At 40.2% G+C, this 72,089-nt stretch overlaps 1 protein-coding gene and 1 long non-coding RNA gene across 2 annotated transcripts; one reads left to right on the plus strand and one right to left on the minus strand.

The window, feature by feature from the left end:
• Nucleotides 1–6,018: 6,018 nt before the first annotated feature.
• Nucleotides 6,019–6,963, minus strand: LOC110199671 (olfactory receptor 5G29-like). The gene has a single exon (XM_020974551.1). The coding sequence runs from the start codon at nt 6,961–6,963 to the stop codon at nt 6,019–6,021; it is 945 nt and encodes a 314-aa protein (XP_020830210.1).
• Nucleotides 6,964–19,517: 12,554 nt separating this feature from the next.
• On the plus strand, nt 19,518–43,838 carry LOC110199621 (uncharacterized). The gene is made up of 3 exons (XR_002322009.2): nt 19,518–20,115; nt 39,150–39,417; nt 43,641–43,838. It is a non-coding gene; the product is annotated as an uncharacterized LOC110199621 (long non-coding RNA).
• Nucleotides 43,839–72,089: the final 28,251 nt, after the last annotated feature.

The following is a 72,089-nucleotide window of genomic DNA, read 5'->3' on the forward strand; positions in this document are numbered from 1 at the left end:
TGGTCATGTTTGCAGCCTGGCTTTCAAAGTCAGTCCAAGGAAGCAGCCCTTGTGGAGATGCAACCTGGCAACCCCTCCACAACTGAAGACCTGAACAAGAATGTTCCCACAAGCACAGGCCTTAGCATTATAAAGTGGCTCAATATCAGGAACTTATAAGGTTTTATCAGTGGAGAAGAGTCAAGAAGATGCATTATCATTTGCTTTGCTGCTGCACCCTTAAGAACCTTATCTTCTTTAACTCCCTCTTGTCAGAACGTGAACATCTCAAGAGCAGCTTCTGGTTTGCCTTCCTATTGTATCCTCAGCACTTTGCATGTAGTTATCGCTCAATAAGATACTTTTTCATTAATCGTTCTTAGTGGTGTATACTTCTAATGCCAGTGTTCGTCTGATGCTGCATGGCTGGAAGTCACAGAACACTATAGTCTCTAAGGAATTGAAATTGAGAATCATCCAAAGAGCAGTGGAATAGAAGGAATGTGGTGGGTTGAGCAAGCTGGAGCCCCTCACAAATCTGCTTTTATGAAGAAGTGATATAAAGGATGCCATGAATGAAACACATGATCCAGAAAATAGATTGAACCGGTTATGTAATGAGGCAAGGAAGAATGGATGGACTGCCGGTAGGCACCATTGTTATCCTTGGAATATCAAAATAACTTGAAGAAGGCTGACAACATATTGGGTGGACTCCCCACAGTAAATCCATGGGAAAACAAGGACAAAATTTAAGCAGGATCAAAAGGCATGGTTAGGCTGGAAGAAATCACATCGAGATCACAAATTGACTTGAATACTTCTGTATTGAGCAAGAGAGCAGATGTTCTAAGGCAGAGGTGTCAAAGTGTGGGGGCCCAGGCTCATATGAACCAGATTAAAATAACTGGGAAATGTGTAATGAAGTAAATGAAGATATAATACCACGTAAAAAAGAAATGCTTTCTCTACTCCAAACACCCTCTCTACCTCCTCCCCACCATTACACTGACCATGCTCCTAAGCTCTTGAAAGTTTAGAAAGTGTATAAAGGCAGCTAGATGGTGCAGTAGCTAGAGCACTGGGCCTGGAACTAGGAAAATCTGAGTTCAGATCTGGCCTCAGACACTTACCTATCAGCTGTGATATTGAGTAAGTCGCTTAGCTTCGGTCTGCTTCAGTTTCCTCAGCTGTAAAATGGGGATAAAAATAGTATCTACCTCCCAGAATTATTGTAAGACTCAAATGAGATAATATCAGTAAAGCATTTAGCAAAGAGCTTGGCATATCGTAGGCCCTTCCTCTCAATTTCATGCGGCACCTTTCTCACAACAATCTCATAATGTGAATAATGATGTACTGGCAATAGCCCCTGTTATAACCAGAACAGAGACTTCTGTCTTCTGGTTCTAAGATTACTCTGATCATCATGCTCCTTCTCAACGACACAGGAGAAGGATACAAGTCTGTCTTCTCTAAGACTAAATACAAAATCCTCTTTCTGACATTTAAAGCCCTTTACAACTTGTCTCCCTTCTACCTTTTCAGATTTGTTGCATAATAGTGTCTTTCATGTACTCTAGGGGCAAGCCAAATTGGTTTCCTTGATATTACTGTCACAGGACATCTCCCACCCTCATGCCTCTGTATAGGCTGTTTCCCATGTCTGGAATGCACTCCTTCACCATTACCCCTTACATTCTCTAACTTCCTTCAAAGCTCAGCTCAACAACCACCTCATTTATACATGAGGCCTTCCTGGCCCTTTCCCAGTCCTGCTTGATCTTAGGGCCTTCCCTCTGAGATTATTCCCAATTTATCCTGTACATGTCTTGCTTGTATGTTGTTTGCATATTGTCTCTCTAATAAGGCAGTAAGTTCCTGGAGATGAGAACCTGTTTTTTTGCCTTTCTCTGTATCCCTAGTAATTAGAACCGTGCCTAGTGCATAGAAGGCACTTACTGCCTCCTAAATGACTCAGATCGCCCATCCTCCCAATACCCATATGCATTATCTTGCATTAATGTGCCAGTATATTCATTTATACCAATGTGTGCACCTGGTGATTTCTGAGGCAGTGTAAGATTCTTGAGCGTTCCATTTTTGTCTTCCTACTCCACTTCTACCTCCTGGCAAAGTGCTTGGTGACTGCCTAACAAGAGCCTGCTGTTTGATTGATCTCTTACACAGGCAGCCAGCAAACTCTCCATCGGATGTAGTGTCCAAAGGTTTGGGTCTCTAATGCTGTCTTTGCTCCTTCCTAGATGTGTGACTGAACAAATCACTTTCACTTGAGACCCCAGATTTCCTAGATGTCAAATAAGAGTATGGAGCTAGATGATTCCTAAAGTACCTCCCAGCTTTGAGATCCTCTGATCTAAATAAATAACTCAATCATCCAGAGGCAGCAATAATGACCCCAAAGAGGAAACACACGAAGCCCTTTACTAGTCCAGCTGCATCAGTCAGAGTGAGATAAGCTCTTATTAGCCTTCATGCTGGCAGATGGGGCTATTAACAGCAAAGAGATAATGCTGAAAAGACGAATCGCATTTGTGCCACGGTAAAGTCAATGGCACACGGCCAAGGTCTCTTATGATCCTGAAGATGTATATGCTACCCAGAATATGGACACTATGCCTACATCTCAGGATACAGGTGTAAGGGAGGGTGATTACCAGAGCCTAGCTATATATCAGAAGGACCCACAAGAAACATTCTGTCTTCACGACAGAACAAAGAGTAATGGATGATGAGCATGGGGTAGAGGTGGGTGGGAAAACAGAATGCTGGTATCTTTTTTTTTATTAAAGAAGCCAGCTGACATCTTCATACTCAGGAGAGAAGGGAAACAAATCATAAAATGCTAAACCAGAATCAAAAAATGCAAAACCAGAGTATTACTGAAATAACTAACCACATGATCAAGGTTAGGTAGGAGCAAAAAGAAAAAAAAACAGGGAATCTAGAAGGAGGAAAATGAGATAAAGTAGGAGAAAGGGCTCTTGGGACTAGAGGACATGTGGTGGTCAAAGAATAGGATTAGGAGGAGAGATGGAGGATGAGAAATAGCTGAAAGGCAAGGCACTTGTGGTCTGGAAGAGGAACTTCAGAGTTCAAGATCTTGAAAAAGGAGCAAGTCTAAGAAATGACAAGGACCCAGAGTGTAATGGGTAGCTGAAGTGGAGAGAGATGAGAATCACTGGTGTTGAGGAAATCTAGCACCTGTGAAGACAAAGGATCTTGATGGCTTGATGAAAGCGGATTTTATCATACTCAGATATGGTAGCAAGAATAGCAAGGAAAAGAATAGAGAACATGATTAGCAAGTATGCTAGAAATTGGCCTATGGTAAGGAAAAGGAAGCAGAAGAGGAGGAGAAAGTAGGTGAAGGGCAGAGATTTCAGAGAGACACATGAATGACATTAGGAACAAAAGAGTTTCCTGATTTCGCCTCTTCACTCCAATGAGTGGGAGGAGGAACTCCCCTAGGGAAGATTACCATATGGTGGTGGTATCAGAGTTAAAGGAAGTGTCCAATAAGATACTTATGGAAAAGATGGAGGATGTTGCAAAGTGTGTTCATGATAGCCAACTTGTATATATTGCTGCCAGTTTTAAAATGCATTGTATTTTATCTCATTTGGTCCTCACATTTCCCTTATGACATAGGTACTAGTGTTATCCCCATTTAATAGCTGAGGAAATGGGTTTAGGAAACACTGATGGAGACTGCCCATAAACAAGAGAAAAATTTTCTGCTCTCTGTGTTCCTCCATCAAGAGAAACTTGACCAGAGGTCACTCATTCTGACTTCCTTTGGATAGGGAATCTGAAAGAAGAACATTACATTATGACTGGCTATCTGCACAGCTCTGTCTTCTCTGATAAAGATAAGATCTTACCCTTCCACTCGGCTGTGCAAGACAGAATGTTGGTGAGCAGCACACACTCTCATCAACACAGTCTGTTATGGCCCTTTGAGTCAACATTCAAGTTGTCGGTCATCTGGTGAAACACCAATACAACAGGCCTACCCAGGTTACTTAAACACCTCTTTTAAGAGTTCCACACATTATTGCATTTTCTGGTTGATCTTGAGTTCAGTCAGTTAACCAAATGCAGCTGTGTGACCACATTGACCTTGGTTCAATTCAAAGTGCCATTGTTTATGGGCAGTGTTTCCAAGTCTTTTCTTAACTAACAAATAACTGTGTTTCCGGAGTACCACAGATATTGTGAGAGACAGACAAAGCCAAAGCTTCATTACTTAAAAAACCCGACCCCCAACATCACCAGGTTCTAGTGATGAAGTCTTCCTTTCTTAGGAACCTAAGGCTAATGAATATGCAGTCTTTACCCTGTCCCATCTTGAGGAAGAAGGAAATGAAAAACAGTCATTCACACTGTCTGAAAAAATTTTAGCACCTTTGCTATAAACAGCCACTGTTTACCAGTCATGTGTTGAAACTCTGTTTTCAAGCAGTTTATGTTTGTGGGTTGGAGACTGTGGGTGGTTTGGGAATTCTTGGTGGGACACAAAATGTTTCTGGATCATTCTCTCCTCATCACTGACTTCTGACACCACCAAATTAAAACAATGTTTTTCATAAAAGAAATACGGGAATAAATGGAAAAGAAAGCAACAGAAGAAAATAGAGGATATGTTGGAAATACTCAAAAGTAATGTAACAAAGTCAAAGCCCTAAAAAGAAGGCCTTGAAACATTAGGCAGGGCCAGTTGTGACTGAGTATGGGCCTCTGATTGGCAGTTAAAATGCTTACCTCTTGAAATAGTGCAAAGAACCCTAGAACTGAAGATAGAGGGCCTGGGTCAGAACCATGGTTCAATCATAACTACATGCTGTTGAGTAAGTCACTTAATTTCCATTTTCTAGGCCTTAATTTTTTCACATATAAAAGGGGGGGAGGGGACAAACTTTTTTTTTCTCATTGAGTCCAAAATGAACAGTATCAGTTCCAATATCAATTGGTACCTGAAAATTACTAAGTCCACTTCATAGACCAAGGGTTCTTAAATTTTTAAAATCTTATGGAACTTTTGCTAGTATGATGAAACTGATGGACTCCTTTGCAGGATGCTTTTAAAAGCATAAAATAAAATACATAGAATCACAAAAAAAATTATATTCAAATGGTTATAAAAATGTATTTTAAAAGAAAAACACAAGTTCGTGGACTTCAGGTTGCAGACTTTATAATGCTTTTATCTGAATGGAAAAACACATTTATTAAGCACATACTATCTGCAAAACATCTTGCTAAGGAGCTGGGAATACAAATAGAAAAATATGATATCTCTGCTCAAAAAGAGCTCACATTCTAATGACTGGTGGGGGAGGGGAAGACAGACAACAGATACAGAAGGTTTCATCTGAAGTCTAATCGAAAAATCCTTTAGTCCTTAGCTTAAACAGCAAAGTAGGTGGCAATACAACTTCTTTTATGTCATTTTCACTAATAAGATCATATACGTTTCTAATGTTGAACTATTGATATTTCAAAGGAATTTTGTGGCAAGTATAGGTTTTTCTAGGTCATTTGCTATTCCTGGAGGACCAATGGAAGCAGTGGTCTTTTGGGGCATTGCTTGCCAAGATAAGCTGATGACCTGGGGTAGACTAGGCTCTTGGGTTTATCTAACCATCAGAGGCAAATGATTATCAGTTGATATTGTTGATGATACAGAATATAGGCTGCTTCTCCATAGTGATTTTTGTTCTCAATGATGGCTGTAGAACCTGGGATGAAAGGATGACCTGTAAGCTTAAAGGTACTGCTGTTCAGAAGGCCTTTGGGCTTAAGGTCCTGGGGTGTATGTATGTATGTATGTGTGTGTGTGTGTGTGTGTGTGTGTGTGTGTGTGTGTGTATAACCACAAGAACAAGAGATTCCAGCTGAGACATTGCAGGGCATACCTGCTTGGACTTCTCCATACTAATTACCACTTAATAAAGCACCTCACTCCCTAGTCACAGAATGGATCCTCATCCATAGACTGTCATGAGGACCTCAATCTTATTTGCCCATAGGAAATTTTTTCCTTTCTAAATTCCTTCTGAATGCATTTTTCACTTCCTCGTTCCTTAAGCTATAGATAAGTGGATTCAACATGGGGATCACTGCTGTGTAAAACACAGACACTACCTTGTTGAGGTTCAGGGAGAAGCTTGCACTGGGCCTCACATAGATGAAGAAGAGGGTCCCATACATGATGCTGACAGTAGTCAGATGTGAGGAGCAGGTGGAGAAGGCCTTGGACCTCCCTTCAGCAGAGTGGATCCTCAGGATGGCCATGAGGATGTAAATGTAGGAAATAAGAATGGTCAGGCCACTGAAGACCCCCACAGCTCCAGCCATGATGAAAAGGACTAACTTATTGAGATGGGTGTCAGCACATGCAAGAGACAGCAAGGGTGAGATATCACAGAAGAAATGATTGATGACATTCTGGCCACAGAAGGGCAAGTGGAAAGTTAAGACTGTATGTGTCACAGAGCTTAGAATGCCCATGGCATAAGGCCCAACCACCAGACGTACGCAGACACTATGGGACATGACAACTGTATAGAGTAATGGGTTGCAGATTGCTATATACCGGTCGTAGGCCATTGCAGCTAAAAGGAAACATTCAGTGGCCACAAAGAGTCCAAAGAACCACATCTGGGCTGAACAGCCCAGGAAGGAGATGGTCTTCTTCTCCACAAAAAAGTCAGCCAACATTTTGGGGGCAATAGTAGAAGAGGAGCAGAAATCCACAAAGGACAAGTGACTGAGAAAAAAGTACATGGGAGAATGAAGCTGGGAGTCTGTCCATATCAGGATGATCATGCCCAAATTCCCAATGAGAGTGACGAGGTAGAAAAACAGAAACATGAGGAAGAGGAGAACCTGTTGCTGGAGATGCTCAGTAAATCCCACGAAAAAAAATTTAGTCACCATAGTTTGATTCCTAGCATCCATTATCTGCTACAATCTGATAAAAGAAAGAGAAAGACTATTTTCATTGCTAAAATAAATTTTCTAGAATATTCTATTTCCTCTCTTAGAATCTTGGAATCCCTAGCTTCCTTCAAAGAAGTGCTTTCTCCCTCATGAAATTATCTTTACAAAGAATTTTTTTTCTTGTTTCTGATGGGAGACAGTAAGAGAGAGTAATAATAATGTTGATGCCAAAAAAAAGAAGAAAAGAAAAAAAGAGGAACAATACTGAACTATTTTTAAAATACACAGAGGTGTAAATTCAGGTGGAAACACAGATGAAGAGGGCAGTTTGGAACTAATAGGTTGGGTTTTCTATTGTAAGGTATATGTGCTTTAAGAAAACAGAATGGGCATAGAGATTCATGGCTTCATAAATAATGTACTTTTTATCTTTTACTTTGTACATAGAATGCTCATTTTTGTGTCAGATGGAGAATTTCTTAAATAGCTTAAAACAATAAAAGAAATTTCCTTGCAATATACAATATTCTTTCTCTATTTTGTAGGGCTCATTTGTAGCCTATGTGGAAAAGCAGCTTTCTGTCACTGTAGCTAGCTCATTTTCTTTAGTCATTCTTGTCCCAGAGGGCAAGGCAATCTATGAGTATGTTCAGATATTTCCTCCTTAATTATTGACATTGAAGCCTCTTTCATAAATCAATTATTTATATTTAAGTAAGCCCAATTTATTAAATAGTATTTCTGAAATACACTGGATAAGTCTCTTTTCCCATATCTCTCTCTCTCTCTCTCTCTCTCTCTCTCTCTCTCTCTCTCTCTCTCTCTCTCTAGTGTGTACATATATTATACATATAATATATACATATGCACAGATAATACGTATGTATATATGTACATATGTGTATATGTGTGTGAAACACCATAATTTTCATGACTTAAGTAAAAATCATAATCCATATAATTTATGTAGAAGGTATCAGATGATAAACCAATGATATAAATAATTATTCATAATAAGTCTGCCATGAGAAAGATCACAGCCAAAGTCATGCTATTGCTGACTTCTCCTTAATTTCAAAAATGGAGAGCTCCCACCATCCAATTCTCTCAGGATATCAATGAAATCTCTTTTGGCCTCTAGGGGGCCTTGTCGATAGTTCAAATTTGAATTTGAAGCTCACTTCAGACACTCACTAGCTAGGTGTCCTTGGGCAAGTCGTTTAACCTTAATCTACATCAATTTCCTCATCTATAAAATCGAGGTGATAGTACCTTCCTTGAAAGTTTGTAGTGAGGATAAAATAAGATAATCTTCCTGAAGTACTTTGCAAACTTTAAAGTTTATATAAATGCTCCTTCTTCTTAGTAGCAATAGCATCGAGAGTTTTCTTTACATTCCTTAACAAGAGACAAGTTAAAATCAGGTCTCTCAGGAAAGGTTTTATCGATCCTTGTGCTCTATGCTCTTCCCATCTCTCTGCAGCCATTACAATGAAATACTCTTCAGAATCATGGTTAAACCCTCAGTCTCCTCACAGACTCCTAAGGAAGGAAAGTTCATTAGGATCAATTTAACTTCCTAAAGACAGTTAACAGGAGTTTCATTCTCTGTGGAAACAGCTATTGGAAAAGTGGATTCCCATTATACCAGACTAACTCCTCCAGTAGATTGAGAACCTTTGAGAGCCCCAATTCACTTTTTCTTTGCATACCCAGGACCAAGCAGAATGTTCTACACATTCTGGCTCTTATTTGTTGAACACTGATTGGATAAATCAGTTACTAATGCAAGCTGTCTTAGGTCATAAAGTGACCTTAAGCACTTTGATTTTTGTTCTTTTTTTCCCATTTCTCACTTAACTTTTTGGATAGATATTTCAGGTGAAGAGGAGAAAAAGGTATATTTTTGCCAACTGAATTGGGAAGGGGCATAACAGTGTCTCTATGTATCTGTGGAGTGGTGCTCTCTTTTTTTCTGTCATCCATACTTCCTTCCACTAGGGTGGCTAAAAGTGCCTAGTAATGGAAACATCCTAGAACCCTAACTTTATCCCAAACTAAGAGCAAGATCTTCCTAGAATGTAAAAGGAATAATGTGAGTAATGGGCAGTGTGAGGTAGTGGAAGGAACACAAATTCCAAAATAAGTGGGGAATCCCAGGGCCCTGGGTGCCTCCTTATTACTCTCTTTTGAATTAGTTATTTTTTGCAGAAGTCCCTTCTATGATCTCTTCCATAGTCCCTTCTTCACTTAAACCTCCAAACAGATGGAAATTTGCTGTTAATATTAAGCCTGTCCTCAGTTCTAGGGCTGACTGCATCATTGGGAAGGGAAAGACATCAATTCAATGATGTGGATTCAGGAGTAGCATAAGCTCCCACTGCCCCAAACCATCTCTCCCATTCAGATGCCTGGAATATAATTATTAGAAGTGAAAAGACTCCTTAGGGAGTTCTAGTCTCTCTCTCCTTCAGTTAATTGCAAATGCCACTGCCATATAAATCTTCCTAATACACAGCTCTAATCCAGTTACTCCAGCACTCAAAACCTTTCAATGATTCCCCAAGTGTCTGCATGGCATTTGCATCCCTCCACATGATGGCTCCCACATTTTGGTCTCATGTTACTTCCCCCCATATATCTATGTGCCAGTCAAATTAGACTACTCTCCATTCATTGTACAAGAGTTAGGCATGCCTTCTTCCATACTTATTAATCTGCTTCTCAGCTCTGGGATGCCTTCTCTACCCATCTCTATCTGTTCACATCCTCTGTCTTCAGTTATCAGTTTAAATAATATCTTGTGCATGAAAACTCCCCTGATTACCCCCAGCCAGAAGTGACACTTCCCTCATTTGAGCTCCTAACAATAGGTCCCTTTTTATTCCATGATCATTTTTTATTATCTTCTTCTGTCTGCACCTGTCTCATCATTCCTAATAGACTGTACATTCTCATAGGGTGAGGATGTTAGTCATAATTATTTATCCTCAGTTGCTTAGAACAATGATCTTGTTATTTTAAGCTCTCAATAAATATATCATTGAGTAAATATTGTGGGAATCTTGACTGAACAGAACCCTTCTCATTTTGTAAAACACACTTCTCAGATGTCTAGTGTGTTCAACGCTAGCAATAACATTGCAGAAAGATCCCTGTTTTAAAGGCAGAAGACCTGGGTTTGAGTCCTGTGACTGGTATTTACTGACTATGGGGCCATGGGAAAGTCACTTACAGCCCAGTTGTTTGGGGACTGGCTGACAACACTGTGCTATGTGAATGAAAAGGAAGGGCATAAGAAACAACAATCATCCAGGAAAACTTATATGAACTGAGGCAAAGTAAATAAACCATACTCAGGAAAAAGATGGTCACAACGTCTACAATAATAGACATGAAAACTTCACTGAAAGGCCAGAGTACTCAGTGCAATGTTGAATCTTGGCTTCAGAGAACTGATCAATCAGTCAACAAACCTTTGTTAAGAGCTGACATTGTACTCAATCATAAGGCTAAAAAGCCATCAAAGAAATAGAAACAGGCCTGGTCCTCAAAGAATTTACATTCCAAAGGGGAAGATATTCTGTACATATAAAAGTATGAACAAAATTAATTCAAAGTCATTAGGTCAAGGGTGGCACTAACAGCTATAGGGATCAGGAAAGGCTTCTTCCTGTAGGAGGCAGTGTTTGATCTGAGATTAAGATAGATGATGAAACTCATTAGAGGTGGGGGACTATATGTGAGACCTGTAGCATAGAACCTTCTGGCATAATGTGACAGAGGAGCGGGGAAAGGAACAATGTAGGGAAGTGTCTGTGGCTTTAGAAACAAAAGACATCAATAAGTTGTTTTTGGAACTTCGTTCAAGCCTCAGTTCCCTCATCTATAGAAAAGAAACAGATATTTCTATTATCTGTTCTATAGGGTTGTTGCAAGGAGGGGATTTGTGAACATCTTAGCACTATGTAAAGAGGAGATACGAAGATTAACTGGTAGCATTTCAGTGTAAATTGCTTTATGGGCTTATGCTATTCTATTATAGGAAATGGGGTGTGGGTGGAAAGGCACAGAAAGGGGAATGGGAGGCCTCAAGACCCGCATAGATTATTTTACATTTTGGCCAGATTTCAGCCTTGATGGTCACAGGCAGTTTCTTCTTTTTGGAAGGAAACTGCTAATTGACAACTTCTCCCCAACCCCAACAGATGCATACTCCATCACTGATGAGTCTCTACTCTTCAGAAGAAAGGAATTAATATGCTCATGTCTGTCTGGACCAATGGTACCACCTTCAACAAAGGAAAAAGAGCCTTTCCCTGAATTATTTTTACTAGGAAAATCCAGTTCTGCTCTTTGGAAGAAGAATGCTCACATTTCTGTAATAAAATACCTCTCTTCATAGCAGAGCTAATCTCTGGACATGGAACTTCAGAAATGGAATCTCAGCAGCTATCTACTCCAATCCATACCTGAACAATAATTTCCTCTATCTCATCCCCATTTTACAGATAAGGAAACTGAGTCAGAGAGGTTAATGATTTGTCCAGGGTCATACAGCTAGTATCTGAAATCACATTTGATCTCTGAATTTCCTGACTCCCAAGTCCAACACTCCCTCTACTGTACCATCTAGCTGTCTATAATAGATATCTGGCCCTCTGTACCTTCTACCCACTTGTGCTAGTTCTCCCCTCCAGGACCAAACAGAACAAATGTAATTCCTCTGCCACACAATAGCCTTTCAAACACATGAAGAGTACCATCACACCCACCCGCACTCCAAATCTTCTCTTCTCCAGACTGGACATCCCCAATTCCTTCAACTTACTAGTGTATGTCATGGTCTCAAGAACTCTCACTATCCTGATTGTTCTCCATTCAGATATTCTCCAAATTATCAACAGCCTTCCTAAAATGTGTTGTCTGGAACTAAACACAAACACTGCAGTTTTTGTTTTATAGATGAGGAAACTGGGGGTCAGTAAGGTGAAGAAATCAAGTAACTTGCCAAGGTTACAATGATAATATCCAAGCTGAGACAAACCCTGGATCTCTCAGATCCTTCCAGGGATCTTTCCACTACTTCACACTATGCTACACACACACACACACACACACACACACACACACACACACACACACACACACACTTGCACCCAGTCACAGTTTTTCCTATGGAAAATACCCTTCAAGTATTTAACCAAAGTAACAAATATCTAATGGCAGAAATCCAAAGATAAGTTCCCCATAGATATACAGGGCTAGGACGAAACATTTTGTGCATATGTTTATTTGTTTTAGATTAGACCTCAGATGTCACAGAAATTGGGTTTGTTGTTGTTGTTGGGGAAAATTATCAACTGATATCGATCAATTTTAAGAGTTTTACCTGGGGCACCAAGGGTGTAATGACCCACCCAGTGTCATATAGTTCTGAGAGTTGGATTTGGACAAATCATTAACCTCTCTGACTCAGTTTCCTCATCTGTAAAATGGGGATGAGATAGAGGAAATTCTTGTTCAGGTATGGACTGGAGTAGATGTGCCGGCTCTGATGCCAGGTCTCTCTTCTCTGTGAAATGTTAATGCTCTCTTAAGAGTCAGAATGTTATAATTATTTTGTAGATTTCACTGTATATTCTTCAAACTAAACTCAACATCAAAATGAAAGGCCGGAATTCAGTCAAGGAAGAAATTTAAGTAAGAAAATGCCAAATTCATGCATTTTGGGCCAGGAAGAATTTAAATTCTCCCCAGACAAGTATGGTACGACCTTGAACAAATCAATTAGCCTCTCTCAGCCTCACTTATCTCATCTGTAAAGTGAGGATAAGTATGCCTGTTGCACTTACCTTTCAGGGTTGACATCAGGAAAAAAATGTAAATCACTTAACAAAGCTTAAAGCACCATTTAAATATCAATTATTGATCTTATCAGTCAAGCCTATTCTTTGGTGTTGTGAAGTCATAATCTATTCCATTAGCTGCAGAGAAGCAATTACTTTTAAGAATATTGGATATTAGTCTGAAGCATACTATTTTTCACTTTCTTTTTTTTTGAGTATTTTCTTATGCAAAATGAATAATATGGAAATGTTTTACATGATCGTACATGTATTGCCTATATCGGATTGCTTACCATCTCAGGGAGGGGGAGAGGAAGGGATAGAATTCAGAACTCAAAACTTTAAAAAAAATGTTTTAAATTGTTTTAGTATGAATTGGGGGAAAATAGAATATTATTTTTCAAAAAAAAATAGTGGGTATTATTTTTGCCCAGATTTTAGCATCTATTTTAATAAGCTCTAGAATAATTTGTAACATACCATTCATCCAAAATGTGTGGAACAGATCTTTTTGAAGGAATTCATTACTCTTCTTTGACTCTTTCAAAGGGAATAAGAGGATTCAAGGGTGCCTGCTCAAAACCTAGAAGACAGGAAGGAAGATCATCTCCCGTCGTGGGAGATGATGCTCTCCAAGCATCAGAGCTTCTTACTTATTCCATGAAGAAATTGGACTCTGCCTTTTCCTGTGAAAACCTGGTGTTCTGCAACCCCTCTGAAAAAGAGAATTGGTAATCCTGCATTGATCTTAAAGATGAGCGGTGTAAAGGATATTAATTTCTTAAGGCATTGGGGTTTCCTTGGTTGGAGCCAGCTCCCTGGTGAGCTCCTAACCTCGGGAGAAGGAATTAAAACAATTTTAACAGAGTTTGTTAAACACACACAAAGGGGTACCCCCTGCAGTGGAAAACCTTGGCTTGATAACATGGGATTGAGAGCTGCAAAGGAACTTAGAAGTTGTTTACATTTCCAGAAGAAGAAAATGGAACCCAGAGAGGGAAAAATCATATTCAATGACATTGGAGAAAGCAGATTCCAAAAAATAACATACACAATGATTATGAAATTTTATATACATATATATGTATGTATGTATGTATATGTATATATATACATATATTTACATATACATACATATGTACATATATACATATATGTACATATACGTGTGTGTGTGTATATATATATATATATATATATATATATGGAGAGAGAGAGAGAGAGAGAGAGTCAACATGAAGACATCTCAGAGCAGTCGTTGCTAATACAGTTCTGCCAGCACCCAAAGACACATCTCTCCCTTCTGTTAATCACTGATTAACTAACTTTTAGGGGAAGGAATGATAGAATCAAAGATTTAGAGCTAGAAAAAGACTGAGTCTTTCACTTTCAGAGGTTAAGGGCCTTTGATAAGTCACCTAGTGGTCACAAGGTCAGAGTGTGATGCCCAGTCATCTGACCTCAAAGCCAGGGTTCTTGTTGGTGCACCACACTGCTGCCTAGTCCAAATATCAAATGGCATACTACACATCCAAATCCTTTCTCATTTCACTATGATTGGCAAGGTTGGGTGGGAGATGGGCAAAGCAGGAACAAGCATTTGCTAAAGTGCCAAGCACGATGCTAAGCACTTCACAAATATTTCATTTGATGCTCACAACCACGCTGTGAATTAGGTGCTATTATTATTCTCTTTTTACAATTGAAGAAAGTGAGGCAGACAGAGATTAAATGACTTGTCCAAGATCACACAGTGGAGCAGTTGAAGGGAACCATTCTTTGTGAGAGAATATATTGTTGGGCTATTCCTGATTGGATAGAGTTCTGGCCCCGGATGAATGCAAATCTGGCCTCAGACACTTAGAAGCTGTGTGACTCTGGGTAAGTCACTTATCACTGAATGAGCTGGAGAAGAAAATGGTAAAGCACTCCAGTATCTTTGCTGAGAGTACTCCCAATGGGATCGCAAAGGGTCAGAGGCAGCTGAAAACAACTGAACAACAACAACATTCCTTGGAAGTACCTTTTGTCAAAACAGAAAGTATCGATACAGTCGATGTATCAATAAGTTATTAATAGTAATGATGAAGCCCCTTTTGTAAGGGAAAGAGAAAGAACTTTGAGGTTAAGGCTGAAGCTATTTGTCCAGGTGTTCACCTCCCCATGGTATGCTCCACCATTTTATAGCAAAGATTCACTAAGAATGCACTGCAAATTAGCTCCTCTTTGTGTGAAGAAACACCATTTATATATGTACAAATAGCAAATAAGCCAGATTTAAAGGTAAGCGGTGCTAGCTCACCAGACAGGGGAGAGGAAGGAAGCATAGGGAGATATATCTGCTGCTCCCAGAGCAGCAATGAATTCTGTTCAGGCTGCTGCTCGCTCCTTAAGTAGGTCAGTGAGCTAGAATAATATCCAACTGCTCATAGTCATATGCAGTTTGGGGTAGCAGAATCCTTCCCTTGCAATTGGCAATTGACCTCTGCATGTCTGTCCCTGGAGTTTCAAAGTTCTTAGCTTCCCTCTTTCTGCGCAGCTTTTACCTCCCATGGCTCTTCAGTCCCTCCTTTCAGCTAAGAAAAACTGCACTTCCCTTCAATATCCTTGCCAATAAAGGTCTACATTCCTCCCTGGGGTATGGAATTTTGCACTCCCTTGCAAAATCTGCTGTAGCACACCTGATGTCTGGAATTATACAGCACAACGTTAAATTGCATAGAAGCATTTAACAGAGCAAGGATGAATAATGTGGTTTCCCAGATGATTGTCTTCAAATTAGATTCACAGAAAATGCACCTCAATAATATATGCAAGAGACAGGGCAAACAAAAAAAAAACATTAATCAGGTTAAGTGAATGCAAGTCTAAATCACTTGCCAGTTATAATACACAAATATACCATGTAGTTCATTCATATCCGTATATCAAAGACAAATATTCATAATAGCAAAAATATGCATGGTTAACTGACAAATGTAGCTATAGTAAAGACAGAACAATGCAAAGAAAATAACCATAACAAGAAAATGATGAGAAACAGAAGCAGAATTAATCATGCAAAAATTGCCATGTGCAACAATCAAATAAAAACCCCAGCTTTTGGCATGCTACTTTACCTGTTACTTTATTAATTCTTACCCCGTATTCAAGGGCGACCAAGGAGTAAACTTTAATTTTTAAATTAGTAGAAATATACAATCCATCTCATAAATTCATCAATTAATTCTGAGTCTCCATTCAAGTGTATTAACTAAACCAGAAAAGAATTCTTTTTTCCCATAATTTTAACTCATAGCTCTCAATGCATCAAACTCACTTGTCTCATAGGTTTCGCATCAGTGAAACAAAAGTATTTAAATGGTTCGACAGTGAAACAAGCATTACGTTGATCATATAATTCAGAGAGAAAGATCACAGCTTGAGTCACTTATACCCATCAACAGCAAATATTGCCTTGTCCTCAATTCTGGAAACGTTCAGCTCTCTTAGGACGTTGGTTTAAAGTTCTCAATAAATTTTATTCATAATGTTACTTCACCTAAAAAAAAAAAAAGATGACTGTTTCTCAAGGAAGCTTAGCCCCTTTTTCTATACCTCATCACTTTCTCTGAGAAAATTTCTTAGTCTGTTTGAGTAATCTTTGTGATTAAGCAGTTTCTCTTCGTCCGTGACAGTTACCAATCTTCCCAGGGTGGCAGTTAAGCTGCTGATCTTCTCATGGACTCAACAAAGGTGACAATTAAATGATCAATCATTTTTCCTCAGAAAAAGCACAGGCAAACACTTAGTTTTCTCATAGTAGCTCACACAGCCTCCTTTTCCCATCCCAGTAACTTTCCTAGAATGAGAGTTAAATTTTAATTCTTTCCAAGATGTTATATCCCTTTTCAATTTATAGTAACAATATCCATAATTTCTGTAATGGAGGTTATTGAAGCTGGTGTTGCATTTGTTTCCTGGGTTGCTATGAGGTAAAGACTTATTTATGCAGTAGGCAATCTAAAGGTCATGAGTCTCAACAGTTAACAATAATGCCTCTTTTATGAGATCATCTAGGAAAAGCTCTCTATTACATATTCCTGACTGATGTCCTCTTTTCCCAGATTGAGAATATGAGAGATTACCCAGGACTATTGCTAGGGTCAGGTTCTGGGTCAAAGTATCTCCTTGCTTTATAGCTTCTTACCTCCTCCAATCTCAGCACCATCTCTGGAGCAGACACGTGTGGTACAGATTCACCTCTATCACACTGAACTCACCCTGAGAGGCCTGAAGTTCTTATTCCTTCGAGATCCTTAGAATGATCGAATCCTACAGCTAAACAAAACTTCAGCCCCTTTATCTCACATAAAAAGAGATAATCAACTAACAAAAAAGTCCTTCTAATGTATTGATGTGTAGAATCATAAAATTTATTATAAGGAGTCTTCACATTGTAGAGAGGATTCCTATTCCATCATAACTTGGTTTAAATGACCTCTGAGGTTCTTTCCCACTTTGAATTTCTGTGAATCTGTGTTCTAAAAGCTAGAAGGGAACTTTCATATTTATGTATGCTAATGAATGTGCCTAATGGTCAAGATAATGTATTAATAAAAAGGTTTGAGGGAACTAATAAAAAAGAATCGTGCAATAGGAAGGTGAGGTTATTACCAAGGATATATGATCAGGATTAGATTAGTAGTCATGTTTTGATAGTGAGAGATATGTAACGAATGGATCATGTGCTTTATCAGTATCCACACAATGCTGAGAGGTCTAGGCTTCTAGTATATGGGGTAAACCACTCTGGGAGTCTGTATAAATGACCATAGCTAAGAACCACATGAAATTAAAGATGAAGATGAAGATGTTCCAAGACGAACCACTGGGGGAAAAAACCCCAGAACACCAAACATATAGATCTATCAAAGAATCACAGTGTATTGATTCACCAAAAGAGTTTTCTCTACGAAGAGACCCAATGTCTTAGGATCCCACCTTTCAGTTGATAGACCTGCAAATACTGAAAGACCGAAACTTATCTCCCCTGAATTTTCTCTTCCCCAGGAAAAGCAATTCTAGGTTATCCACACATATATGGGTTTTTTTTAATGTGTTCAGATAGATAGATGAATATAAGAATATAAAAAGAAAGTGGGGGGGCAGCTAGGTGGCACAGTGGATAGAGCTCCAGCCTTGGTGTCAGAGGGACCTGAGTTCAAATCTGGCCTCAGACACTTGATGCTTATTAGCTGTGTGACTCTGGACAAGTCTCTTAATCCCGATTGCCTCACCAAAAAAAAATTATAAAAAAAAAAAGAGAAAGTAAGGAGAGGGAGAGAGAGAGAGAGAGAGAGAGAGAGAGAGAGAGAGAGAGAGAGAGAGAGAGAGAGAGAGAGAGAGAGAGAGAGAGAATATAACAGCATGGATATAAAAAAGATACTATAGGAAGAGAACTAAATTTGGAGATTTGGTGCCAGGTGGCCATGGTTAAAATCTGGCTGTACCTTTGGCAAGGTATTTCCCCTCTTCAGGCCTCAGTTTCTTCCTCTGTAAAATGAGGGGGGTGGACGAAGTGACCCCAAAGGTCCCTGCTAGCTCCAAGTTCCATGAGGCCCAGAATCAACGGTCGCTCACTCTAGTCAATGGAAGGAAAAATCCTGAGGGTGGCAGCATGCTCACACAGATAGCTGACCAACTGTTATCTGTGTTTTCTTGCCTTTCTGCCCAAGCTTTGTCAATGCATTTCAAGCCTTCCCTTTGTAACCTCAAAAAGCTGTAGGACTCAGCCTGCTGCCTTATTCTGGGCTGGTTCAGGCTAGGGTCACATCATTATTACTGTATAATGAACCATCTGACAGATCATGGAATGTTGACCTTGGGAGAGAAGCCACCTGTTATGGCAGAAGGAAAGCAGGACTTGAAATTGGGGAACTTGGGTTCAAAGATGGCCTTCCTACTTATGAATGTGGGACCTTGGGTAACCTGCATTCTCTGGATCTCAACTTCTTCACGTGTAAAGTAAGAGAGTTGGGCTGAGCTCCCTAGGATTTTAGACTTAGAGATGAAAGAAGCCCTAATTCACCCCTCTCATTTTACAAGTGAGGAAATCAAGGCTGAAAGAAGATCAGTGACTTCACCCCAGAGGGGGGACTCTAATCTAGGTTTTCTGGCTTCTGGAGGTCTATCCATTAGGCCACCCATGTCTACTGTGCCAACAGGAATATAGTTGCATATTAGCACAGAAAACACTGGCCCACTTCTAGATGTCTAGATTCAGTTACACAAGCCCAAATAGATGACCTCAGCAGACTGAGTCAGATTAGAATGGGAATTTTGATTTCTCAGAGCACAGAGTAGAGAAAGGTCTACAATGAGAGAAACAGTTTGGGCTTTTCTTAATCTCTGGCAGTGGATTTTCTGCAATCATGCAATATGGATCATCCCAGATCATAAGAGATTAGAGCTATGAACTTTGAATCGTGGGACACTGTGCTCCTGGTATGACCTTGGGCAGATAACTGAACTTTTGGATCTCAGTGTTCTCTTCTGCAGTTCTTTGTGCTTGAAGAGAATGAAAATGACATCATTATGTCAGGGTCAAAGTACAGAGTGTCCAGCTGTGGTCAAGCAGACCAATATGAGCTCAGTATGCTCTACCATAGGCCTGCACAAATAGTTCATATGAACATTTGGAGTGGAGATGCCTTTAAATTTGCACTGCTAGCGTTTCTTTTGAGCTACTGCAATTCTGTTTTGCTCATAGAGCTTAGCACCTTCTTTGACGTAGACATGCTATGCTGGGCAGTCCTGTGCCAATGTCTCCCATGTCTCATAACTGATTTCAAAGTTCTTCAGAGAGACCTTGAAAGTGTCCTTGTATTGCTTCTTCTGACCTCCATGTGAGTGCTTGCCTTGTGTGAGTTCTCCGTAAAGTTGTTTTTTAGGCATACATTCATTTGGCATTCAAACAACATGGCCAGCCCATTGAAGTTGCATTCTCTGCAGTAGAGTTTGAATGTCTGACAGTTCAGCTCAAGAAAGGACCTCGGTGTCCAGTATGTCATCTTGCCAAGTGCTTTTCAGACTCTTCCTAAGACAATTGAAATGGAAGTGATCCTGTTTTCTGGCATGGTGCTGTTATACTATCTAGGTTTCACAGGTATACAACAATGAGGTCAACACAACAGCTCCGTAAACTTTCAGTTTGGTAGTCAGTCTAATACCTCCTCTCCCACGCTTTCATTCAGAGTCTCCCAGATACTGAGCTTGCTCTGGCAATGTATGTGTCAACCTCATCATCTATGAAGACATATCTGGAAAGTACTCTGCCAAGGTAAGTGAACTTATCACAGCATTCAAATTTCTCCATTTGCTGTAACCAGTAGTTCCATGTATAGGTGATGTGATGCTGGTTGGTGGAGAAACTCTCTTTTCTTGGTATTAATTGACTGCAAATTGAGGTATACTGTCCATGATTTCAGCATTGGTTGATGGTGGTCGTTGATAACAGTATGGAAGTGTTCAGCACATCTCTCCAGGATCAGGTCCTCATCACTAATCATCATGACTCCATCAGCACTAAGTAGTTGAGATGCATCAGAAATCTTTGGCCCATAAATAGCCTTTAGAGCATCACAAAAACACTTTGCATTCTTACTATCAGCATAAAACTGAATTTCATCTGCCTTCTTACTGAGCCAAGAATCCTGCATCTCTTTAAGCTTTGCTTGCATTTTTCCTTTGATGGAGTTAAATGCTGCCTTCTTAGAGAAAGACAAATTGTCCTTCTGGTAAATCCCGTGGAGTTCTCGTTTTTCATTTATCAGCTTTGGAATTTCCCCATTGTTTTCATCAAACCAATCTTCATGTTTGCAACTGTTCTGGCCCAGATAAATGAATGCATTATACCAGATCCCTAAAAGCTGCCCACTTCTTTTCTGCCCCATTGTTGCCAACCATGCTTTGGCTCAGCTTTCCCTCTAAGTTTACAACAAACTGTTCATGCACAGAGAAGCACTCTAATCTGATGACATTAAGTCTTCTGGTAGTCATCTTGCCTTGGGGCTGCCTCTTTTGTTGAATACGAATGTTTGGACTGGAAAGAATGTCTATGATTGGTCCAGCACTCTGCACTGCACATCACCTTCGTCAGTCACATCGTCTTCATCACTCATGTCCTATCTGTCTCTTCTCCTTATGATTACATGATCTGTTAATTGCTAATGTTTTCTGCAAGGTTTCATTCATGAAATTTTATTGTGTTTAGGTAAATGGAAGACAGTGTTAGTGATGAGAAGTCCATGAGACACACAGGTCTTCAGTAGTAAGTGGCCATTGCTGCTTCTGTTTCCAACTCCATTCCTCCCAAGGACTCCCTGCCATGTCTGTGCCTACTCTGACATTATAGTCACCCAGAATCGTAAGCTTGTCCTCTTTTAGCACATTGATGATAAGGGTGTCTAAGTCTTCATAAAATGTTTCTTTGACCTCCTCAGGGTTCATCATGGTGGGAGCATAGGCACTGATGATGATGGCATGGTGCTTTCCTGTGAGATACACTAGAATCCATCTGATGGCCCTTTCACTTAGATCTAAAATCATACAAACCAGTGAATTTCTTTATGTCAGTAGCATGAATCTCCCTTGCTGAAATTTTAAAACACATCATTTTTTCCTGGTCTTTCATTGGCCAAAATAGAGATGAGATCATAGGATCATAGATTTAAAGTGGCAGAAATTTTAGAAGTTGTCTAATACAGTCCTCTTATTTTACAGATGAGGAAACTGATACCCAAAGACATTAAGTTACTTGTTCAAGGTCACATAGGTAGACAGCTGCCAGTTAAAATTAAAATTTAGTGTGTTTTATAATAATTAAACCTTGAAAGCTCCTTAGAATATATTAAATTTGAGCCAAAAGAAGTCCTAGGGACCATCTTTAGCCCAATCCTATCATTTTAAATGTAAGGAAAGTAGGGGCATCTAGGTGGCACAGGGGATAGAGCACCAGCCCTGAAGTCAGGAGTACCTGAGTTCAAATCTGGCCTCAGACCAAACACTTTACACTTATTAGTTGTGTGACCCTGGGCAAATCACTTAACCCCAATTGCCTATATATATATATATATATATATATATATATATATATATATATATATATATATATATATACACATACACACATACACACACATATACACATATATGTATGCATATATATGTACATATATGTGTGTATATATATATATATATATATATGGAAAATAAGAGCTAGATATAGGAAATGACTTGTCTAAGGACACACATCTGAGACTATTCACTAAAAGGGACATTCACTAAGTACTCCTTGGCTGACAAAATTCTATCTTAGTTCAACCTATTATTAATTACCTCCAGGGCCAGCACCATAGTTTATGAGGCTGAATTTGTACTCAGGCATTTCTGACTCCAGGGTCAGTGCTCCTTCCACCATACCCCCTAACTGTCTATATGCCTGTGCTCATATATCTCTCCTGAAGTCTCTGGAATTTAGGAGTCACCAATAAGAAGTCACACCTTCTTCCATTCCCGATGTGCAGCCCAGGGCCATCTTCCCCCCCCCCACCCGCCTACTTGGGAGGGAGCTAGGCTGCACTCAGGAAAATGTTCCTAACACCTGGAACTGTGGCCTCAAGGCTACATGTGGTCCCCTAAATCCTTAAGTGTGGCCCCTTGAGGCCCTAGAGGACTGCATGTGGCCTCTAGGCCACAGGTGCCCCACCCCTGGGCTAGATAAACATTGATTTAGAAGGGAGAAAGGAAGAGAACAAGTATTTCTTTAGCACCTACTATGAGCCAGGCATTGTGCTGAGTACTTCATAACTATTATCTTGTTTGATCTTTACAAATGCTGTTAACATCCCTTCTTTACAGTGGAAGAAACTGAAGTAGATGGTAAATAAATGTGAAGTGACTTCCCCAAGGTCACGAATCTACCTAATAAGTGTCTGAAGCTGGATCAGAACACAGGCCTTCCTGACTCTAGGTGCAATGCTCTGTGTACTATACCACCTAGCTGCCCCAAGTACCTTATATGCCACCCAGTGTATGATAAAGGGGAGATTCCTGCTCAAGCAAGGGTTGGATTGGATGTCCTCTAACTGAGGTGCAGCTTAAAATATTGTGATTCTTATCTGAATATGAGCTTCCTGATGACAGGAACTGTCTCTTGCTCTTATTCTCTGTCTGCCTGTGTTTGTCTGTCTCTCTCTGTCTCTCTGTCTGTCTCTGTGTATGTCTCTGTCTCTCTTTCTCTCTTCTCTTCTCTCTCTCTCTCTCTCTCTCTCTCTCTCTCTCTCTCTCTCTCTCTCTGTGTGTGTGTCTCTTTCTTTCTGTGTCTCTCTGTCTCTCTCTCTCTCTCCCAACACAGGACTTGTCACACAGTAGGTGTTTACATACCCAACTTTCAAGCAAGCCTGAGGCCTTGTGCATGTTGCTGGTTTGAAGAAGGAGAGATAACTTCAAATTAATAGAGAGAACGCTGAGCAGGATAGGACACTGCATACTGCATACTGCATAAGGAACTTACAGAGTTGGTGTCAGAGCCTCTTCAGACAGAGAGAGAGAAAGAGAAAAAGACAGAAAGAGACAGTTCTGGCCCTTAAGAAGCTTATATTCAGATGGGAATTGCAATATTTAACCTGTAAGGGACCAAAGTGGAGAAAGAAGTCTGAGAGGAGAAGCCGGCTATTCCAGCTTGCCTCCCCAAAGAACATCAGAATAGACTTTGGGAGTGAGATTGGGCCACTCCCTTTGGTTCGAGCTGCAGTCTCCCTCATTTCACTCCCCACTACAGAGCTTATACACTCTCGCAAGTTCTTTGGTATCTTCTGATCTGTACAGCTTCTCCGATTTGTTTGGTGTTTTGCTTAGATAAATGTATTTGCTATTGATGAGGTCTTTTCTTTCATAATGAGGTTTTGGTAGGAAGGAGTTAAACTAAGGGCTGCCCTTTCTAACCTATGTTTATTTTCTATATTTAACTGCCCTTAGGTGCCCAGGGAAGCAGCTCCCCCTGAAGCAGAATTAGATCCCTACCCCAAGCCAGCAATACTTGAGGGGGCAGATAGGTAAAATTCTAGCCTGATAGCCCTCTTGAGATAGGTGAGGGAAGGAGCACACGTGCAACCATCACCTTTCTCCCGCTCTCCTCGAGGTGAAAATCCAAGTCTTTCTTGCCAGGGAGGCATGGCCAGTTGGCAGAGACATCTATCCATGCCACCTGTGAGCTGTGACCATACCTTTAGATAACTTAGTGGACAAACCATTGATATCTTACATGGGCACATACATATCTTACACTTAATTCATATTTTTTTGGGTTGAGTTAATTTCTAACTCAATTGGACCCTGAACTTAACTGGTAACAGAACAGAAATCCAAACCTCAGATGAATTCCTCTTGAGTTATCTGACACCATTCTATCCCACCTGCTCTGTAACCCCAGAAAAGACATTTCTTTTATCTGGTATGTGTGTGTGCATATGTGTGTGAAGGAGGAGCAAAAACATTTTAATATTATCTTAAGGAAAATAAAATCAGAATAATAGCACACATCTATATGGTGTGTTGAGCCTGTATATATATGTGTGTGTGTGTGTGTGTGTGTGTGTGAATATATGTGTGTATGTGTGTGTATATGTGTGTAAGTATATATATATAAATATATGTATATGTAATATATATGTATATATATGTATATATATGTATGTATGTGTATATATATATAGTTTCATTAGATCCTCTAGCAACTTTGTGTGGCAATAACTGTCATTATTTCTATTTTGTAGATGAGGAAACTAAGACTTAGGTTAAACAATTTGCCCAGGTAATAAGTTTCTGAGGAAGGATTAGAACCCACAGATTCCTGACTCCCTCCAATACACTCAAACACACATATAAACACAATCGCACAATACTTTCCCCAAAGCCCATTGGAAAATACTTTTAGTTGTCAGAAACTCTGCCTTCTTCCCCAGGAACATAGCCCATTAACTGAATGCGAGCAACAAGTCTATTACGCAGTTGTGCCACAAGATGGCAGATAAGATCAGTTTTAGGAAGCCCATAGAAATGTAAACAAATTTCCCAGAATTGACTGGAATCCTTCCATAATTCCATTCCCAGATCACATTTGGGATTTTTGAGGCATTTGTAAGTCATAGAGGTCCCTAATTTAATCTTAGGTAATGCTCAAGGTGGCACAGTAAATGGATACTGGGCCTAGAGGAAGACACGTTCATGAGTTAGAATGTGTCCTCAAACATGTATTAGCTATAACCCTGGGTAAGTCACTTAATCCTGTTTGCCTCGGTGTACTCATCTGTAAAATGAGCTAAAGAAGGAAATGGCAAACCACTCCAGTATCTCCGCCAAGAAAACCTGAGATGGTCAAAAAGAGCTGGACATGACTGAAAAATGATTGAGCAATGCCCACTTAGGGATCCAGGTGTATAGGCTAGTGTATGTAGTCAGACTAAACAAGTGACCTACTTTGTAAGATTTCAGGCTTACTAGGAAGACCCTGAGGCCTCTGACATATCTCTCCCACTGACTAATGTCTCTAATTCTTAAGATAAGATTTGGCTCGTCTATTGGAATGCGAACAGCACCTTAGCTTCAAGGGTCTTATTTTTGGTTTGGTTTTGTTTTTTTCCATCATAAAAGGAACTACTAAGACTGCTTTGTAAATATAGGATATTTTCTTCTTTCTTTAATTTCTTTGGTAAATAGGCCTGGTAGTGGTATCTGGTTCAAAAGGAATTCATAGCGTATTAACTCTTGGGGTTTTTATCATTACATTTTTTTTTTCCAAAATGCCCCAACGAATTCACAGTTCCAACAAAAATTCATCAATGTGCCTGTTTTCTCTCAGTCCCTCCATTTTCCTTTTTTTTTTTTTCAAATTTTCCATTCCAATGAGTCTGAGGCAGAACCTCAGAGCTGCTTTAACTTACATTTCTGTAATCACTAGTGATTTGGATCATTTTTCACGATGCCTACAGACAACTTGGATTTCTTCCTCTGAAAACTTCCTGTTCATATCCTTTGACTATTTATCTATTGGGGACTGGTTGGAGAAATTATAGCATATTAATGTAGTAGAATACTATATTGCTGTAAGAAATTATGAAAGACAGTTTCAGAGTAATCTGGGAAGATTTTCATAAATTGATGTAGAATGAAGGGCACAGAACCAAGGAAATAAATTATTCCATAACGATACCATTATAAAAATGAACAATTTTGAAACACTGAAGAATTCTGATCACTTCAATGATTACCCATGATTCTAGACAGCAAATAGTGAAGGATACGATCTCTCCTTTACAAAGAGGTTATGGATCAAATGAGCAGGATGGGACACACATTTTTGGACATGGCCAATATGGGAATTTGTTTTACTCAACTATGCTTATGTGTTATAAGGACTTTATAGTTCTTTTGGAGGATAGGGGTAGAGAGGTACAAGGAGAAAAACTAAAAAGCTCAATAATTGAAAAATGTTTCATTTTTTTTTAATGCAAAATCTGCTCAGTGTGGAAGTGTGGTGGAGGACATGAAGCTTTTTGTTTAGTTTTGTTTCTCCTGAGAGTGGATTTTCATATCTGGAAGAGAGACTTAGAGGGTCCTTGTAAATCAAGAAGATCAAGGAAGAGCTAGAGTAGAGGGAGGAAAAGGAGCACAGGGACAGTTGTGACTTACTTTGCCAATCTTCCTTTCCAGAAGGCTATTTCTACTGGGAAGAGCAGGAGTTCCAATCAGAAGGTCTGCTCTCTGCATTGATAGTTCTCATCTCTTGAACCCTGGTCTCTTGTCACTAGCTTTCTAGTGGACGTCTCCATCTGGGTGGCCCATAAGCATCTCCAACTCAAAATCTCCTGAACAAAACTCAACGTCTTCCTCTCGAAAGCCACTTTACCCCTTACCACCCCTGCTTTGTCCCAGAAAATCGTTGTGAATCTCAAGTCCTACAGCTGTATCTACACAATGTCCCATATCCATTTGCTTTTCTCCACTAGCATCACAGCCACCCTAGTTAGCTCAGCCACAATCCTAAATCACTTCCTCATCATTTCTTGCTTAGATCATTGCAACAGTTTTCTAATTGATTGCCAGTATTTACCTTCCCCAATCCATCCTTGACACAGCCGTCAAAGAAAACATGCCCAACCATGTCATCGCTCAGCTCAGAAACTTCAGTGGTTGTCTGGTACCCCTGGGGTATGATATAAATTCCTCTGGAATTTAAAGCCTGCCTAGATATGGTTCCAGCCTAACAATGAATAGAGTGCTGGACCTGGAGTCTAGAAGACCTGAGTTCAAATCTATCTCAGACACTTAAAAGCTGTGTGATCCTGGGCAATTCATTTACCAAGTCACTTAACCTTATTGGCATCAGTTTCCTCATATGTAAAATGAGCTGGAAAAGGAAATGGCAAATTGCTTCAATATCTTCTCCAAGAAAACTTCAAATGGGGCTACAAGGAGTTGGACACAACTAAAATGACCGAACAATCTTAGTTTCCTCATCTGTAAAAATGGGGATAATAGCATCCACTTCCTAAAATTATATATCAAATGAGATATTTTAAAGTGCTTTGCTAACCTTAAATGCTATTATTTTATTATTATTATTATTATTATTATTATTATTGATATTATTATTGTTTATTTGATTCATTTACTCTGCAGTCAGTCATAAAGCATGTATTAAACTCTTACAATGTACCAGGCACTGTGCTAAGCACTGGAGATAGAAAGAAAGGTAAAAATATCACCCCTGACCTCAAGAAGCTCAGTTTTGAATGGAGGAGACAACCAGAAAGTAATTATGCAACACAATATACAGTGTAAATGAAAGATTATTTCTACAGAAAGAGACTAAAAGGGATGGGGCAGGGGAGGTTGGCAGAGAAAGACATCCTGCAGAAGGGGAGACTTGAGCTGAGTCTTCAAGGAAGCCAGGGGAGGGGAACTTCTAAAGGGCACAGTCAGGAAAAATATAGATACAGTGATGTGTGTGAAGAGTAGAAAATAGCTAAGAGTATGGAGGGAAGTCATGTATAGAAAGTTTAAACTGGAAAAGAAGAGGCCGGGCTGTGAGAGACCTTAAATGCCAATGGATTTTATATTTGATCATGGATATAACAAGGAATCAGTGGGATTTATTTGGCAGGGGGTAACCATGGTCAGACTAGCAGTTTAGGAATATCACTTTGGAAACTGATGATAGATTGGAGTGGGAAGAGACATGAGTCAGGGAGAGACCCTGCATCTCCCATGTCTTTGCACAAGCTATTCCTCCTGTTGGGAATTCTCCTCCTCTTCTACTTTTTGGAGTCCCTAACTCCTTTCAATATTCAGTGCAAGTACAGTCTCCAATTGTTCTCCTACTCCTGGTAGTTATGGCTCTCCATGGCTCCTGCCCCACAGATTTCTCTTGTTTTACTCAGCGTATATTTTGAATTTACTTATGTACTACATATTGTCCTTCCCATCCCCCTAGAATGTGAGTTTATTGAAGACATTTTTTTATTTAGATTCTTAGTGCCTCTCACAGGGGCTAGAATGTGTGTGAAGACTTGTGTAATCCAAGGCCCAGCCTCCATTTCCAAGACCCTGGGCTCACACAAACTGGATTTGATCTTGAAGTTTTATACCCAGAAATGATTATAGTCTCTCTTTGACTCGCTATGACCCCACAAGAGTTTATGCTCTAGGACAGTTTCCAAATATAACTAAGATATAGCTTGTCCATAAACATGTGCAAAATGTTACTTAATGCCCATGTGACACTTCAGGTAATGAATATAAACTGAGTATATGAAAACTTTTGTTTTATCCTGAAGAAAATGCAGAAGACTCAAAGTATCACAAAAAGTCATGAACATCAACTATCCCACCATCCCATGGAAAGAAGGAAGGAAGGAAGGAAGGAAGGAAGGAAGGAAGGAAGGAAGGAAGGAAGGAAGGAAGGAAGGAAGGAAGGAAGGAAGGAAGGGAGAAAGGGAGGAAGAAGGAAGGGAGGAAGGGAGGAAGGAAAGAAAAAGAAAGAAAGAAAGAAAGAAAGAAAGAAAGAAAGAAAGAAAGAAAGAAAGAAAGAAAGGAGAAAAGAAAAAGAAGAGAAGAGAAACCCCTTTATAAGGTTGTTAAAGAATTCAAAGGATCATCTAAACAGAATCACAAAATCACAGTATCTGTGAGTTAGAAGGACTCTCATTCAACACCACCAAGGAAGGGAAGTTACCCTTTCTTGAAGCACTCTGTGGGGCAGCTTAATTTTTAAGGAGTTTTTCTTGACATCTAGGCCAAGTTCGCCTCTTTGCAACATCCATCAGTTGCTCCTCACTCTGTCCTCTTCAAACAAAACAGATCCCTTCTCCACATAGTAGTCTTTAATTATTGGAATACAAAGACAATGGCCTCCGTAAGTCTTTACTCCTCTAGGCTAAACATGTCTAACTTCTTCAACAGAAATTCATTGACTAGACTCAAGTCAACTATCCTGTTTGCCCTCTTCTGGACACTCCCAAGCTTTTCAGTGTACTTCTTAAACCCTAATGCCCCAAATAGAACTTGGCACTCCAGGTAAGCTTTGACAAGGGCAGAATCCGATGAGATGATTAATTTCCTGTCCCTGAAATCTAGGCCTCTCTTAATGCAACTCAAATTCACATTAGCTTTTTTGACTGTAATGTCATACTCCTGACTCATATAGAGCATGCCTTTCATTAAAACACCCAGATATTTTCTTTCTCAGAATAAGTACAGTCTAACCATTCTTTCCCCTACCTCATACTTGTGAGGTTGATTTTTTGATGTCAATAAGTAAGGCCTCTTAGATTCAAATCTCTCAGGAAGCCTATAAAGCATTTATAAAGCCTACAAATTCCCCTGGAAGTCCTTCTGAATAAGAAATACTCTTCTCAGAATTTCCAAACCATGCTACATACTCTCTGGCCAGCCTGCTCCTCCCCCTCCATCGAAACTTTGACTCTGCTCCTCTGAGACTCTAGTCTTTTATAGGTTAATTCTTTGGCTTCTCTTTCTGAAAACTAGGTATTTATACCACTTCCCAGACTTTTTCTGAGTCATGCCACCATATATGTCTTCCATCCTCTTTTTAGCTCTCCTTTTTATGCATTATCTTCTCCTATTAGAATGTAAGGTCCCTGAAGGTAGAGCCTAGCTCACTTACATTTGAATTTCCAGATTAGTACAAAGCCTGGAAAATAATAAGCACTTAATGTTTTTTCATTCATTCATTCACTCATTCATCTACACTGCAAAAAAACTCATTGTAAAAGTAAGTGGAGGGGGTGGGGGGGTGCTATGTCAGAGATGTCTCTAGCATCAACTCTCTCTTAGCTTAGGTTTGATGTTGGGATGAGATGAGGCACTCACATGTCATTGAATAGTTATCAAAAGTTTTGCTTTACCCAGCTGAAAAAGCAAGGACAACAAGGATACAACAAGAATGGTCTTCTGTTTCCTTTTGTTAAAACTAATCCCTAAGGATCAGAGAATAGGAGGGACCTGGCCCTTCCCATGTTGTAGATGAGAGGAAAGAAATTGCATCAAGAAGGCAGTAGTCCTATTATAAACCATCCCTTGGTGGCAAAGTCCTAAGGATAGTCTATAGACTTTCCACCATTTAAATGCTTATAAGTCTTTTACTGTACAGTCCTCCTGACATGGGCAGTGCTAAAGCAAAGAAGAGAAAAGAGAACAAAATTATAGTCTCCCTTCTCACCCAAGGAGTCCCCATGAGAAGAGAAAAAGAAGGAGAAAGGAAAATGTGGAAGAGAATAAAAACTAGAAATCCTAAACCTTTCTTCTACTCTTTAAAATGACCAAGTCTTAAGTGTCTACAGTCTGGCCCATATGTTGAGGGATGCCATGTCTTTGCAGTTCATAGTGAATCTTCTAATGAAAAATATGAAGAAAACTATAGCTAAACCAGAAACATCAGATTGAAAATACAGTTGTAACATCTCCAGTACAGTCCCCAATTTCTTCTTCTGTTATGAGATGTTGATGATAAGCAGGAATAACTCTGGGGACATCAAGGTCATAGCACAGACACTTCTAGCATAGTCAACAATCATGCATTCAGGGTCAACTATAGCAAAGTGGCTCAGAGGTTATAAGCCTCTTACGTGCAACCTGTCCCATGATCTAGGTTAATACTGAGGCTCTCCCTATGCAACCATATATTTGGAATTCACCTGACAAAACCTCTTGCTCCCCAAAAGCCACAACATGTTGACATGGAAGGCATTGGCCAAGAGCCACATCATGTCAGCATAAAAGGTATTGGCAGGATTTCTCCATTGGTTCTGACCCTAAAGGCAAGACCTCTTGTCTATACTGGGTTCTCCAGGACCCAGACTACTTAACCAGACCCATGGCTACTGCTCACCAATTTGTGCAAATGAAGATCTTCTTTGCTGCATTCTTCCTCAAAACATTATGTGATTTTAATACACCATTTCCATTTAGCAATTAAAAAACCTCCTGTGATCTATCCATGTTAGAAAGACTGGTTTACAACATGTAACAGGAGACTCTAAACAGTTATTTTATGACCCTCTGTCATCTGTTCAGTAGCAGTTAGAGTACAACAGAGAAGCAACTTCTTTTTGAAAGTAATGTAGTGAGTGTTATTGGGGAGGAGGGTGAGGGGAACTCTAGAACTTTAACAGTCATTTATTCTCACTATATCTCAGTGCCTGTCAAAAGATCCACTCAGACTGATCGTTATGGACAAAGACCTCTAGAAACATGGGCCTTGAAAATTCAGAAGGGCCCAACGAGAGGGACCACTGGACAGCATGCTTTCTATACCTTCCATAACTGTTGCCTGTTCTGTGCTGCATTTGAAAGAGGCCAACTTGCAGGTGATGTGGTTTTAAGAGAGGTCTAAGGAGACACCCAGGTAAGGAATGTGGGTTCTCCAAAACATGGAGAGTCTCCAATAAGTCTCTGGGCCTTGTTCTAAGTGTCAATGCTGGATTGTGCATTGAATCATTTGCATTTTCCCCTCCCACTATATTCTCCAAAACTGGATCTAGATTTTCTAAGGATTGATTTCTTACCCATTGCTCCTCATATGGGCCAACATCTGATCTAGGACATCTGCCACTATGGCCTCGTCTGACTGGGTCAATATTATGTCATCAATGTAGTGGTGTACACCTATGCTGTCAGGAAGGGAGGTCTCTTTCAGTTTTCTGCCCCCCATAATGCAGCAGTTTGAGAAAGAGTTCATTTAACACTGAGGTGAGACAGTGATGCTATACTGGGCTCCTTCCCAGATGAAAGCAAACATATTCCAACTAATCTCAACCATAAGACTAGAGGGGGAAAAGCACTGAAAAAATTGAAAAGTCCATATCACTGACCTGGATCTGGACTAACTGGTCTGCAACATTGATGAGGTCAGGAACAGCTATAATGATGAGCATGACTATGTTCAGTTTCCTGTAGCACAGTGGTCAAAACCAAATGGAAATGGATCCCCAGAGGTAGTATAGTAACTCAGAAAACAACTAATTAATGTTATCTATGCTCTACTGTAATTTTTATTTATTTTGTTGAACATTTCTCAATTACATTTTAGGAGTTATGTTGACCATGGTTTGTGAGTTTGACACTTCTGTCGTAATGCACTGTCACAGGCTAGGCACTGTTTGCCTTCCTCACAGGGAATATAGGATTATGGTATGGGGAACTGCTTTAGTGAAGTACTCTAGCTTTCATCCTCTTCAACATTAAAGGAGATATGTCTTTTTTTTTCTCACTCAATAGTATTTTATTTTTTCCTAATTGCATGTAAAGATAGTTTTCAACATTCACTTTTATAAGATTTTGAGTTCCAATTCTTTTCTCCCTCCGTCCTCCCCTATCCCCTCCCCAAGATGGCATGCAATCTGATATAGACTATACATGTACAATCATATTAAACATATTTTCACCTGAGTTGTGTTGTAAAAGAAGAATCAGAACAAAAGGGGAAAATCACGAGAAAGAAAAAAAAGAGAGAAGAAAATAGTATGCTTTGATCTGCATTCAAACCTCATAGTTCTTTCTCTGGATATGGATAGCATTTTCCATCATGAGTCTTTTGGAATTGTCTTAGATCACTGTATTGCTGAGAAAAGCTAAGTCTATCATAGTTGATCATCATATAATGTTGCTATTATGTGTACAATGTCCTAGTTCTGCTCACTTCACTCAGCATCAGTTCACATAAGTTAAGGAGATATATGTTTTACCACCCTGCAGATACAATATTTCATGGTCTTAACTTCATGGAATGGTTTGAGTAACTCTAGGAATTTTCATTTGACCCTTCCTACAGCATGCCTAGAGGTTGCTGATAAGGCTCTCATGATACTGATCCCATGATATACCTTCCCTTCATGGTCTACCCTCTGTAGCAACCCTTGAATGATCCAAATGGCAACAGGGCATGAAGCCCTCATTTGCATTGCTGCCAATACTCCCAACTTAGCCAAAACCAGATTAAATGTAATTGGGAAATATTTAATAAATTAAATAAAAATACGACAGAACATAGATAATATTGCTATGTGGTTTTCTAATTCAATTTGCTAACCATAGGGATCCTTATGTATGGTTCAGTGACCCCCATTTCTATTTGAATCTGACATGATTACATTACTGTGTACCTCAGGCTTAGAAGGTGTTTAATTATCCTGTATGGTTTTTCAGAAGTGATACCTACTACTCTCCGCTAGAGGGGGTATCATTGCCCTCTGCCCTCCTAGCAAGGCAGCTGGCTCAATGACTCCTCTCTTCCCCTAATCCCAGAGTGAATATTCCAACTGATGTTAATATTTGCTTAAGCACAGGTGACCCAGACATCTGCTCAGTGTTCACCAGTTGATCAGCCCACAGAAGTCTGAAGATATTTGAGTGGGGCTCTACCTAACAGGCAGGATCTAATTGTCTCTGAGGCTAGACATGGAGTGAGGCAGGTGGTGAGCAGCCCTGAAAAGGGCTTGGCAAGCCCTCACACTGGAGGTGCTAGTTCTCCTTGAACACTCCATATGTGGAAGGACAGAGAGCTATAATATGAAGGGATACAGAGGGAGAAGACTGTGGGTATGGACAGTGACATACACTGCCACATAGAGAGGGTATGGTAGTTAGTTTTGCTAGACTTATCTTATTGTCTGTCTTATTTAGCCATAGTTACAAGGGATGGCTCACTGGGTAGAAGGAATATACAAAGAAATGAATTTAACATAAAAAGAGATGTCAATAAGAATAAAAAGTATTGGGAGTGAAAGTGCCCTTGGCAACATGTTAATCCAACATTCTCATTGTATAAAGTAGGAAATTGAAATTCTACTGTGCCGCAACATTCAAAGAGATAAATAAATAAGGATGATCTGGGGGAAAAAGCCCTGAACACTAAAACCATCAGGAGGTGATCAGAAACATGAAGAAAGCGAAGCATTTGAAGAGGCAGATGTGAGGAAGGAATGCACCCCTGCAATGAGGGACTACCTTGGCAAAGGCAGGGACATAGGCAGCTGTGATTTCAACTCAGGAATGGCAGGTAGGTCATAAGTGAGGGGAAATAATAGAAGGCTGGAAATGAAAACCCCCACTAGACAGTGAAAGGCTTTAAATGCCCTGTGCATGTAGAAAGCATTTAATAACAGGTGGCTGAATTGAACTGAAGACAATTGGAAAAAATATAGTTGGGCAATAAATAGAAACCACTATGCCATAGATTGGGAAAAATGCTTGGTCCAAATAGCTTGGCCATTTTCCAGGTGAATGGGAGGGCCTAGTACATTGCCTTGCTCAATGTTTGTTGAATTGAATTGATGTGATTGTCTAGTAAGGTGAGCCCTCATTATGGAGGGCCTTCAAAGCTCTCCAGAGAAGTTTAGACTTAAATGCATGTGACAACAGAAGCCTTTGGTAGATTTTTAAACAGGTAACAATAATGAAATTAATCTTTGAAGATCATAAGATCATAAACTTAGAGAAAACCTTAGAAGTCATGAAGGCTGGGCTACCACACGTAGGCAAGATTGACATCATATTGTTGGGCCCTGAGCCAACATTTGTACAAGATCTGCAAGGCTTAGCTTGAAATATCATGCAATACTTTTCCCTAAAACTGCTTTTTCCAAAACCACATGTCCATGCCTCATTCCTCAAACCTGTTCTTTGTTCCTCTTGCTATGCAATTACTGGGCTCACTATTGAACCCAGATCTTCTTCCCAGTAACTGGACCCCATGTAAGATTCTCATATGTGATACCCAGTTCTCTCCTTCAGGATATAGCCCACTACATGCCCCACCATCATACATGCTGCCCATTGGACACTGAAGATCCCGAGGGCTGGATAATCCCCAAACCTGCAAGTCTAATACGTGTGTTACTTGCTATGATTCCAGCAGCTTTGATGTCAGTTCTGCAGTCCTTTGGCTTTCTTCCACCTGTCAGAGGTCATCATCACATCATCACAGACTTAGAGCTGGAAGACATTTTTAAGGTGATTGAGTCTTATCATTAATCAGTGTAGAGCTGAAAAGGTCCTTGGAGGTCATTGAGTCATAAAATCAAACTTAGAGCTGGAAGGGAAATTTGAAGTAATCAATCATATACCTAGATTTGGAATTGGAAGGGACCTTAGAAGCCATCCAGTCCAACGCAGTCATTTTACAGACAACCTGGTGACCATGAGGAAAATAGATGAGAGGGAAGATGTTGGAGGCAAAGAGAGTAACTGTTGGTTGTTGAATAATCCAGATGTGAGGTGAAGGATAGCCTGGATGAGCCCAATGACATTGAGAAAATGGGCCAATACTCAAGGGATATTGTGGAAAATGTGAAAATACCTAGTGTCCTAGGATGACGTCTTTTTTTTTCTTTTGTTTTGTCTTGTTTTTGGGGGGAACTGGGTGGAGGACCTTGATTGACATTCCATGTGTTATTTAGCATTTCTAGCATTTCAGCATCTGAAAATATATTACATATACCACCTATGCCTTTTTCCAAGTCATTGATAAAAATGTCAAGTGGCATAGATCTAAGCATAGATTATTTCAGCACGGCACTAGGGATTTCCTAGTTGCTGCTTTGGGGACCTGTCAATTCGATTGAATCCTAATCCCTCTAACTACAATTATCCTGCCCTAATCTCTAGTTTGCTGAGAAGAATAGCCAAGAGACAGTTTGTTCAATATTCTTCTGAAACCTAAGTAAACTAAATCAATAGGATTTCCTTGATCTGCCACTCTAGTATCTAAGGGAAAGGGTTCAATTAGTCTGGCATAACGTGTTCTTAATGAACTAGTTCTTTGGGATCAGTTTCCTCTTTGAGATGTTCCATACTTATTCATCTAACAATATATTCTAGAATTTTTCCAGGAATCTACGTCGAGCTCACAACCACCAAGGTGGTCGAAGAGACAGTGTGACCCTGGTTCAGGGAATGATTTGCTCCTCAGTTTTTTGCTACATCTACTTAGTAAATGTTGTTGTTGTTCACTCATTCTTCAGTTGTTCCTGACTCTTCATAGCCCCATTGGGGGCTTTCTTGACATAGATGTTGGAGTGGTTTGCCATTTCATTCTCCAGCTTATTTTACAAATGAGAAACTGAGGCAGACAGGGTTAAGTGACTTGCACAGGGCCACAACATTAGTAAGTGTCTGAGGTCGTATTTGAACACAGGAACATAAGTCTTCCTGACTCCAGGCCCAACACTCTATCCATTATACCTCTTAGCTGCCTTTCTTAGTAAATATCTCATTGTAAAAAGCAATTTCATGTTAAAAAGCTAAAGGAAACCTGGGAGCTAATCACTGACTACTGGTATTGGAGAAAGCTCCTGGGAATGGGAGCTCAAGCCCATAGCATTAGAGAAGAAGATACCCACAATCCCTAAGGCATACTCTTAGATCCCTGAGGAGGAGATATACCTCACTTTGCTCTGGGATACTAACCTGTTAGTGAGTGAATGGTTCAGAGAGTAAGCCCAGAGTATGGTTTCACTTGGAGGTCTAACATCTTCCGTACTCTATTCTAAGGAGGTTTCCAGTGCTAACAATTTATATCTCTCTATACTGCACTAAAGAGGACCACCACTAAAGCTGGCATGAGTTTATTACATTGCCTTAGAATCTCTAAACTCTCGAAAGTCCTTTGGTCCAAAGGATTCCATTATAGAAAATTATCAGGGTTACAGAGATAGAGAGGTCCTAGATGGACTAAACTATAAAATGGGACAAAAGCCAAAAGTAAAAGGTATTTTGGAAAAAATCTTATTGACCACAAATCTTATAACCAAGACCACACTCAGAAAACTGTGATATGATTGAAAATACTTCTAATGATCCCTAATTCCTCTAGAACACCCATTCTCCTAGCTTACTTCTTCAGGCTGGACTGTCCAGTCAAGAACATATGATAATCAGATTCACCTCCAGTTACTGAGAGTATACTGGTTCACACCTCCCTTAAAGAAGGATTTGCGTATTTGAGAACACCCGGGTAAGGACATTTAACTCCAAGATATATCTCTAGCTAAAGCACCTCCTATAAAAAGACCTTTCCCAATCCTGTGTGTGATCCCTACACCTTCATTAACAAATTACTATGTATTGATTATGTACATATCTCATATTGACTAAAGTTTGAACATCATGTTTCTACGTGTGGAAAGTAAACTGCTATGAGCAGAGGCAGTTTGATTTTTATCTTTTAATTCTCCTCTCCTATCACAGTTCCTGGCACATAGCAATTTCTGTTGAATTGAACTGATGGAGTTTCCTGAGGTATATGGATGAGACATATATTTTTGGTCTCCGAGCCATCCTCAGACATTCTTCACAGAATCACAGGAAAATGACGTCAGGGAACTAATCCCTGAACAGGAATTCTCTTTATAATATCCCCAAAAAGAGTCCATCCAGTCTCAACTTGAATGTCTCCAAAAGAAAGAAACTTGTATGATCTTGGGCAAGTCACTTAACCTTCTTGGGGCTCATTTTCCTCATCTGTAAAATTAGGGGTTTGGACTATGTGTCCTCTGAGGTTTCTTCAGCTCCATATCTGTGACCTCATACACCTACAGTGTCCTCCCTCCCCACCCCCAACCACATCCAGTGGAAATCTCTCCCTCCAACTTCTATCTACTACTACTAGTTCCATCCTCTGAACTAAATGGAACAGTTTGATCCCTCTGCCACAGGACACGCCTTCAAATACTTGAAGATAGTTACATCTCATTTGTTGAAATAGGTTTTTAATTGAAATAGCTCTTGAGTTGGCTTCCCTTGCCTCAAGCCTTGCCATGCTCTAATCCATCACCCACACTCCCTGCCAAAGTGACTTTCCTAAAGCCATTCCACCTGTCACTCACCTGCTAGTAAACACCAGTGGCTCTTGGTTATCTCTAGGGTCAAATGCAAACACTTCAGCCTTCCATTTAAGGCACTTCACAACTTTGACCCAACCTACCTTTCCAGCCTTATTACATCGTACTCCCCTTCAAACAGTCTACATTCCAGTGAACCTTGCCTTCTTACTGCTCCTAGTATATGTATGACACTCCAATTCCAATCTCTTTAACCTTTGCAGTGGGCATCCCCAGTGTTTGAACTACTCTACCACCACTGCCCCATAAAATCCTTAGATTCATTGGAGACCCTAGCTCAATAATACTTTCAACATGAAGCCTTCCTGATTCCCCACTTTCCAATGCCCTCCTCCAAAATCACCTTGGAACTATTTTGTGTCTATTTTATATGTAAAACAATGTGCGTACATGTGATCTCCTCCAATAAGCCTCTTGAAGTTAGGAGCTTTTTTAATGTTGTGATTGCTTCTCAGGGTCTATCACGGCACCTGGCACATTACAGGGACTTTACTAATGTCGGTTGAATGATTAAGTTCCTCAAAGGGAGGTATGCCTTTTAAACCATTTCAGATGTCAGGGTGGGAGTGCGGTGTGGGGGAAAGGGTTCTGGCATTTTAGGATACCCCTATTATGTACCAAATCAAGAAACCTACATCAAGTCCCAGCTCCAGTGAGCTGTGTGACTACTTGAAAGTCACTTCATATCTCCAAACCTCAGTTTCCTCTTCTATAGAATGGAGGCAGGATAAGAATATTCATAATTCTTTTGTTTTATGGGTTGAAGTGAAGAAAACATTTTGAAAAACTATAGAAATGTGAGTTATTCTTAAACTGAAAGAAAGAACAGGTCCCAGTTTGTCTTCTACTTGTCCTAGTGACTCACACTCTATTTTTTTTCTTGTTTGAGCTGTAGGTGGCAAAGCACAAGATCAGAAAAAGATACCCTCATGTCCCTGTATCGTCACTGAGTAAATAACAGGTGCCAGTATTATCCCATCTGTGAGAAGGCATACAGTTAACATCTGGATTTGTCTCAACTTTGTCCTGCTTTGCTGGTCTTCCTCATGGTATGCACTTTATCCAACCCTTAGCATCTGTGATTTCATCCAATGAGGCATTCCTTCCGAAGATATAGGTATCAGCCTTTCTCCAAAGCTCCATCCTCTTCAGTTTGTGTTCAGGTACTGTTCAAATTACTCTACTTTTTTTTCTTTAAAAATCTCTGTAGAGGGGACAGCTAGGTGGTGCAGTGGATAGAGCACTGACCCTAGAGTCAGAAGGACCTGAAATCAAACTCAGACATTTGACATTTACTAGCCTTGTGACCCTGGGCAAGTCACTTAACCCCATTGCCTAACCAAAAAAAAGAAAAAGAGAAAAAGAAAAAATCTCTGTAGAATGTCTACTCACCACAGTGGAGACTCTCATTTAGATTTAATAGGTAGAGAAATGCAAAGACGAAAATAAACCGGGTCATTCCCTGAAGAAAGGAAGCGCTTAATACATGTCAGATGCTTTCCAAATATCATCCCATTTGATCCTCACAATAACCTAGGGAGGTAAATGCTATTATTATCCCCATTTCAGAGGTTAAGTGACTTGGTCAGGGTCACACAGCTAGCACATGTTTGATGATGGATTTGAACACAGGTCTTCCTAATTCCACTGTGCCATCTAGCTGCCTCTAAAAAGCTTATATTCTTATATAAAGTCTTGTAACAGTTTGACCCTGCCGGTGATTACAACCTCTTGGCAGTTCAATTATTTTGGAAATGCTCAATGTAGCCCCACTTGCTAGACCAGATTCTTGTGTCTTTTTAGCAAGGGATCCTATGATTGTAGATCTAAAACTTGAAGGGATCTCAGAGGCCATAAGACCCAAACCCCTTCATTTTAGAGACAAAGTGGGAAATTCACACAGGTGTTAAATCACAGAGCAGAGATTTGAACCCAGGTCTTCTGATTCCAGATCCAACACTCCTTCTATTCTGCCATGATGGATGGAGAGTTATGACCACATTGAAGGGAGGATGCATGGTTGACAGGCTGCACGTAGCCATACGTATACTGATGTAATTATATGTCATTGCTAGAGATGGTTAGCCAGGGAGGGACTCCCAAGCCCTAGTCAATAACCCTGAGGGAGCTTGACCTGACAGAATCCAGCACCCGGGAACCAAAGGGACAATGAATTATGAGCATATGGGTGGTACCTGGCTCAGTTATCAAAACTCTTACAAGAGTAATAAAACAGCAGTTGTGGAAATTGTCACACCCACTCTTCTTGTTCTTCCAGTCTTTTGGAACAGAATCATTCTATGCTCATGTTCTTCAGCTGAGATGCCCAGAACTACTGCAAGGTCTTACTCTTGTAGGCCACAATGACTATTAGGCCACTGATTAATTGAAACCTAAATGATCCTTAGTAAGGGGTGTGGCTCCCAGGGGACTGAGCATTATTGATTTTCCAAATTCTTAAAATGATTCCCAATAGGATCATAGATCTCCATCAGGAGCTCTTAACCTAAAACTAGACCCCTTTAACAATCCAGTGAATTGGGCAACTAAGTGGCACAGTAGATAGAGCTCCAGACTTGGAGTCAGGAGGACCTAAGTTCAATTCCGACTTCAGACACATAACACTCATTAGCTGTGTGACCCTGGGCAAGTCACTTAATCCCATTGACCCATTAAAAATAAAAATTAAAAAACAGTGATCCTGAACTGCCCAGAATCAAATTTTCAAAATGCATGATATTAGAATTACAAATGAAACTAATTACATTGAAATAAAGATGTATTTTTTTCCTATTCAAATTAAATGGCCTCCTAAAAACCATGCACAGAGAGGTACATGGATCGCAGGTAAGGAACTCATGACCTAGTACTAGAAGAGTTCTCAGAGGTCATGTAATCCAACCTTCTCCTCTTACAAATGAGGTAGCTGTGGTCCAGCAATGGAAGGTGACTTGTACCAGATCACATAAGTAATATTAGAAGGGAGATTCAAACCCAGGCCTCTCAACTTTAAAGACAGGACTCTTTCCACCATACCATATTGCCTTCTGTTAAGTGCTTCATCCTGGCAGTGAGGCAATGCTGGGTTCTGAAAGGCTGAAGCTTTGGAAGTGGTAGACAGCTTTCTGAAACAGGCCAGCCATGGATACTAGTCTGTAATTCATAGATCTGTTGGGTTAGATTTGAAGTAGCTCATGACCAGAATTTGGGGTGCCTAGGTGGTAAGGGATAGAGTGCAAGGCCTGTAGTCAGGGAGACCTGAATTCAAATCTGGCCTCAGACATTTACTAGCCATGTGACTCTGGGCAAGTCACTTCATCCTGTTTGTCTCGGTTCCTCATCTGCAAAATGAGCTGGAGAAGAAAATGGCAAACCAATCCAATGTCTTTACCCCAAATCGAGTCATGAAGAGTTAGGCATGACTGAACACCACCACCAGACTCTATACTCTAAGAATAGTTTTATTGGGATTCCTTTCCCATCTAGGTCAGGTGTTATTCTATAGTCACAGTCCATAATCTCAACCCTGAATCTCCCATGTGTATGTATAAAACATGGGGCTGTGTGATTACTACCTGTGCGACCCTTGGTAAGTCACTTAATCCTGTTTGCCTCAGTTTCCTCATCTGTAAAATGAGCTGGAGAAGGAAATAGCAAACAACTCCAGTAGCTTTGCCAAGAAAATCCCAAATGGGGTCATGAGGAGTCTGACATGACTGAAAAATAACAAAAATTACCAGGATGGCCACAAAGTGATACGTTTCTACCATGTGCTAGCTAACATTAGCTTGCTTTTATATAGTGCCTTAATATTTGCAAAGAACTTCTCATTTGAACCTCAGAAGAATGTTGGGACATGATTATTTGCCCTGTTGTATAGACAAGAAACCTGAGGGCCTGCAAGGTTCCACTGTCCCAGTCCCACAGCTTATAAGTATGTGAGACAGGATTCAAACTTAGGTCTTCCTGACTCCAATCCCAGCACCAGATCTACTGTGCAGGAGTCTCAATTCAATTCCATTAGAATTTACTTGTGTATTGCAATGGAGAAGGGATCTACCAGGCTCAGAAGGAAGCTGTGTCTGCCCTCAAAGAGGTGAGGGGCAGGGGGGAGAGAGGAGGAAGAGAACAAGATGTGCATAGATAAATGAATGCACAATAAATACAAAGTCACTTTGGAGGTGGGACTAAACCACGAACACCCGGAAAAATCCGAAATCAAAACTGAATGTTGGGAAATTAAGCTGCCTACTTACCACACTCCTTTGCAGAGAAAATGGTCCATGAGCACGGAAAGTTGCACATAAGGCCAGGTTTTGTTTGGTTTGGTGTTTATGTATTGATTTATTTTACTGACTTTGTTCTCTTCTTCCTCTTTTTTTTAAAGTTGTTTGTTATAGAAGGCAGCATGATCTAGTATGAGGAAGAACAGGTAGGGGAAATCTAGAAGATATGAAAAGATATCATTCAAATTCCCTTTTAATTCTTTTTTCTCTCTCTCTCTTTGAGCATCCAGCTCTGAAGCCTTTGCACTCATCAGACTGAGCTAACCCTCAGCAGTATTTAATCAAAAGCTCAGGAAAGAGCGTTGATCTCCCTGAAGATAGAATTCCTCCTTTGCCTTGCCTTAAAATGGATTAGAGAAATCATTCTCCAAAGTCGATATGTTAAATTGCTATTTTTCTGTTTCCTAAATCAGAGAATGTTATCTAAACTCTTTGCCCTAATTTAACCTTGAGAGTCTGAATTCTATCATTGCTTCTCATAATGCATAAAGACGTTGACTGGGCAAGAAGAGTTTTATTTAGCAGACGTAACTGTTACTTGACTCTTTGTCCAAATGTTTGCCCATACTCATATCATTATTAGTTGTTCATTCCTTTCAGTTAGGTACAACTCTTTGTGGCCTCATTTGGGCAGAGATACTAGAGTGGTTTGCCATTTCCTTTTCCAGCTCATTTTACAGATGAGGAAACTGAGGCAAACAGGATTAAGTGACTGGCCAAGGTCACATAGTTAGTAAGTGTCTGAGGCCAGATTTGAGCTCAGGAAGATGAGTCTTCTGACTCCAGGCTAGCACTCTATCTACGGTGACACCTAGCTGCCCAGCATATTCATATCTATGCACATATATTTATGTATGTGATATACATATTTATATATAGTATCTCTAACAGACTTGAAACCTAGAATGCAGGGTTAAAGTTTCCCTTCCACATGTCTTAGTTTAGATGAAGCACAAAGTTGGCTAACTATGTGACCCTTGGCCAGTCAATTAATCCTGTTTGCCTCAGTTTCCTCATCTGTAAAATGAGCTAAGGTATACAAAGTTCTTTGCCAACTTTGTGCTTCATGTACATGGCCAACCATTATCTCTGTTTTACAGGAGAGGAAACTGAGGCTCAGAGAATTAAAAAAACTCATCTAAACTAAGACATGTGGAAGGGAAACTTGTGGAAATCAAATTAGATACTCACCGTCAAGTGCTGGAACCACTGGAGCGGTGCACCATTTCCTTCTCCAGTTCATTTTACAGATGAGGAAACTGAGGCAAACAGGATTAAGTGGCTTGCCCTGTGTCACACAGCAGGTAAGTATCTGAGGCCAGATTTGAACTAAGAAAGATGAGTCTTCCTGGCATTCTATTCACTGGACCACCTAGTTGCCCCATTAAGTGCTTTACAAAATTTAAAAGACTATAAAGTGTCGTTTTATTATGTATTATTATTATTATTATCATTATTATTATCATCATCTCATTCTTCCCATCTTCCTATTGGGGTTGATTTAGAAAAAAAAATTGTCAAAAGACAAGTTGTTTATTCTGCCCTTATTCTCTAACATTTAAGCTGCACAGGTGCATAAAATGGTAGCTTTTTGTGATTGAATAAGAGTGCTGGGATGTAAGCGCGTTTTCCCTTAGGATTCCTGAAAGTAGTTTTGGATGATTATAGCAGCAGGCAGAGCCACAGGACTGACAGATTGTAGCTCACCCTGTTCCACCTGGTTTTAATTACTTCACAAAATACCTTGAAAGCTTTTAATTTCATGTAAATTGGAGACAGTGCCTGTTTTGGGTGATGCTATCACCAATACTGTTATTAAACATTTACAGACCAATGATAGCATCAGAAATCCATAAGCAACAGTTCTAATTGTAATGATCAATCAGTAAGTGCTTTCTAAGTACCTCCCACAATCCAGGTGTTTTGCTTAATTCAATTCAACTCAAAAAGTATTTATTGGTCATCTCATTGTTGTTGTTTAGTTGTGTACAACTTCATGACTGTCCACCATACTGTCCACGGGATTTTCCTGCCAAAGACAGTGGAGTGGTTTGACATTTCTTTCTCCAATGGATCAAGGCAAACAGAAGTTAAGGGACTTGGCCAGGCTCACACAACTAATAAGTATCTGAGGCTGTTTTTGAACTTGGGACTTCCTGACTCGAGACCCAGCACTCTATCTATTGAGACACCTATCTGCCTTTTAAAATCATACTTTATTCTATTTGTAAGTAATGATAATCAATTTGATGCTAAGAACATAGGAGTGCATAAAGCATAGGCCAAGCCTGTCAGAATACCCCCAGCTTGATTGTTATTCTCCAAGGGTATCTGCATGCTGACTGACTGCTACAGTTGAACCTGTTGAAGATCTAAGGCCAACTTCTTCCTTGCTTCCTATGCCAAAGGATACTCAAAATTCCTCTAATGAATTTCTACTACCATTGCGTGGGTAATTCAAGTCACCCAACAATAAGAAAAGAAAACTTAGTTTTAGAAAAAATAAAATAGGATCAGGTAAAGCTGTAATTCTTTTGGGGCTCCCCAACGGGATTTGGAGGCAGCTAGATGGCACAATAGATAGATTCCTGGGCATGGAGTCAGAAGACTCAACTCCCTGAGTTCAAATCTGGCCTCAGACACTAGGTGGGACCTGGGCAAGTCACTTTACCCTGTTTGCCTCAGTTTCCTCATCTATATAATGAGCCATAGAAGGAATGGCAAACCACTCCAATATCTCTGCCAAGAAACCCCCAAATGGGGTCACTAAGAGTCAGACACACTGAAAAATGACTCAACAACAAAAAGAAAATGAGAGGTTTGCACGAAACAATTTCTATCAGAAGCTCTGTCATTAATCTGCTTTGAAACGTATGTTGGAAAAAGTTATTTATTAATACAGTACTCTGTTGTCTTTTAGGTGGATCGACAGAAAAAGAAGACTTCCATTGCATTAGGGAGATCATCTGAACAAAGATTTCGAGCTGGATGCAAGAGGCAACTTCTAACACACAAACAGGGAAACGCCACTGTTGGTCCCTCCTTTTAGCTCTTCCTCTTGTCCTATTGAACTTAATGAATTCCACAAATACTGGATTTGTTCAAAGGTAGATTGGAAACCTCTGATTATGATGGAGCCATGAAAGGTAGTAGAGGATTCCAGCATTCCCACGTATAGTAGAGCAGTGTTTTTTCTAAAGGCATCACATTTAGGGAAACCAAGACACGAGCCAGACCTGCAGTTTATTTTAGAGAATTCTTGGACCATAACTATGAGGGCAATGAGTCAAAGAGAAAATGTGGCCATTTGGAGTTGGCTCCAAGGATAAAAAACAATTAGTGGGAACCCAGAGTTTTGAGGGACCTTGCTTGAATGCCCTATTCCATCCCTCATCTCAATGCAGTTGAACACTTGGCCCCTCACAGTTGAAATTTTCTTCATCCTCTTAACTGCCTCTCAAGAACACTTAGCTTCTTTCAGTACTCACCTTAAGCACCACTTCCTCTAGGATGCTTTCTCTGATCTCCTTCTCCCATGTTTTAATGTCCTATCCTCAAATTCCCCGAACCTGCTTCTGCAATTACCCTGGTCTACCCTCATCACTTCACTCCTGGACTATCTCAGTACGCTGCTGGTTGGTCTCTCTGCCACCAGCCTCTCCTCAGTCAGTCCCATTATCCACTCTGCTGTCAAAGGGATTTTTCTAAAGTTCAGGTGTGATCACATCATCTCTCTATTCAGTAAACTTTAGTGATTCCCTATCTCCTCTAGGATAAAATATAAAATTAGTTTATGTTTGCTGTTTGATGTTATTATGATCAAAATCAAGGTAAACTGAGCACAAAGTCCTGAGCACAATCAATTTATTGACAAAGCACAAATTTGCCAACACAGTCTAGGTCCCTCAGAAAAGCTAAGACCCCCCAAACAAGGGAGACAATGCTCTTTTATAGAAAAAAGGAAGAGGCAGAATAAAAGGCAGCATTATAGATGGGTGAAACAGTATGATTGGTTCCAAACTTATAGCGTCATAGACAGATAAAATAATATGATTGGCTGGAAATTGGTAATGAGGGGCTAGCAACAACCTCTCCTTCCATCCTGTCACTAAGAAATGTTCATTGTCTGAGTTCACTTGCAAGGAGAATTTAGTGATAGTGGAACAGACCACCCTGGATAACAAACCAGACTCTCTGGTGTCCACCTGTACCCTTCAAGGTTAACAGATTTCCTTGAAGCAAGAATAGAACAGTGATTAGCAGGAGAACTAAACTTCTAAACTTAACTGAGAGACAATGAGTGATTTATGAGAAAGCTGAATTTCTAAACATAACTCTGAGACAAATGAAATATAACTTAGGCAGTTGCAAAAATGTCTGCAGTAACAAAGACTGAAATCAATGACAAGATAGAAGCAACTTGGTATTCTCGATTTTCAGTGTCCAAAGCCCTTAATAAGCTGCCATCTTCAAGCTTGCCAATCTTCTTATCCCTTACCTGCCCCTTCCGCCCCCCACGGTCCTGTGACAGTGGCCCCCCTGATATTCCTCAAACAAGACATTTCATCTCCCCTCTACAGGCATCCTCGCTGCCTACCCCCCATGCCTGGAATGCTCCTTCTCCTCATTGCTACTTCCTCGCTTCCCTGGTTTCCTTCAACTTCCAGCTATAATACCACCTTCTTCAGAAAACCTTTCCCAATCCCCCTTATCCCCTCTGTTAATTATCTCCAATTTATCCTATGGCTCATTTGTATGTTGTCTCCTCCACTGGACTGAGAGCTCCTTGAAAGTAGGGACCATCATTTGCTCTTCTTTATATCCTCAGTGCCTAGTACAGTGCCTGGTACACCACAGATGCTTAGTAAATATTTATTGATTGACTGAGTGACTGAGTAAAATATAACCTCTTTGATGGTGGGGACTTTGTTTTTGCCTTTGTATATACAGAGATGTTAAATAAATGGTTTCTGAATTTGTTTGCTGAATTTGAATAAAACATACAATTGTACTCTGGTTTTCACATGTAGAGAAGAAAGTGACAATAGAAGTGATAAAAACAAAGAACTATCTGTAACCATATGCACAGAAACATTATTTGAAAAGGCGAAGAACTGACAACAATATAAATGTTTATGATGTGGTAGATGGCTGAATCAAACAGGGGTGGAGAATCTGCATCCTTGAGGCCACATGGAGCCTCAAGGCCACAGCTCCCCACCCCTGAACTAAAGTAAGGTTTGTTAAAACCATTAAAATAATAAATGTCAAGAATATGAAGCCAAGGGGCAGCTAGGTGGCACAGTGGATACAGCACTGGCCTTGAAGTCAGGAGGACCTGAGTTCAAATCCAGCCTCAGGCCAAACACTTGACACTTACTAGCTGTCACTCTGAGCAAGTCACTTAACCCCAATCACCTAAAAAGAGAGAGAGAGAGAGAGAGAGAGAGAGAGAGAGAGAGAGAGAGAGAGGGTATGAAGCCAGGAAACAGAGGTAAAGAGGGAGAGCTTTACAGATTTGGGGAATAACCAGTGGAAATTCAGAGAAATGAAAACAATTCATACAATAGTGCCAGCATTATGAAGAAAAAGACTGGAAGACATCAGAACTCTGATCATTGCAATGACAAATCCTGACTTTCAAAAATAAAGAAGCCTCTCTCTCTCTCTCTCTCTCTCTCTCTCTCTCTCTCTCTCTCTCTCTCTCTCTCTCTCTCTCTCTCTTTCTCTGTCTCTTTGTCTGTCTCTGCCTCACCTTCTCTCTCTCTGCCTCTCTCTTCTTCTTCTCTGTCTCTGCCTCTCTCTGCTTCTTTCTCTCTCTCCCTCTGCCTCTCTCTCTCTCTCTCTCTCTCTCTCTCTGGCAAACACCTTTAGTAACCACACCTGTCCCTGTTTTATGCTTCAGTTTACAGTAATGACCAGAGGGTCAGAAACAGCTAGGTGACACAAGGGATTGCATTCTGGACCTGGAGTCAGAAAGACACGATACTTACTAGATATGTGACCCTAGACCAATCATTTAACCTCTACCTGCCTCAGTTTTCTCATCTATAGTATCAGAATAACAAGAACACTTACCCCAAGGGTTATTGCTAGGATTAAATGGTACAGTGTTTATTAAATGTTTTGCAAAGTTTAAAGCAGTAGTAGAAATGCTTGATTCTCCAAACAAAGTGATCTGCTTTACATATTTCAAACACTCTTAAATAATTTTGATACATTCATGGGATTGTTCATGATAAACATCTATAAAAATATTGCCATGAAAATAATTGCAATTTATTGGCCAATGTATGTTGCAAAAGACAGAGCTAGAACTATTCTGCAAACTCAGTAAGGACCTTCAGGTTAAATCCTTATTATTGTGATACTCAATTGCTTAAAGCAAAAATGGACATAAGACAGATAGCACGTGGTTAGAGCACTGGACTGGGAATCAGGAAGACATCTTCCTGAGTTCAGATCTGACTCTAAACACTTCCTAGCTGTGTGACACTGGGCAAGTCACTCACCCCTATTTGCCTCAGTTTCCTCATCTGTCCTGTGAGCTGGAGAAGGAAATGGCAAACGACTCCAGTATCTTTGTCAAGAAAACCCCACGTGAGGGTCACAGAGAGTTGGACACAACTGGAAAAACAACTGAACAACAACAACAAAATGGACAAAGGTGTAAAGAGCAAATGATATGTCAGAAAATATGGGTCAGGAGTAGGAAATGTAAGAAACCAGAGACTTATAGATTGCACAGAAAGATCACGCACGTAAACCTTAAATACTTTGCTTGAGAAAAGGATAAGAAAGTGCTGGACGTCGTAGGCAAGAGAGGAAAGACAAACAAGAATGAATTGGATTCTATTATGACAGGAAATAGCTCACTGCTGATGGGGAGGCATTCCTGAACCAGCTGTCTCTATACAGTTAGACCACTGAGTTGCTAGAGCAAAGATTAATGCAAAGCTAGAATAATAACAGTGAGAAAAAGATGGCGGCATGACATTCAAACAATTCTGAACTACCTTACTTAAGTAAACTATTGATGCTAATGAGAGGCAGGATGGTATATTTACTCAAGAGCTGGCCTCAGAACCAGAAAAACCTCAATTCAATGCCTGCTTCTGACGTATTGACTATGTACCCTATGTTAGTCACTAGCTTCCTAGTGTTTGCAAGAAACTCTCTAAGACCATAAATTGCAAAGATGATGCCAACCCACTTCAGTAGAGGGAATTTCTAATATGGGAGTTCTTTAAACAAGTGCAAGCACAAGTCCCTCTTCCTATTAATGTCCCCAAATGGGAAATTGATATAGATCCCAACTATAACAGCAAGGGACTAGCAGAAGTAAATCGCCATAATAGGCAAACCAGAAGTGACTGAAAACTACCTTAGTTAGCAAATGCTTGACCTACTTTCCTGCAAGTAGAGAGGCCTTGCAGTCAAGGATAACATTGGTTCAGAACATGAACTCCTTCGTCAAGTCTCACAGAGAAGCTTGGTGGAAGATTATGAACAATATTGCTTCATTAAAAAGTGATTATCCATGAAGGGAAAAATAAGTTCAAAGAATGTTTGGCAAGAGATCTAGACAAAGAGGAATTTGGATAGCGTTCAAGGACAAAATGAGAAGGAGAGGTTATAACCAGAGGAAAGATCGATGGAGCAATCAACAATCATACCTTGTGCAAGGCAGTGTGCTAAGGATTAGGAAGCATCTTCAAGTTTCTTAAAACAATTTTTTGTCACCATTAAGTTCTGTGGAATCACCACACTTAGATTCTAATACGATCAACCCACATGTCTTCTAGAGGAAAACAAACACGACAATTGATTGGTTTTCAATATATACTTATTTTCCCTTTTGAGGTGAAATCTCACATTAACGACAGATGAGATCTGATAGAGACAATCACGATACCAGTATTTATTTGAATTACTATTACACGACAGTCACTGGCCAGGTGCTACAGGAACACTAAGATTTCTAAGTAGGTGTTCTCAGAGGACCTCCAGAACAGATTCAGATTCAGAGATGTCACTAGTTCTCCGGCTTTTGAATTAAAGGAGTTAGATCTGACTCCTGACTCTGCTTCTCACTAGCTTTGTAGTCTTGGACCAGGTACCTAACCTCTTTGTGCCTCAGTTTTTCTTTCTGTAAAATTAATGAGTTGGATTAAATTACTCTTAATGATTGTTCATTTTATTCATTGATTCAGTGAATATTTGTTATGCTCTAGGCACAAGGAAGAAGAGCTAAAACTATGACTTGGTCTACAGAATTTCCTCCATCAATGCAGACTGGCACCTTCTCAGCAACATGTGTTCTTTTTAAAAGAAAAATTATTTTTTATTTATTTGTTGTTACATTTGAGTTCCGAGCTTTTTCCCATCCTTCAAACCCCTCACTAGAGAACACCACATGGACAACGATTGACTAGTGTGGAGAGGTCTTCGAAAATCTGCCAGACCCCTACATCCAATTCAGCTCGACTCAATTCAAGGTTTTTCATATGGCATGTGCTGTGGTTGGCTGTTTTTTGTTTGTTTTCAAAGACAAATATGCAACTATCTTGGTCCCCAGGGAACCTCTGTTCTAGTGATAGGACAAAATCTTCATACAGTAAATAAATTTTAACAACAGGTACAAGGCAGTTGAGGGTAAAAGAGCTCTTACCCCAGGAGAACAAAACATACACCCAAATTAAAGGGCAGGCACATTCATTTCAAGAGGGAAAAGGTATTAACCATGAGGATTCAGAAAAGGCCTAACGTGGAAGATGAGGTAGTCAGGGATCTCAAAGGGTAAAAGATTAGATGGTATTCCAGATCTAGGGGACTGGCCACCAGTTGAAGGGTACAGAGAGGGAAAGAAGGAATAGAGAATTCATGGGGCAGAATTCATCACTATCTGCTATAGGCTAGAGGATCCCCCAGGCAGCTAGGTGGCTCAGTGGATAAAATTCTGGGCCTCAAGTCAGGAAGAGCTGAGTTCAAATCTGACCTCAAACACTCACTAGCTGTGTGACCCTGGTAAAGTCGCTTCACTCTGCCTTAGTCCACTGGAGAAGGAAATGGCAAACCTCTCCCGTATCTTGCTGAGAAAACCCATATACAGCATGGTCCATGGGGTCACAAAGAGGCAGACACAAATGAACAACAATAATAAGGTTCCCCAGCAGAAGGACACTTGGCCAGCCCAACCCTAACTCTGGAGAAGTCTCCAGGGAGAATGCGGTCCATGAATTTGTGCCAGAGACTCAGAGGTGTTCCACCTGCCCAGAGACATATTTTAGGGGTTTCACTGTTGAGGTTTGGGGTGCTGAGAACCCCAAAATTCAAGGGAACAGGGGGTCTGCTTTGAAATAATTCAACCACTCAAGCCTTCTTTCAGTCAGAGTAGTGAGATTTTATCATAACATCAGTTATGCGGGCAAGATTCCTAGTAAATCTGCAATATCACAAGGCCAATAGAATCAGGCGAGATTCTAAGTGAATCTGTGCTATCATATAGCCAATAGGAACAGGCAGAGTTCCTAGTGAGTCTGCAACTTAATGGAGGTAAGATTGGTCCCTATATATTTCTACACAAGAAAAGACTGTGAGAAGATCTAGATGGGATTAAGGAGTGGCAAGTAGCCTGGTGTGGGCCAGGTGCAACAATGAAAGGAGTTAAGTGGTCTGAGAGCTACAGTGAAAGGGCAGTTAAAAGGGTTATTGAGTATCTAGGTAGAAATGTGTGGGAAAGTCCAGGGGCTGGGTTGTATTCAAAGACATGGTCTTTTCCTTTTAGAGGTCCCGGTGCAAATGCCATAACCCCATCATCACTATACTGCCAATAGGCTGGGCAGCTGACCCCACTCCCATTCTTTCTTCCTGCAGGACCTGCCAGCCCCCTGCAGCCTAGCCAGTTCTTCTGCAGTCTCCAACTCTCACTCAATTGGGACAAGACCAGAGTGTTCTTAGCCCAGGCCTCTGGGTTCTTCTTTTGGGGGCCTTGCCCTGCCTGGGCTGGGGCTGGATTATATTTGGACTTTGTAACCACTTGGCAAGGTGGGCTTATCTACCAATACTTTGGTGGAAGTGAAGGAATGATGAAAAGGGTTCCTAGTGCCAGCACTTAAGGTAAATGAGAGACTAAGAAAGGAGAGAATATGTCCTGGGGGAGTGAAGGTGGAGGCAAGGATATAGTCCAAACTGAGATCTAAATACATTGAAAAAAAAAAACTGAGGGCTTAACTATGATCAAAGTCAGGAATTCCCAAAGGCAATCTGCCCAGAGGGCTAGGCAGGAAGTTCTTTTTTTAAAAAATTCATTCATTCGTTTGTTTGTTTGTTTATTCATTCATTCATTTATATTATTTCATTTTTTTTGGCTTTTAGTATAAATTTATTTATTTTTAGTTTTCAACATTCACTCCCACAAGTTTTTGAATTCCAAATTTTCACCCCATCTCCCCCTTCCCCCACCCCAAGATGGCATGTATTCTGAATATCCCTTCCTCTAGTCTGTCCTCTCTTCTATCTCCCCCCCCTTATCCCCTTCCCCTTCTGTTTTCCTGTAGGGCAGGATAGACTTCTGTACCCCATTTCCTGTATTTCTTATTTCCCAGTAGCATGTGAAAACATTTTTTTTAAGCATATGTTTTTAAAACTTTAGGTTTCAAATTTTATCTCTTCCTCCCTCCCCACCCACCCTCATTGAAAAGGCAAGCAACTCAATATAGGTTGTACATGTGCAGTTATGCAAAACACGTCCATAGTAGACATGTTTTGAAAAACTAACTCTATTTCCCTTAATCTTACCCTGCCCTCCCCTTTATTCTATTCTTTTTTTTTGACCCTGTCCCTCCTCAGAAGTATTTGCTTCTGATTACCCCTTTCCCAATCTGCCCTCCTCTCTATCATCCCCCTGTCTTTGTCCCCTTCTCCCCCTATTTTCCTGTAGGGTTAGACAGATTTCCATACTCAATTGAATGTGTATGTTATTCTCCTTAAGCCAAATCCTATGAGAATAAGATTCACTCATTCCCTCTCACCTTCCCCATTTCCCCTCCACTGTAAGAGACTTTTCTTTTTGTTTTTTTTGTGAGATAATTTACCCCATTCTACTCTCCCTTTCTTCTTCTCCAGTATAATCCTCTCTCATCCCTTAATTTTATTCTCCAGATATGACCCCTTAATCTTCAACTCACCCTGTGCCCTCTATCTATCTATCTACATATAATACATATAATTTTTTTCCTCCAACTACCCTAATACTGACAAAGGTCTCATGAGTTATAAATATCATCTTTCCATGCAGGAATGTAAACAGTTCAATCTTAATAAGTCTCTTATGATTTCTCTTTCCTGTTTACCTCTTCATGTTCCACTTGAGTCCTGTATTTGAAAGTCAAATTTTCTATTCAGCTCTGGTCTTTTCATCAAGAATGCTTGAAAGTCCTCTATTTCACTGAATGACCATTTTTTCCCCTGAAGGATTATACTCAGTTTTGCTGGGTAGGTGATTCTTGGTTGTAATCCTATCTCCTTTGCCCTCCAGAATATTATATTCCATGCCCTGCGGTCCTTTAATGTAGAAGCTGCTAAATCTTGTGTTATCCTGATTGTGTTTCCACAGTACTTGAATTGTTTCCTTCTGGCAGCTTGTAATATTTTCTCCTTGACCTGGGAACTCTGGAATTTGGCTATAATATTCCTAGGAGTTTTCCTTTGGGGATCTCTTTCAGGAGGAGATCTGTGGATTCTTTCAATTTCTATTTTGCCCTCTGGTTCTACTATATCAGGGCAGTTTTCCTTGATAATTTCTTGAAAGATGATGTCTAGGCTCTTTTTTTGATCATGGCTTTCAGATAGTCCAATAATTTTTAAATTCTCTCTCCTGGATCTATTTTCCAGGTCAGTTGTTTTTCCAATGAGATATTTCACATTGTTTTCTAATTTTTCATTCTTTTGGATTTGTTACTGTGTCTTGATTTCTCATAAAGTCACTATCTTCCAATTGCTCTATTCTAGTATTTTCTTCAGTAAGCTTTTGGACTTCCTTTTCCATTTGGCCAATTTTCTTTTTAGGGCATTTTCTCCTCATTGGCTTTTTGGACCTCTTTTGCCATTTGGGTTAGGCTATTTTTTAAGGTGTTATTTTCTTCAGTATTTTTTTGGGTCTCCTTTAGCAAGCTGTTGACTTGTTTTTCATGATTTTCTTGCATCACTCTCATTTCTTTCCCAGTTTTTCCTCTACTTCCCTTACTTGCTTCTCAAAATCCCTTTTGAGCTCTTCCAAGGCCTGGGACTGATTCATATTTTTCTTGGAGGCTTTGGATGTAGGAGCTTTGACTTTGTTGTCTTCTTCTGGTTGTATATTTTGATCTTCTTTTTCACCAAAGTAAGATATATAGTCTGACTCTTTTTGTGCTGCTTGCTCATGAGCCAATTACTTGAGTTTTAAACTCTTTGTTAAGGTAAGAGTCTGCTTCCAATGTGGAGAATGTACTGTCCCAAGCTTCAGGGGTATGTATAGCTGTTTTCAGAGATACTTGTAGAGACCTGTAAATTTTCAGTTCTTCCAGGGTGCTATGATAAGAGGCCAGGTGTTTACTCCTTTCCTGGCCTGTGACCAGAAGTACTCCCTTCTGTCCTGTAACTGTGAGGAGGGGTTCCTCTCTACAGCCACTACAAGCTCCACCACGCCAGCTCCTCCTCACCCCAGCACTGCCCCAGAACTGTGACCCAGATCCAACAGGGCAAAGCAAGAGATTCCTGCCTCAGCACTGGCAAAGAGATCCCTGCAGTGTCTCTCTGATCAGCCACTGGATTCCCCCTCAGTCTGTGGGCCGGAAGCTCAGGAAGCAGCTGCCCCTCCCCCCCCCAGCCAGGCCACACTCTTGGGGAATGGAGCTGAGACCCCGCCTTCCTCTCTGACCACCGACAGAAACAGACTTTTCCCACTGACCTTCTGAGTTGTCTTTGGCATTTGTGGATTGAGGAGTCTGGAAACCTCCACAGCTGCCAGCGATTCAGTCCTCTGAGGACTGCTCCAGGTTCTCTGAGCCCTGCGCGCCCACGCAGCGCTGTGCTGTGCTCCCAGCCCGGTGCGATACACCTTTCTGATCAATCATCCACGTTGCCTTGGGCTGTAAATTTGTTTCACTCTGTCTTTTTGTGGGTTCTGCTGCTTCAGAATATGTTTAGAGCCATTTTTTATGAGTATTTGGAGGGGTTTGGGGGAGAGCTCAAGCAAGTCACTGCTTTCACTCTGCCATCTTGGCTCTGCCTCGCAGGAAGTTCACAAGGTCAAAAATGGTCTTACTGATGTAAGAGACCTTACAGATCACATGCTTCTAGCTCTAGAGCAGCCACTGAGTTCAAACTTTTCATTTTTTTAATTGAATTTTAATTTCTTCAATAAACAAGAATTTTTCACTCTCACATCCACCCACCCCCAGCTGAAAAAAAGAAAAAGTAAATGAAGTCCCTATGACAAATATGCACAAACAAAATAAGTTCTTTCATTAACCAAAATATTTATCACCCTAGGTCTAGAGTCCTCTCTCTCTCTCCCCACCCCACCCCACCCCTATTTTATGGCTAAGGAGACTTGTAGAGAGCCATCCTTATGGAAAATCTCTAAGTCCTTATAGACTTTAGGGGTAAGTACATATAGAGGTTTGCTGCAGGATAAATGCTCCCATGACTCTTGATTTTAAGTTCTCAATCATGCTCAGCCTTGAGGCCAGGTGGCTGACTAGGGCAGATAATACTAAGAACTGGGCAGTGATGCAATAGATATGAAATTTGCCATTAAAACTACTTTCTCATGAGAAAAGGAGGATCTTTAGCTGCTTAGTTTGTGTATGTTATTAATTAGTGCTTGTAGACCATTTCTCATGGTACAAAGACGTTTTTCTATGGGTATATAATCAGAAAACTCCTGAAATAAACTAGTCTCGAGCATTAATCTCAGACTTGCCTAGCCTGACTTTTCTTTTTCCATTTTCCCTTCCCCGATTTTCTTTCATCACTCTGTCTTACACCATGCCAGCTGCTGGTAGTTGGCACCCACCCAGGGACAACTAGACCCTTGGATGGGAAGACTTTTTGCCCCAGGGCAATCAAAGAGGTTGAATGTGACACAGCAGTGCCTTACCAAATCTGATCTCCACTACAATGAAGGACAGAGGGTAAGGGGATTTTATCTGTGTTGAAAGAAACACGAGACTAGGCTTATTTGGGTATTTCTCTGCTCTCCTTTAAAATGGGTCAGACTCAATTTAAAGATTGACAGCAATACCTTCAAGTGTTCTTTCCTCTCATTTGCTTAGTGTGTTCTCCCTAGAGAACACTCATTCTCCAAGACCTTAAGGAAAATTTTACCCGGTTTCCATAACATCTGGAAAACCATGAAAAAAAAACCATTATTTGATTTGTGCAAGGAATTTCTAACAAACCCATGTGAGCTTTTGGATTTTCCCTCTCATATTTTTTCTGTATTTGTTCTGTGTTTGTCTATGTGGTATGAGTGAGTGTCCTCCTGTAATCTGATAACCTTTACAACCAGGTAGCAAGAATAGCCTTCCAGGGGCTGCAGCTGCACTCTGGAATGCCACTTTCTTTCTCCCCTTCTCCCTCCCTAATACCAGCCACCTCACAGGAGCTGGTGGATGGGAGAGAGAAAGAGAGAGAAATCCTTTATTATTTAGGTTATATGACTGGTAAAAGGCAAGTTGAGAGGGATCCTCAAATGTTAGGTCAGAATTAGAAAGAAATAAGATATGTGCAATTTTAAGGGGACTTTAATCAAAGTCCATCAGAAGGATCAGTAGGTAGAAGGAAAGGCAAAAAAGTTTAAGCGTGTAGGAATGAGAGAAGTATGGGTAGAAAGAAAAGCATGATCTGTTTGCATGAACAGTGTGAACAGAGGATTTGAGAGTAAAAGATTTGGAAACTTTTGGAAAATTGCTAGGAAAAAATTCTCTTTCTCTTTGCATTCTGGACTGTGGCCAAGTTTTTGAATGTAAAGTGAAAGATGAGAAAGAAAATGTTGTTGGAAAATTTTCTCTTCCTCTCTTCCACATTCAGCTTTGGACAGTTGTGGCACCCAACTTGGCCGGGGCTGGGGTGCAGGAGAGAGGAAGAGAAAGAGGAAAGGAGGGTGAATCTTTTCCCCTCAGATCAAAGAAAAAAGTTTTTATGTATCAGAACACAACCAAAAGATAATTTAGTTCATTCTGATTGGTAATATGTTTGTTTTGAGTTTTAAAAATCTAGTATTATTTCCAATCAGTAAACTTTTCATCAGTTATGTCAATCAGTTTTTCATAAATTGGATGTCATTAAAATGTGAGCTAAAAGAAACTAAAGGACAGTGGGAAACTTGTGTAAAAGCAGTTAAATTACTTTATCAAGCACTGCTAATCCTGCCTCATGATGTTTTATAACTATCAATTAGAAAATCAGGTATTTCCACCTTTACCTGTAATTAAAGAATGGCTTATAGCTAAAACAGTTTGACTATCACTTATGAAAATTACCAGATTGTTACTTAAGTTATTTGGAGTTGCTGTTTTAATGTTAAAACCTAGAATTGTTCATTAATTACTTATATGTGAAAAGGAGGGGCACAAGGCAATTCCCTTTATTTTGTAAACTTGCCAAGGTCCCTAGAAACCATCTGTGTGGGCAAGGTCATCTGCCCTGAGAAAAGAACTTGTTTGCATTATGGAGTTCCTAAACAATTAATTTGGCTTACTGAGAAGTTGCAACTTTATGTACAATAGATAGATATGATTTCTAATAATTGGCTTTTACACCAGAACAGGTTTAAATTTGAGGGAAAAAAAGGATGTTAAGTGCTCTGTCTTGCACCATGCCGGCTGCTGGCAGAGACAGAGACTGAGGAAGGTCATTTAATTCAAGCATTTATTAAATTGCAAGGCCCAGAACGAGACAGTAAAGACACAAAAACAGCAATGAGGACTAGACCTGCCCTCAAGGAACTTACAAAAAGGTACAAGGTCATTTGAGGAGGAAGAGGAGGGTAGCACCTGAAGGAAGCAAGAGATTCTAGCAAGCAAGAAGTGTGGAGGGAGTAGAAGGTCAGAGGATCATTTGAAGTAAAGATACTGGATTGGTGGTAGGTTCACCAGCTTTGGACATTTTCAAGCAGAGCTCTGATAACCGTAGCTAATTTAGTCGACCCTAAGAGGTAGGTCCTATTATTATCCATGTTTTGTTGGTGGGCTGCAGAGGTCCTGGTCACATTTCCAGGGTGGAGAAGAATGACTGTGGCTGTTCATAGACCAGAGTACAGGCCAGTAGAGCAGTGACCACACCTTTCCTTATGATGGAATCCTAATAAAACTGCCCCCAGCCCCAATATTTTAACTTCTTTATGGGCCCCATTGAACAGCAGGCATGTCCTGATTTGACCACGCAATCTGGCTTTAACCACACCACAGCCCCCCCCCCCAAGACCCAACATCCTAAATATACCTCACTAGAACAGCAGGTGTGTCCATGTGATGAAATCCCAGTCACTGCCTCTAGCTAGCCACTGCCCCCAGACCCAATTCTTATATTTCTTACAGAAACAGCACGTGTGTCCATGCACTCAACCACAACCACATCCATCTAATCTCAGACAGGACCACAATAGCCAGCCAATCAGAAAGCAGCACCAACAAAATGCCTGAGCAGAACAGAAGGTACTTTCCCTAAGTAGTCACCTGTGCAGTAACAGCAAAAGCTGTTCTTTAGGTGAACTTGTGACATAGAGAGGCTTATTATAATATTGTTGTCATACACTCATGTCCCCCCAAAAAGGGTTTTTCTGTATTCATAGTGGGTATTTGCACGTGCAGTTCTACCAAGGCTGGGACCCCCCTCCTCTATCACCTAATCCCTTGACAAACCCCTCCTGCCTTATTAATATTCATGTATTCTGTTATGTATTTGCATCTTTTGCCCTATAAAAATCCATCTTGCTTTCACTAAACTGCTGGTTCCTTCTTGGAACTCAGCCTGCTTCCTGAGAGGCATCACTCTTGATAAATGTCTTTGCTTGGGTTGGAAGTGGTCTGAGTCTGTGAATTCTTTCGAGATGACCCCCATAACACACTATGAAACCACAACACTTGGATGATGCCACTATGGAGGAGCTGAGGGCTTCGAACCCCCAGAACTAACTCTGAAAAAAGGCTTACACATGGGTGCTCTGTCCATAGGAATATATCTTTTGGCTGCTTGTATCTTGTAAGATATTTTGGGGTCTGGGGCTAGATTTTTTCTAAAAGCTGGGACAATTTACTCTTTGTCCTATACAGTTTTCATTTTTGATCTCTTGAAATATAACTCTGGAAAAAAAAACAAGCTTAAAAAATATAATGGTTTTAAAGGAGTCCAGTGATTCTCTCGACCAGCCTATCTTGTTTCCAATGGAGCTACTTGGTTATGCCTTTAAACCCAAATCATTCTGGCTTTAATTAAATGGCCAATAATAGCCCCCAGCTCAAATCTCCATGGTTCATTGTTTCATTTTGATGGTTTAGAATGAGTGTAAATAGCAATTTTTCTGTTTTCTGTTCTGGCCAGAAATTTTGAGGGTCTTCCCCTCCCAGATTGGCATTTTGTGCTGGTAAATTAGACCATCTTTTGCCTCAATTCTTACCTAACCCTTAGTCACTGAATGGGTGTTGCCTCAAACAAACCGAGGCCTTCAAAAGACCTTAATTTATTTTTTTTTGGCAAGGCAGTGGGGTGAAGTGACTTGCCCAGGGTCACACAGCTAGTAAGTGTCAAGTGTCTGAGGTAAGATTTGACTCAAGTCTTCCTGAATCCAGGGATGGTGCTCTATCCACTGCACCATCTAGCTACCCCTAAAAGATCTTAATTTAGAAAGATCAAGGTCATTCACTGCATCCTGGGCCGTCACCAGTAGTCTAGACTTTTATCTTGCCACTGGACTTCGATGATCCTGGAGGAGACAGTGAGGCTGACAACTTTGCACAGCTCTGCCTCACTTAAATCCAGTTCACAGGCAAATCAAGATATTACTCATGATGTCATTGGTCCTCTTCAAGAACAGAGGATGAACAACAGCAACAGCTACGTATAAAGAAACTAAAATAATAAACTGCCCTCATTAACAGGATTTTGCTGAGCCAGGCTGCACCGAGCATGCCCAGAGCCACACAAGGCAGGCCTAGAGATGGGAGCGCCAGTAATCAAGTGTTTAATTAAGTCATTTCAGAGTGAGGAGTGTTCTCACAGTTGAAGTAAGAGCATAGATCATCTACTTAAATCACCAGTAGAGAAGGAGGGGGAAAGGTAGATTACAAACAATCGTTTAATGGTTTCCGATGAGAAGCCCATAGTACAATCCCGCAATGCAATAATTCGAGAGTCAAGGTTTTGGGGGTCTTGACCACTTCCCCTGGGGTGTAGAACCAGAGTTCTGTGACAGGAACAGGTTCTGCAGTCTTTGATTTGCTTCACTTAAGGTTCAGTCATGGCCAAAGTTTTGACTGATGAATTGAAGCTGAGTTGTGAGCTCTGATTCCTGAGCCAGAGAGGCAGCTCTTGAGGAAACAAAATTATTAGTATATTCATCACACATAGCATATTGATTATTATAAAAGTCATAATTCCCTTCATGCCCTCAGTAATGAAAATAACATTTATATTGCACTTTAAAGTTTGCAAATGCTTTTTTCACACACCATACCTCATTTTATTTTCAGAACAACCCTGTGAAGTAGGTGCCATTATTATACCTATTTTACTGATGAGAAAACTGAGGCATAGAGATGCTAAGTGACTTGCCCAGTGTCACACAGCTAACATGTAACTAAGACAACATTCAAATGCAGCTTTTCCTGACTATAAGTCCATTACCTATCCGGTATACAACCTTAGGTACCTAGGGTGCTCATGTTCTGTTGAGATGGGGGTGGGGATGGTATGTACCTATATAGGTAAATTCTCTCTGTCTCTGCACACACACACACACACACACACACACCACGCACGCACATATACATACACATATATATGTACATACATATATGTACATACATATATGTATATATGAGTGTTACCACTGTATGTATATACATTCATATATAGTTAATGAAAAGTGAAAAGTTGGGAGTGGGGGGTTGAGGCATTGAGAATGAGGAGAAACTACAGGAACCTGGGGTGAATCTCAGTCTAAAGCCTATTCTCTGGTGCTCAGGTGAAAAAGATAAGTTCCAATCCAAAGCAGTAGAAGAATCCTCAGCTTCCATGATGTTGTGTTCTTTCAGGCCTGGTCTTGTACTAACAGGCTGATGGTGCCTGGAGCTCGGGCACTGTCCCAGGAAAAAAAAAAAACATACTGAGTTGTTAAAACAATTCATAAACCCATTTAAACCATGATGTTCTCTGAAAAGTTTAGTCCCATGTATTGATCTAAGTATTGGGGGAAGGAAGGGGTGAAAAATGGAAGAGGGTGGAGAATGGGGAGGAAGAAGAGAGAAGGAGGAGGAGGGGAAGGAGAGAGAGGAGGAAGAGGAGAGGGAAGAAGAGGAAGAAGAGGAAAAGGAAAGAGGGAAAAGATCATATTTTCCCCCTTTTCTGGGCTCAGAGCTTCCCTGAGGCAATTTTTTTCAATGGGGAAAGTTTATGGGTGTTTTTACATCCTGCTAATCCAGGGGTGGGGAACCATCAGCTTTCCTCAACCCCTGTCCTAACCTCTTCCAAGAGAAAAGTTCTGATGTCCCTTTCGTTTGTTCTCATCATGACTTCCACTCTGAGTTCCACTGTTTTCCACTGTTATTTTTTTCTTGGTCTCAGAATTCTTATTGAGCACACAAGCTTCCTTCCTCCTCCTCCCCCCATTTCTCCCCTATTCCCTTTCCAAACTCCCCAACATCATTAGCCTAACTGGATACCAGGGAGCTCATGTTTATTAGTCATACTTTTATCATCAGCATTATTATTTATAAATCAAGAAAGCTTAACTAAATGTTTACTGTGTTCCAGGCGTTGTGCAAAGTGTTTGGAACACAAAGAAAAGTAAAAAAAAAAAACATCCCCACCTTCAAAGAGCTTATGCTCTAATAAAAGAGATAACATGTAAATATTTAAATATGTGCTCCATGTATGCAGAGCCGATGAAAGGTAATCTCAGAAGGGAAGGCATTAAGGAGAGGGTCAACATTTCAACGGTCTTGAAGGATGCTAGAAATTCTAAGAGATGGAGATGAGAAGGAATTACATTCTAGTATCATTACCAGAATTTACATAGCACTTTCCTCATCTTTATTTAATCTTCAACATCTGAATGATATAAATCGTGCGAATGGTTATGCTCATTTTACAGAGGTGCAAATTGTCCTTCAAGCTGGTTGGGCTCTCTCCCTCCTCCAGAGTTTTTAAAGTCATCTGGCACCCATCAAGTTCCCCTAAATTGTTACTTTTATTAAGTCATTTCAGTTGTAGCTGATTTCTCATGACCTCATTTGAGGTTTTCTTAGCAAAGATCCTGGAGTGGTTTGCCATTTCCTTTTTCAGCTCATTTTACAGGTGAGGAAACTGAGGCAAACAGGGTGAAGTGACTTGCCCACGATCACATAGCAAGTAAGTGTCTAAGGCCACATTTGAACTCAAGTCTGGCAGACTCCAAGCCCAGCACTCTCTCCACTGTGCCACCTAGCTGCCCTCAGTCTCTACTTCTGTGCTGAATTCATCGCTTAACTTATGGATTAAGCTTACCTGTGTTTGTTTTCTCCCTCCTCCCCCCTCACCTCACCCTCAGATGAATGTAATTTTCTTGACTGTGATACAACATGCTCCAACCTCTCTTCTGCATTTAAAGTCCTTCTCCACCTGGGCCCAAACCACGTGTCCAGCCTACAGCGTACTTTACTCTCGTTCAAATCCTCTTTGGTTCAGCTAGTCTAATTGGCTAGGTGATACAGTGATTAGTGTAGTGTTCTAGGTTTGGAGAATAGACCTGATTGAAATCTCACCCTCACACTCCTTGGGATTGGTCTAACCTTGCTAATGTTCTTCCCCACCTCCACCCCCAACCCCCAGAAAAGGATCACCTTGATTCTATTTTGTGTATTCATCTGCACATACAAGTTGTCTTGTCTTGAAAGCAGGAAATGTTTGCCAATTCTCTTTCTGTCACCAGTATCTAGAATGGTTCCTGACACACAGTAGAAAGATACTTAATAAATGCTCTTTCATTCATTGGCTGCTTTTGGAAATGACATGATTCAAATCCTACTTCTTTCACTTGCTGCCTATGCACCTGGCACACAGAGTTCTAATGAATAATCACTGATTGATTGATTGGCTGATTGTGTGACGCTGCTCAAGTCACTAAACCTCACTAGGCCTTCATTTCCTCTTTGGTAAAATGAAAGAAATAAACAAAAAGACCTCCAAGATTACTGCCAACCCTAAATCTACGATCTGATGTCATCAAAGTTCTGCGACTTAATAATCATAATCATAGCTAGCATCTATCTAGTGCTTTGAGTTTTGAAAAGCACTTTACAAATGTTATCTCATTTTATCCTCACAACAAAAGTAGGATCTGGGAGAAATGAGGAAACTGAGGCAGGCAAAGATTATGACTTTCCCAGAGTCACCAAGTTAGTAAGTGTCTGAGGCAGAATTTGATCTCAGATCTCCCAAATTCCAAGTCCCATGCTCTATCTGCTGTCCTACCTTGCTGACTAACTGACTTCTCTGGATCTTCTTTTGTCCTTCACACATATTCCAAAGTCTGATTAAGTGCTAAACAGTAGAATTAAATGTAGGCGTGTGGAACTGCTGATTTAAGTGGGCTACCCAAGACCAGCTGGTGAGCCCCACTAACATCTCATCTAAAAGTGGGGATAGGTAATCAGCCTGGACCTGTGATTTTATTGGCAAGAAGAGGAAACCCCACCTACCAATGTATGTCAATACTGTCTCTTTAATTTAGAGAGTTAAAACTTTAATTGGAAAAGTTGTCCAGAACACTGAGAAAGTACATGAGTTACCCAGGGTCACACAGGCACCCTCTGTCAGGGTTGGAACTTGAACTCAGGTCTATCTGCCTCTGAGGCCAGTTCTTTATCCACCAAGCTACACTCCCTCTCATGCAGGTATAGTTTACATGCATACATATATATGTATCTGTAATATTTGCATATTTCTTTCATTAAAATCCTGCTATTAAAAAGGATAGGGAAGGCAAGGATTTGAATTTCATCTCCAACACTTCCTAGCTGGGAAAGCCATTTGGCCATCCATATTAATGAGCTGATCAATATTCTGGTAGCTGTTATCTACCAACCTCCAAGTCACTCCCCTTCCTTCCTTCCTTCCTTAATGAGTTCCGTGCCTCAGTCCTAGTATTTCTTTCCAACCTAGCTACTATTCTCATATTTGGAGATTTCAACATCCTTACACACTCTAATTTCCCAGTTCCTTTGCTTTCTCTTATCTCATGACCAACTCCTCCACACCACCTCAGCTGCAAAGAGATGGTCACAACTTTGATCTTGACATCACCACAAGTGTTCCACTGCTGTGCTCATGAATTCTAAAACTTCTTTATCTGATTATCATCTGTTACCACTCTATCTTTCACTCTGTCTTGTAATCCCTAACCTTGTTCTTCATCCTCAACTTCAATCCGTCCACCTCTCAGGATTTTTTCCCCGAGATCTGTCCTGGCTACACTTCCCTCCCTTTGCTTATTTTGACTCCTTATGAACCAATTCAACTCTACACTGTTTTCTTGAGTTCCTTGTCCACTTTTCTTGCCCTGCCAAAATTCAACCTTGTGTGATTCCCACCACCTATTGCCTTCTCTCCTAAACATGTGTTAATGAACAAAGCTGGAGAAAATCATAAAATTGTTGACTGGGTCCACTAAAAATTTAAGTTATATAATCAACTCATTGTAATAAGACAACTCTTTTATACTTCACTAATCGATTCACGATCCTACATACCACAGATGCTTTTCCGAATCTTTTCTTCCCTCCTCAAACCTTCCATAACTTTCCCACCTTCTACCTTCTCAGCTGAGAACTTTGTCTCCTATTTCACTGAAAATATTGAGGCCTTTTACCAAGATGTCCCTCTTCTCTTTTCTTCATCTCTCATCACTCACATATCTTCTCTTGATATCCCCTCCATTACCCATCTTGCACCAGGACAGGAGCTCTTCTTGTCAAGGTAAATCCCTCTACATTCACAAGAGGGCACTTCCCACCCCTGTAGCTCACCAGAAAGCCATACCCTCTAGTCCTATGTGATTCTGTCCTATATCTTTCCATAAATCTTTCAGAGAATAACTACCCAACACATTACAGACCAGGAAGCTTATATGATTTTAGCAATAGCAATATTTAACCTTTCAACATGTTTATCTATCCACTCCTCTCCCTACATAGTAGCTTACCTCTTTCTGCAATACTACATTTCCTAAGGATGTATATATACTACTTCTTATAGACAAATTATATTTGGTAACATGCTTTAGCTTATTTACTAACCCATCATATGGGTTATGGCACACCTCTTGTTCAAAATCTTCATAATGCATGAACACCGCCTGAGAATATTGAGAAAGAAACATGATACAGTGGAAAGAGCCCTAGATTTGGAACCAAAGGGTCCTAAGTTTGAATCATACTTCTTCTCTTTAGGATCTATGTGTGTGACCTTGGGCCAGATACCTAGACAGACAGACAGAGAGAGCATTTGTTAAATATTTACTGTATGTCAGGCATTGTACTAAGTATTGGGAATATAAGTATAAACCAACAAGCAGTCCTGACCCTACAGGAGTTTTCATTCTAATATGGGAAGCCAACATATGAAAAGGAGCTGGAAAGTGAAGAGGGGAGGGGAGGAAGAGCAGAGGATACTGGGGCAAGGATTCTGAGGAGATCTAGGCCAGAGAGGGAGCTAAGCTTGCCTGGGGCCTCTTATGAGACTGGGCCTCTCTGGGCCCCTAATTTCTCTTTGGGAAAAATGAGAAAGTTGAACTTGGAGGATCTCTTTAAGCTCAAAATGTATGACCCTTTAATCTTTTTTTCTTTACAGCCTTTACCAGAGCCCATGTTGGGCCATGTTACTTCCCTACTTGACAGCTTCCCATGGCTTGCTAATACTTCCAAGGTCAAATATCTTCTCCTCTCAGATTTGTATAGTCTTCGTGCTTGGCTCTTTGTTAGAAATTCCTCCCCTCCTTTTACTCTATGGTCCAGCCAAAATGAATTTCTTTATTGTCCTGACACATGACACTCAATCTACCAAGTCTGAGCTTCTACAAAAGCTGCCCTCCATGCCTGAATGCCCTCCCTCCTCAGCCATGACTCTTAGAATTATTAGTTTCCTTCAAATCTCAGCTTGATTCAGTGTCTACATCAGAGATTTTTAACATTAGTGTGCCGGACCTCTTTGGGGGCTTGGCAAAGTTTATGAAGCCCTTCTCAGAATAAGGTTTTTAAATGCAAAAAGTAAAATAAAATATATAGAATTACAAAGGAAAACAATTATGCTTTGAAAAAAGATGTGGGCTTTTTTCTTATCTAAGTTCCAAATCTCTTGAAATGACCCCAGGTTAAGACCTTTTGGTCTTCATGAATCCTTTCCAGGGTCCCACAAATGCTAGTGCCTTCCCCCCAGTAAAATTGCTTCATTTTTCAAAATATGCTCTCTCTCTCTCTCTCTCTTTATACACACACACACACACACACACACACACACACACACACACACACACACACATAAATTTGTGTGTGTGTCTGTGTATGTGTGTACATGTTGTCTGCTCTGATCAGTGGTTAGTTCCCTGAGTACAGGGATTAATTCATTTTTGACTTTTGTATCCCTGGTACCTAACACAGACACTGGCTTACAGTGGATGCTTACTAAATTCATGTTGATTGATAGATCTACAGACTTTCATACAACATGTATACTTTCTCTACTTTCCCTCCCTTCTCCCACCACCTCCTCCATAGTATGGGATTCTCCCTCAATTCCCCTTGAATTTTGGGGATGGTAGCTTTGCCAGGCTAGCCTTTCTGGTTGTACCATCCTGAGTTTGTGCAGGTGCTTTCTTTCCATCTCATGAATGTATGCACGATTATCACCACCATTCCTTCCTTCCTCCCATCCATCGTCATCAACATGCCACCAAAGGGTAGCAACCAAGAGAAGAATAGGGAGTGTTTAGCTTGCTGACATATAAAGCTGGGCTGATGCTTCAAGGAGCAGTCACAGCCTTTGTGGTTCCCGAAACCAGCCAATCCCCAAGAGAAAAGTAGCCAGAAGAGGGTTGGGGAAGCAGGCCCATTCTTGCTGAATGTGAACATTTAGACAATGAATCTATTGTGAGCCAAGACATTACCAAATAATTTTGGACATTCTTCAAACTCCTCTGCTCAAACAACAGTCACACCTAGTAATCATTCCGCCAGGCTCTTGGACAGATGGGCCAGAAGATTGCACTCATTTAATGCATAGTGAATGTGTCTTAGGTGTGTCCAACACTATATATATGATTTCCCATGAATTAATCTATCTGGGAAAAGTATCTGCTAGTGATAAATGGTGATGAATATGATGATTGTAGTACTATGTTTATGTAGTACTATAGAATGTCATGTTAAAGTAACTCAAAGTATTTGACATGGGGGGAAGGAAGGAAGGAAGGAAGGAAGGAAGGAAGGAAGGAAGGAAGGAAGGAAGGAAGGAAGGAAGGAAGGGAGTTACAACCCAGATGCGTGATTTGGGAGCTATGGATTATATCCTATGAGAACAATGAGACCCTAAGAATCATAGAATTTTAGCTTTTGAGATGTAGAAGGAATCTCAGTATTGATCACAACATACAAGAAATCCAATAGCTTCTGTGTGAATACCTCCAATGAGAGGGAACTCACCAATTCTGAAGTCATCCTACTGCACTTTTGGACCATTCTAATTATTAGGAAGCTTTCCTGACATAAAATCTCAATCTGCATCTTTAAAACTTGTTATCATTGTTCCTGGTTCTTCCCTCTGGAGCCAAACCACAAGTCTAACCCCTCTAACATGATAACCTTTCGAATTCTTGAAGGCAGCAATAATGTCTCTTCTGAGTCCATCCTTCTCCAAACCAGCAGCCCAAATTCTGATGGTGTGGACTTAAGGCCCTTCCTTCACCATCCTGGTTGTCCTTTTTTGGAAACTCTCCAGTTTATCAATGCCCTCATCAAACTGTAGTGTCCAGAACTGAGCCTGACTTTTTTATGAGATTTGAGGAGAGAAAATCCAATGGGACTTTCACACCTTTATTCCTGGAAGTTTAACACAACACAAGATTGTATTCACTTTTTTTGGCTACTACATTGTACCACTGACTCTTTTTTGCTGCTACATTATACCACTGACTCATCAGGCTCACAGTTCCCTTAACCACCAGATCTTTTCCAGAACAATTGTTTTCTCTCCACTCCTCCATCTTAGGATTGTGAGGTTGATTTTTTTTTATATATCCAAGTGGAAGACTTTACATTTATCTCCACTGAGTTTCACCTGATGAAATTCAACCAAATACTCCAACAGGTAAAGAGGCTTTGGGATCCTAATCTTCCATCATCCAGTGAGCTAGTAATCCCTCACAGCTTTTGTCATTTGCAAGTTTGATTAGCATACTCTATTCCCTTATTTAAGTAATTAGTAAAAGTGTTTTGCAGCACTGGTTCAAGCACAAATTTCTGAAATATTCCCCTGGAGACCTCCTGGCATGTTAGCATTAAACCATTAATAGTAACTCTTGGAATCCAGCCAGCCAAACACGTCTATGTCCATCTAATATATTTCTCTCCATATTCTTTCAAGGAAAAGTATCCTAATAGTTTTAATAATAAAAATAATAACAGCTAATATTTATATGGCACTTGCTCCGTACCAGGCAATGTGCTAAGCACTTTGTAATTATTATCTTGTTTGGTCCTCACAACAACAGTGAGAGCTAGGTGCTATCATCACCATTTTACAGATAAGGAAATTGAGGTAAATAGAGGTTAGGTGACTTTCCCAAGGTCACGCAGCTAGTAAGTGTCTGAAGCCAGATTTGAAATCAGGTCATTCTGATTCCAGACTTAGCAATCTACCCGCTGTACCACCTAGTTGCCCAAAAGTATATGATACATACACACAAGCACACACACACACATACACACACAGAGAGTATGTATGTGTGTTTGTGTGTTCATGTATGTGTATATGTGATACATACAGAAGTATGACACTTTCTAAAAAGTTCTACTAAAATCTCACTAAACTCTATTGACATTATCACCCTCATCTACTCTCTGCAGGGGGCCGAGTCCTTATGGAAAATCTCTAAGTCCTTATAGACTTTAGGGGTAAGTACATATAGAGGTTTGCCTCAGGATAAATGCTCCCATGACTCTTGATTTTAAGTTCTCAATCATGCTCAGCCTTGAGGCCAGGTGGCTGACTAGGGCAGATAATACTAAGAACTGGGCAGTGATGCAATAGATATGAAATTTGCCATTAAAACTACTTTCTCATGAGAAAAGGAGGATCTTTAGCTACTTAGCTTGTTTATGTTATTAATTAGTGCTTGTAGACCATTTCTCATGGTACAAAGACGTTTTTCTATGGGTATATAATCAGAAAACTCCTGAAATAAACTAGTCTCGAGCATTAATCTCAGACTTGCCTAGCCTGACTTTTCTTTTTCCATTTTCCCTTCCCCGATTTTCTTTCATCACTCTGTCTTACACCATGCCAGCTGCTGGTAGTTGGCACCCACCCAGGGACAACTAGACCCTTGGATGGGAAGACTTTTTGCCCCAGGGCAATCAAAGAGGTTGAATGTGACACAGCAGTGCCTTACCAAATCTGATCTCCACTACAATGAAGGACAGAGGGTAAGGGGATTTTATCTGTGTTGAAAGAAACACGAGACTAGGCTTATTTGGGTATTTCTCTGCTCTCCTTTAAAATGGGTCAGACTCAATTTAAAGATTGACAGCAATACCTTCAAGTGTTCTTTCCTCTCATTTGCTTAGTGTGTTCTCCCTAGAGAACACTCATTCTCCAAGACCTTAAGGAAAATTTTACCCGGTTTCCATAACATCTGGAAAACCATGAAAAAAAAACCATTATTTGATTTGTGCAAGGAATTTCTAACAAACCCATGTGAGCTTTTGGATTTTCCCTCTCATATTTTTTCTGTATTTGTTCTGTGTTTGTCTATGTGGTATGAGTGAGTGTCCTCCTGTAATCTGATAACCTTTGCAACCAGGTAGCAAGAATAGCCTTCCAGGGGCTGCAGCTGCACTCTGGAATGCCACTTTCTTTCTCCCCTTCTCCCTCCCTAATACCAGCCACCTCACAGGAGCTGGTGGATGGGAGAGAGAAAGAGAGAGAAATCCTTTATTATTTAGGTTATATGATTGGTAAAAGGCAAGAAAGTTTAAGCATGTAGGAATGAGAGAGTATGGGTAGAAAGAAAAGCATAATTTGGTTTCATGAACAGTGTGAACAGAGGGTTTGAGAGTAAAAGATTTGGAAACTTTTGGAGAATTGTTAGGAAAAAATTCTTTTTCTCTTTACATTCTGGACTCTGGCCAAGTTTTGGATGTAGATGGAAAGATAAGAAAGAAAAGTTGTTGGAAAATTTTTCTCTTCCTCTCTTCCACATGCACCTTTGTCCTGGTTGTGGCACCCAAATTGTCCGGGCCTGGGGTGTGAGAGAGACGAAGAGAAAGTGTAAAGGAGGGTGAATCTTTTCCCCTCAAATCAAAGGAAAAAAAAAGATTTATGTATTGGAACACAACCAAAAGATAATTTAGTTCATTCTGATTGGTAATGTGTTTGTTTCAAGTTTTAAAAATCTATTGTTGTTTCCAATTGGTAAACTTTTGTATTAGTTATGTCAATCAGGTTTTCATAATTTAGATGTCATTAAAATGTGAACTAAAAGAAACTAAAGGACAGTGGGAAACTTGTGTAAAACCAGTTAAATTACTTTATCAAGCCCTGCTAATCTTGTCTTATAATGTTTTATAACTGTCATTTAGAAAATCAGGTATTTCCACCTTTACTTGTAATTAAAGAACAGCTTATAGTTAAGACAATTTGACTACCACTTATGAAAATTACCAGATTGTTAATTAAGTTATTTGGAGTTGCTGTTTTAATGTTAAAACCTAAAATTGTTAATTAATTACTTGTGTGTGAAAAGGAGGGGCACAATGCAATTCCCTTTATTTTGTAAACTTGCCAAGGTCCCTGGAAACCATCTGTGAGGGCAAGGTCATCTGCTCTGAGAAAAGAACTTGTTTGTGTTATAGAGTTCCTAAATAATTAATTTGGCTTGCTGAGAATTTGCAAATGTATAGAAATGATTTCTAATATTTGGCTTTTACACCAGAACAAGTTTAAATTTGAGAAAAAAGGATGTTAAGTGACCTCTCTTACATATGTGAATCCTACTAAATCTTTATTACTTATTACAACTCCATGAGAATAAAATT

This window comes from Phascolarctos cinereus, unplaced genomic scaffold, assembly GCF_003287225.1.
Source record: "Phascolarctos cinereus isolate Bilbo 61053 unplaced genomic scaffold, phaCin_HiC Scaffold_9;HRSCAF=440, whole genome shotgun sequence".
NCBI classification, from domain to species: Eukaryota; Metazoa; Chordata; class Mammalia; order Diprotodontia; family Phascolarctidae; genus Phascolarctos; species Phascolarctos cinereus.

What these genes read in the sequence shown, in the direction of transcription:
- LOC110199671 (XM_020974551.1), bottom strand. Translation starts at nt 6,963, where the DNA reads ATGGATGCTAGGAATCAAACTATGGTGACTAAATTTTTTTTCGTGGGA.